This window comes from Triticum dicoccoides, chromosome 1A (assembly GCF_002162155.2).
Source record: "Triticum dicoccoides isolate Atlit2015 ecotype Zavitan chromosome 1A, WEW_v2.0, whole genome shotgun sequence".
NCBI classification, from domain to species: Eukaryota; Viridiplantae; Streptophyta; class Magnoliopsida; order Poales; family Poaceae; genus Triticum; species Triticum dicoccoides.
In genome coordinates, this window is record NC_041380.1 from 513,290,466 (window position 1) to 513,348,934 (window position 58,469).

General features: G+C 44.7%; 1 protein-coding gene and 1 long non-coding RNA gene across 4 annotated transcripts; one reads left to right on the forward strand and one right to left on the reverse strand.

Moving 5' to 3' along the window:
- Nucleotides 1-36,531: 36,531 nt before the first annotated feature.
- Nucleotides 36,532-38,544, reverse strand: LOC119312807 (putative F-box/FBD/LRR-repeat protein At5g44950). The gene is made up of 3 exons (XM_037588608.1): nucleotides 37,552-38,544; nucleotides 37,335-37,469; nucleotides 36,532-37,197 (listed from the first exon to the last, which is right to left on the reverse strand). Exons 1-3 carry the CDS (start codon nucleotides 38,497-38,499, stop codon nucleotides 36,772-36,774), a joined length of 1,509 nt encoding a protein of 502 aa, XP_037444505.1. The 5' UTR covers nucleotides 38,500-38,544; the 3' UTR covers nucleotides 36,532-36,771.
- A 5,358-nt stretch (nucleotides 38,545-43,902) lies between these two features.
- LOC119284562 lies at nucleotides 43,903-46,021 on the forward strand. Of its 3 annotated transcripts, XR_005139108.1 has the most exons (4): nucleotides 43,903-44,017; nucleotides 44,251-44,400; nucleotides 44,800-44,994; nucleotides 45,527-46,021. It is a non-coding gene; the product is annotated as an uncharacterized LOC119284562 (long non-coding RNA). The 3 variants fall into 3 exon arrangements; XR_005139103.1 differs by lacking the exon at nucleotides 43,903-44,017 and having other exon boundaries at nucleotides 44,205-44,400; XR_005139105.1 differs by lacking the exon at nucleotides 43,903-44,017 and having other exon boundaries at nucleotides 44,205-44,400; nucleotides 44,803-44,994.
- Nucleotides 46,022-58,469: the final 12,448 nt, after the last annotated feature.

Consider the following 58,469-nt stretch of genomic DNA (forward strand, 5'->3'; position numbering starts at 1 on the left):
AGATGTGATGGAGAGTGGCAATAGTGATCGCCCGCCAGGCGGCGGGGTTGTTGCCATGACCCCATGATCAAGCCCGCGTCATCAGAAACACGACTACAGTAATCAGCCGCCGGCAAGACCCGCCCGCGGCGGACGCGGCCTGTCGGCTCCATACCAGGCCAGTCGGCGGGGAAGACGGAGGCCAGAGGCGCTGACGGCTGGGCCGCGTCCAGCCGGATTACCATTGTACCCCCGGGGGGTAGGCCTATATAAACCCCCTAGGGCACCCATGCAAAGGGTTGGAACCCATTAGCTCTAGGCCAGATCATATAGGAGGGAGAGAGAGCTAGCCTTGCCCTCTCCTACCTCCAGGAAACAGCTCAAGGAGCAACCGTGTAAACACTTTGCCATAGTGATCATGCGGAGACCCCGCAGAGCAGCAGTAGGGGTATTATCTCCTCGGAGAGCCCTGAAGCTGGGTAAGATTCACCGGCGTGCATGTCTTCGCCTCATCCCGTTTCCAGGCACCGGCGACGTTCTACTCGCCCCCACCATGATAAGCCATCCTTTGGCATATGTCGCACCTAACCCCCGACAGAAAGGGTTCTTGCATGTGTTACAAGGTGTGAAGTTGAGTAAGACTCAATGCCCGACCATTGCAGAAGATAGAGAGAAAATGAAAGATGTTCCCTATGCTTCAGCCATAGGCTCTATCATGTATGCAATGCTGTGTACCAGTCCTGATGTGTGCCTTGCTATAAGTTTAGGAGGGAGGTACCAAAGTAATCCAGGAGTGGATCACTGGACAGCGGTCAAGAACATCCTGAAATACCTGAAAAGGACTAAGGATATGTTTCTCATTTATGGAGGTGACAAAGAGCTCATCGTAAATGGTTACATTGATGCAAGCTTTGACACTGATCTGGACGATTCTAAATCACAAACCGGATACGTGTTTACATTGAACGGTGGAGCTGTCAGTTGGTGTAGTTCTAAACAAAGCGTCGTGGCGGGATCTACATGTGAAGCAGAGTACATAGCTGCTTCGGAAGCAGCAAATGAAGGAGTCTGGATGAAGGAGTTTATATCCGATCTAGGTGTCATACCTAGTACATCGAGTCCAATGAAAATCTTTTGTGACAATACTGGTGCAATTGCCTTGGCGAAGGAATCCAAATTTCACAAGAGAACCAAGCACATCAAGAGATGCTTCAATTCCATCCGGGATCTAGTCCAGGTGGGAGACATAGAAATTTGCAAGATACATATGGATCTGAATGTTGCAGACCCGTCGACTAAGCCTCTTCCACGAGAAAAACATGATCATCACCAAGGCTCCATGGGTGTTAGAATCATTACCGTGTAATCTAGATTATTGACTCTAGTGCAAGTGGGAGACTGAAGGAAATATGCCCTAGAGGCAATAATAAAGTTATTATTTATTTCCTTATATCATGATAAATGTTTATTATTCATGCTAGAATTGTATTAACCGGAAACATAATACATGTGTGAATACATAGACAAACAGAGTGTCACTAGTATGCCTCTACTTGACTAGCTCGTTGATCAAAGATGGTTATGTTTCCTAACCATAGACATGAGTTGTCATTTGATTAACGGGATCACATCATTAGGAGAATGATGTGATTGACATGACCCAATCCTTTAGCTTAGCACACGATCGTTTAGTATGTTGCTATTGCTTTCTTCATGACTTATACATGTTCCTATGACTATGAGATTATGCAACTCCCGTTTACCAGAGGAACACTTTGTGTGCTACCAAACGTCACAACGTAACTGGGTGATTATAAAGGTGCTCTACAGGTGTCTCCGAAGGTACTTGTTGGGTTGGCGTATTTCGAGATTAGGATTTGTCACTCCGATTGTCGGAGAGGTATCTATGGGCCCTCTCGGTAATGCACATCACTTAAGCCTTGCAAGCATTGCAACTAATGAGTTAGTTGCGGGATGATGTATTACGGAACGAGTAAAGAGACTTGCCGGTAACGAGATTGAACTAGGTATTGAGATACCGACGATCGAATCTCGGGCAAGTAACATACCGATGACAAAGGGAACAACGTATGTTGTTATGCGGTCTGACCGATAAAGATCTTCATAGAATATGTGGGAGCCAATATGAGCATCCAGATTCCGCTATTGGTTATTGACCAGAGACGTGTCTCGGTCATGTCTACATAGTTCTCGAACCCGTAGGGTCCGCACGCTTAACGTTACGATGACAATTATATTATGAGTTTATATGTTTTGATGTATCGAAGGTTGTTGGGAGTCCCGGATGTGATCACGGACATGACGAGGAGTCTCGAAATGGTCGAGACATGAAGATTGATATATTGGAAGCCTATGTTTGGATATCGAAAGTGTTCCGTGTGAAATCGGGATTTTGCAGGAGTATAGAGAGGTTGTCGGAACCCCCTAGGAACTTAATGAGCCTTAGTGGGCCTAGGTGAAAGAGAGGAGAGGCGGCTAGGGCAGGGCCGCACGCCCCTCCCACCCAGTCCGTATAGGACAAGGAGAGGGGAGCGGCGCCCCCCCTTCCTTCTTCTCCTCCACTCTTTCCCTCCCAAGTCCTAATCCAACTAGGAAGGGGGGGGGAGTCCTACTCCCGGTGGGAGTAGGACTCCTCCTGACGCGCCTCCTCCCTGGCCGGCCGCACCCCCCTTGCTCCTTTATATACGGGGGGCAGGGGGGCACCCCAAAGACACAACAATTGATCTGTTTGATCTTTTAGCCGTGTGCGGTGCCCCCTCCACCATAGTCCACCTTGATAATACTGTAGCGGTGCTTAGTCGAAGCCCTGCATCGGTAGAACATCAACATCGTCACCACGCCGTCGTGCTGACGAAACTCTCCCTCAACACTCGGCTGGACCGGAGTTCGAGGGACGTCATCGGGCTGAACATGTGCTGAACTCGGAGGTGCCGTACATTCGGTACTTGATCGGTTGGATCATGAAGACGTACGACTACATCAACCACGTTGTGCTAACGCTTCCGCTTTCGGTCTACGAGGGTACATGGACAACACTCTCCCCTCTCGTTCCTATGCATCACCATGATCTTACGTGTGCGTAGGAATTTTTTTGAAATTACTACGTTCCCCAACATTGGGCACCATGTCGGCAAGGGAACATAGGAGCGTCGCGCGAGGCCGAGAACCATTCCCGGACGTAGCCCTGCAACAAAACCTTGACGTGCACCACGCACGCCACCGCATGCCTGCCGGAGGCCGGAGCGGGTCGGAGACCGAGGGGGCTCGCCCCACAGTGACAACCTCCCCATCTTCTTGAGCTGCAATCGCCCCGGGCACCGCACAACCGCGGGCCATGACCAACATGCACGGGCGATGCTTCGAGCCCCTGACGCTAGATCCGTGCCCCAAAAGGAGATCCGCGTCAGAGCAACGGTCACGTCTCTCGCATGGCCGCTGTAAGACGCCATGCCAAATCTGCACCGCCCAGTGCCAGAGAGCACCGCCCCGCCTCTTCACGCCATTGTTGTGCTCCTACGCTGCCCCTAGCTGCTACCCCAAGCCGCTACAAGCCGGACACAGCCTCGCTGAGCCCCATGACTCCACGTGACCGAGCCGACCCCTGTGAGGGAGGGGGAGAAGAGCCCCGCCGCCACCGCCGCACGCGCGGTCTTTGCTCGGCGATGCCCTCCGGCATTGGCGAGGGAGGGAAAGACAAGGTGCGGAAAATATCAGGTGATACCATGCCTTAGATGCTCCCGTGATACGAGCTTCTGGTCCGTTGGATCTCAGATCCAATGGCTCCTAGAAAGTTCTGAAAGATTGTCGTACTTGTTCGCAATTTTTAGACTTCAAAAGGCCTTTTTTGCAAAATGTTGAAAGCTTTCCGGAAGCCGTTGGATCTCAGATCCAACGGTTCCTAAGAGCTCCTATCATGGAAGCATCTAAGGCTCCATATCACCTGATACTCTCCCAGGCAAGGTGGGGGCGGTGGCGGTGCCGCCTATGGTTTGGGCCCAGGCCGCTCGCGGGGCGGCACTGGGCCTCTCCCAACAGTACAACCTTTTGTTGTGTTTCAGAACTTGTTTTGTACAACTACCTGTATTTTCTATTAAAAAACCTATCTGCTTTGTAAATACACTAAATGGATTTTTTTGGCAAATGCTAGAAAAAGGGACTCCGCAAACAATTTGATCTAAATTCACAAATCTATCTCATACAACGTGGTTTCACCAAGGACGTGAGATCAATCCACATGAGAAACGGTATATAGTTCGGGCACTGCAGAGAGCAACAGCAGAAGAAAAGGCCACCGGGCTACCTAGAGAGACAAATTAAGCAAGCCGGGAACTAGAGAGTTCGATTCAATTCTTGATGCTTGCTAGGATCAGCTGAGCTGACAGAGCATTTGGCAAATACTCTTATCCATTTCATGGATAAAGACACTAGCTGAACTAGAGAGGCAAAATTATTTACTTACCATGAATAAAGTAGCTGACTGACACTAGCTGCTGATAATAGCATCTCATGGCTAGGAAAATACACAGAGCACCTGGGTGCTCCACCCCCATACGAAAATTAAATTAAAAAAATACCAGGAAATTTTTAAAAAATCTGAAATGTTCGATCTTGGAATCTCAAACTTCGGTGCCCAATCTACTTTCCGTATGGAATTTCGTAGAAAAATACCGGAATCTCAAACTTGGGTGCCCAATCTACTTTCCGTATGGAATCTCATAGAAAAATACCAGAAAATATATCCATGGTGAAGAAAAAATAGTCCAAACTAAAATCCATCCAAACAGTTTTTCCTGCACATATGATTTTTTTGTCTTTTTTGCCACATATATGTTTCTTGGTATTTTTCATGAAATTTCACACAAAAATAGATTGAGCACTCAGGTTTCATATCTCAAAACCCTAGATTTTCTTTTGAAATTTCCTGGGTGCTACAAATCCTCTTCCCTCATGGCTATTCTTACGGTCTTGCCTGCCACAATTCTCAAGATGAATTCTCTTCCTTAGTTCCTTGCTGATGTTAATACAAGGAAACATGAAGCAGTGTTAGAAATAAAAATGTTATCTACTCCCCCTGTAAAGAAATACAAGACTACGGAGCGAGTAGATGATAACTCGCTATTTTATTTGAGTTTTAGAAATAGACATATATTGACTATTGTAGTAGCTTTTCTTCCTGTTTACTCAAGAATTTCCTTTGACTGTTTTTCCAGGATTCTTATAACTAACAGCAGCTACATTAGGGGTCTACTTGAATGGATCAGTATTTACTGCCATCTTATGTATGTTTTCATGCCAATTTAAGGATCTCTGTTTATGGTAAGGGGGCAGTGCTCTGCTTTGGGACTTCCAGCCCATGCATGGACGAAATTGGATAAGAAACTTTGCAAGTATGCAAAAAATGCATGTATGCTACATCCAAAAGTCATGCTTGAATTTTTCAGAATTCAAATCCCTTGGACAAAAAAAACATTAAGCTTGTATAGTTCTACTCAACTCCAATTCTTTATACAGTAGCTGATTAAAACACGATACATCCATCACCTTAACATGCCGCTGATACGTACTTCCTCCGTTCCAAATTACTCGTCGTGGTTTTAGTTCAAATTTGAACTAAAACCACGACGACTAATTTGGAACGGATGGAGTACACAACATCAAAGCCTCAAAGGATAGTAGAGAAATAAAAATTGATAACTTCCGTGGCACTTCTTCCCAACTTTTACAGCTTATTCACACGCTATTACTGCTCAGAAGTCAAAAAAATATTGCTGATACATACACAGCTTTATTCACATGCTAGTAGTGCGAACAAGGTCAGAAAAAAAATTGCTCAGAAGTGCCACTAACTTTACCTTTTTTACGCCACCTTACAGATGTAAGTATACCAAGGAATCATCATTCGAACTTCACATGCTATTATTCATAAAAATGGAATAAGTTATGATAAATGTAAGGCAACAAATTCTAATTGTGCGTAAAGAAATACTTCTATGAACCAAAGATGCATTATTCGCTAAAAAGCAAGTTAATATACATAGAAACTGCTGGTGTTACTAGGCTACTAGCTTACAATACAAGACCAAACAACAAAGAAACAACGGCAACCAACTACGTAAGAGATTAAAACTAGCATTCAAGTGCAACAGGCAGCCCGGATTATAATTAAACCTGGTATGTAGTATCTCCTAGACCCAACTCTCTACACCTCCAGCATCCATCGGACGGCATGTCAAAGGGGTCGCCCATTGACAAACCATGGGTATGCTTGTTGCGTGTGAAATAATCCCTAGTACCACATCTCAGTTCTATTTGAGCATCCGGAGAAGTCCTAAGTTGATATCGTAGCACGCTCTGTAGATCAGCAAACCAATTGTGCTGGCGGTGGTAAGGCAATGTGATTTTCATTTCCTTTAGCCCTTCCGTGTTCCGAAGAAAGAACTCGGCAAAGTTAATGGACGAATGCTTTTCTCCATCATAATTCTTCAACACCACTTTTTTGAGATGAAGCTGAAAGCACTCGATTGGGTGCAGTGGGCATTATTAATAGAGTAAATTCCGGTTTTTACCCCCTATTTTTACATTTTTGACAATAATTACCCCGTTTAGCGAGATTTCATCCGTTTTACCCAATTTAGCAAAAGTGTTGCCACAGTTTACCCAGTTTAATATTTTATAAGCATTCTGACACGCTGGTCCAATTGTGTTACCATGTTTGATATTTTTGGAGTTGATGGTATTCTCCTATTATTTATAAATCAGATCATTCTCCTATTATTTGCAACAGATCATGGAAATACACTACTATCAAAATTTATTAATATAGACTACAGATTGCTCCGGGTTCACATGTTGAAAACAGGTTGAATGATGCTTCCCATTTATAGATAGCACCAGGACCTTATAGTACAGCTGAATAACATCACATGTATAGATAGCTTCACTAGTTCACAACTGCAGAAGCTTCAGAATACACCAAACAGTAGCAGTGGCACATACACCTTGTCAGTCTTCACCTTTCTTAGCTCCTACACCTTGCAAAGCTCTCCATCTAGGATGCTAACATCATCTTGTCCTCCATCACTTCCAGGAGCTGTCACAAACCACAAAAATCATCCTCCATCTATGCGCCTTACAACCACTGAAGGAGATCTAGGTTACTCTAAAATATATTCTGATAAAGGTTTATCAAACTGAAGAAGTAAAAGAATTCCAATATTCAAAATGTTGAAAAACACTTTAAATCAATGTACCTCAATTACAGAAGGGTGATATATATAGACATGATCTTCTAATAAGCATCTTAATTTTGTCCGAATTAAACGCCTAACCAGCCAATGCATGAGTCAGGAAAATTTTAGAATACACAAATTGCTGTAATAGAGATGGTCAAAATCATGTGGAATGGGGTATGACTGAGAGGGCTTGTTTGTTCACCAACCTCGCTGATTTGTTGGACCAGACGTCGCCATAGAACCGCCATCAACTGAGCACAGACTAATAGGGTCCCTGCTATGTCGCCAAATTAGGAAGAAGAACTAAGCACAACCTGATGCGGTCACATACATGATTAGTTTTTTAAGTATATCAAATTCAGAGGACTACGCCGACGTCAGCGAACTTGACGGGACCATCGGATTCCACGAGGTCATTTCTTGCCATGATGTTGTGGCCATACAGCCCGGCCCGAGGAGGTATGAAAGCGCATGGCCAGGACCTCAGCACCCGCCACCGTCGCCGTCATCGTCGCCACTGCTTGACAATCCTGAGCAACGATTGGGGGCGAGCAACGCAAGCGAGAACCGAGTAGAGGCGAGCATGGCGCTCGCCGCTCGGCCGACTCGCACGTTGTGCGTTGGACGCGATGCGAGTGATCACCATCAGGCTGTCCTGGTCGGTAGAAGCTACGAGGACTGGTTCGGCAGGGAGAAAAATAGGCAATAAAAAACCATTGATGTGGCATGCCAGCTGGACCAGACAATTGAAACTTGTCGGTCAGAACACAAAATCTCGCTAAACAGGGTAAATTCTGGCAGAACTTTTGCTAAATGGGGTAAAACGGACAAGATCTCGCTAAATAGGGTAATTAGTGTCAAAAATGTCAGAATAGAGGGTAAAAACCAGAATTTACTCTTATTAATAACATCCATTGGGCGTGGCAGTGACTGAAACTGAACAAACAATCCAAATAGTTGGCTAGATTACACGTCAATGAAATGCTTATTTTCACATTTAAGGCAAGCAACAATGTTTTATACTCACAATGACATATAACTTCTCCAAGCAGGGGAAGCACTTGAGGAAGTTGAGCACTGCATCCAGATTAGGGCCAGCAGAGCTGAGAACCAAAACCCTCATGCTGTGCATTTTGGTTGTCAAACTGGCTGCAATCATTTTCTACTGTCCTTCCATTCCAAAATAGATGACCAACTTTATACTAACTTTAATACAAAATTGAGTCATCTATTTTGGAACGGAAGGAGTAGTACATAACAAAGTGCAAATAAGAATAACAGTCTACAGATAAGAACCTTAAATGGATGCAATTGACCAAGGTTGCTGCTACCTGAAAAATTGTGCTTCCAAGGTGGAGCTCAGATATGTCCTCGGACAGCATACCCAAGATCTACAGTTTAGGCTGCGCTTGGAAGCAGTGTAATCAAATACAGACGTATATATTTTACACGCGTAACTTACCGGTCACTAGCAGATTTCCAGTCGGAAACAAAACGATGGACATAGGTCTGTATTTTTTTACAGAGGTATCTGAGACTAAAACGGTAATCCAAACAAGGCCTTAGGTGCGCAAATTATCCGTATGGCCGCTGGGCCACCCTTTGGATCGAGTGCCAGCAACCTCTCAAGGCACGGGGCGTCCTCGATGACCAACTCTTGCAGAAAGACACCTCCATACCTCGAGTCAACGCTGAAGCCCAAACTCTTCAGGGTTTGGGAGCTGATGCAGAGGCGAGCAATGCCCAAATTTTCCTTGAGCTCGAGGCTTTCCATGGCAGGGCAGCCGGAGAGCATGCTCTGGAGAGCGTCCTCCGAGACGGTGACCCTCTCCAGGGTCAGCTGCTCCACGCACGGAAACCTCAGCGACGGCTGCCCAGTCAAGTCCGGGAGGTGAATGCCGTGGAATTTGGCGACGCGGAGCGTCGGCGAGAAGCGGTACGCCGACGGCGGCAGCGGATACAGCTTCTTCCTGTCTGCGAACCAGAGCTTGGGGTTGAGCTGGAGCTCCTGTAGGCCGTCCAGGGCCTGGGAGCTAAGCCAGCCTTCGATCTTGTCGTAGCAGTCGTCGATGCGGAAGCAGAGCAAGAAGCGGCGCGTGGGGCCGCGATGCTCGGAGAGGATCTTTGGGATCAGGTCAATGAGCTTGTGGGTCTTGTTGATGAGTTCAGAGTCCACCACGAGGTTCAGAGGAGCGGAGCGCCAGAGCGGACGCCACCGGCGGGAGATGGCCTGCGTGCGGGCGCCTTCCTTGGTGGCGAGAAGAGAGACGATGCTGCCGAGGACGGCGTCCGGGAGGCGGCTGATGTGATCGACGTCGACGCTCCCCGCATCGGCATCATCGCGGTTGTCACTGACTGGTGGTCTTGGTCGTCGTGAAGATGGAACTTGCGCTTCTTGGAAGCTTGTAGCGCAGCCGACGCGGCGGCGGCGGCCCCTGTAGTCGCTGCCATGGCCGCTGCCTCCTTCGCATTTGACGCCGCGGCCGAAGCCGAAGCCGAAGCCGAAGCCGTCGCCGCCGCCTCCTTCGCAGCAGCAGATGCCGCCAACGCCGCCTCCTTGGCGGTCTCCGCAGCAGCTGAGGCCGCCACCGATGCCACTGCAGACGCGGCCGGCGCCTCCTCCATGGGTGGAAATATTCTGGCTTGTTCGGTGTGGTAGGGGAATCTGGGAACCGCCGAGGGTTTACTCTTCGGGAAACTATATCCGTTTCAAGTTTCAACGGACTGATCCGAAGCAAAGACAGGCGTCCATCTGACACGTGCTCCGCCACGTAGCAACGACTCGCACTCGCACACCTTCTCCCTTATCCTGAAATGTACAGTAGCTCAGACAACACCTGTCTACAATCCCACCTTGCTAGTGCTAGCGAGGGAGGGCATACATTTTCTTCGTGGATGCGTTCGGCCGTCTCCGTGGAGGGCCCCGGTCACCACCTATAATTTTGGAGCGCGGTCGGTGCAACAATACCTTAAACTTCATACATCTATATCTATATCTATATCTATATCTATCTATATCTATACCTACTATTAAAAATATGTATTCTTGGTTTAGTTTAGTCTTTTTTGTTTGGTTTGAATGCACACTAAGCGATATGGGCCATGCACTTGTACTTTTATGGGCTTTTATAGAGACTGTGAATATTAAATAGGTCAAAATAATCAATATTGTCTGGATGTTTTATGTAACAACCGATGACCTATACACCATTCACATTTACTAATCTCAACTCGTTTTAAATATATGAGTGGCAGCCCTCGTGTTTAGGGCGAGCTAATTAAAGGAAGGACTTGAGGTAAAAAATATAACATAATTTAAAAAAGATTTGTAGGCTTTAATGTGTTGGGCTACTAAATTAGAAAATGAATAATTTGATTCTCGACTAAAACGGATGAGGACGTCATGGTAACTAAAGGAAGAATTTTACTTAAATGGAATCAATGGAATATTATGTCCGGCAAAGAAAATATAACACGGCTAAATTGCATCGTATTTTTTTATGTTCATTTTATAGAAGGATGCTATGAGACATTATGCTTGAACAAAACATCATTTTTTCCCGTTGCAACGCACGGTAAAAATTACGTACTTCTGCCTGGACAAAACTAGCCTACTACTATTTGTCGTCGAAGATGTAGACAACCTCCATGCAGGCAATGCCGGACAGACCGGAACTTCTGATCGTTAGTGCCCGCGGGCAGCTCTGGCTCTTTGTCGGACTCCACGTCCGCAAAGAGTTCGTCGTGCTCCGCCCGTACCTCGTGGAGGAAGCGGCGATTTGCCTCCACCTGCGCCTGCGAGTCGATGGAGTTGAGGATGGCTTGTTGCTCCGCCGTCTTCTTCTCTCGGGTGACCTTAAACTCGGTCAGCGCGTCGACCACGCCGAAGCCGACAACTAGAGGCACCATATCTGCCTAGCCTTCCTTCTCTTCCTTCTCCAACTCTGCATCCTCCATGTCCGCGTCAGCGCCTGCTGCTCAGCCTCCTCCATGTCCGCATCAACGCCTGCTGCTCAGCCTCCTCCATGTACTCCTCCTCCTGCTCCTGCTCTGAAGAGTTCAAAGGCAGGTCGACTGCAATACGAGCACGCGTCGGGCCTGGATCTCCACTAGAAGTTCCAACCAACGCTACGGTGAGCATGTCGTACGTCGTGGTCCGTTGGCTGACCATGGTTACGGTAGACGACAATCTCTGAGCGGAATGGGCAGTGGCGACGGTAAGATAAGGTGAAAATGGGACTATCTAGGGTTGGGGTGCCGCCGTACAACTTAAATAGCCGGATTTGGCCTCTCAATCCGACATGGTAAACGCTTCCGGGTGCGATCGGCCTTTGTCATATTTACCCTAAATATGAGCTGGATATGGGTGTCAGTAGCCTAGTCGTATATAACTGGTTTGAGAAACCTGACTGAATCACGATTTTGTGGCCAATCACTAACCGACCGGAGGGACGCTTGAGGAGCCCGGAATAGATGCTCTTACCTGCCCGCACAATCAAGTCCCATCCTCTCTTATGCTATCCTTCTTGGTTTCAAAAATAAAAGAAATCTTAATTACCATCAATGTATACACTCTTTCTACCTGAGTGTTAAGGCATCTCGAACGCTGACTCGTAAACCAGATACCGCATTCCTTCACGGACATGAGAGACCAGTCCAAGCACACGGATGCAGGAGCCGACCATCCAAAGATATCCACATACATATACACTCCCTTCGGTCCTTTCTACTTCGCATATAAGAATTGTGTCAAGTCAAACTTTGTGAAATTTGACCAAATTTTTATTTAAAAATATCAACATCTTGTTGGGGAACGTAGTAATTTCAAAAAAAAAAATCCTACGCACACGCAAGATTATGGTGATGCATAGCAACGAGAGGGGAGAGTGTTCTCCACGTACCCTCGTAGACCGAAAGCGGAAGCGTTAGCACAACGCGGTTGATGTAGTCGTACGTCTTCACGATCCGACCGATCCAAGTACCGAACGCACGGCACTTCCGAGTTCAGCACACGTTCAGCTCGATGACGTCCCGCGAACTCCGATCCAGCAGAGCTTCACGGGAGAGTTCCGTCAGCACGACGGTGTGGTGACCGTGATGATGTTGCTACCGACGCAGGGCTTCGCCTAAGCACCACTACGATATGACCGAGGTGGAATATGGTGGAAGGAGGGCACCGCACACGGTTGGGAGAGATCAATTGATCAACTTGTGTGTCTAGAGGTGCCCCCCTGCCCCTGTATATAAAGGAGCAAGGGGGGAGGCCGGCCGGCCCTCTATGGGCACGCCAGGAGGAGGAGTCCTCCTCCTAGTAGGAGCATGACTCCCCTTTCCTACTCCTACTAGGAGGAGGAAAGGAAGGAGGAGAAGGAGAAAGAAGGAGAAGGAGGAGAAGGAGGAAAGGGGGGCCGGCCCCTAGTCCAATTCGGTTTGGACTAGGGGGGCCGCGCGCCCTACCTCCTCTCTTCCACCACTTGGCCCATGAGGCCCATTACTTCTTCCTCGTATTCCCGTAACTCCCCAGTACCCCCGAAAATACCCGAATCACTCGGAACCTTTCCGATGTCCGAATATAGTCGTCCAATATATCGATCTTTACGTCTCGACCATTTCGAGACTCCTCGTCATGTCCCCGATCTCATCCGGGACTCCGAACTACCTTCGGTACATCAAATTACATAAACTCATAATACAATCGTCACCGAAACTTTAAGCGTGCGGACCCTACGGGTTCGAGAACTATGTAGACATGACCGAGACATGTCTCTGGTCAATAACCAATAGAGGAACCTGTATGCTCATATTGGCTCTCACATATTCTATGAAGATCTTTATCGGTCAGACCGCATAACAACATACGTTGTTCCCTTTGTCATCGGTATGTTACTTGCCCAAGATTCGATCATCGGTATCTCAATACCTAGTTCAATCTCGTTACCGGCAAGTCTCTTTACTCGTTCCGTAATACATCATCCCGCAACTAACTTATTAGTTGCAATGCTTGCAAGGCTTAAGTGATGTGCATTACCGAGAGGGCCCAGAGATACCTCTCCGACAATTGGAGTGACAAATCCTAATCTCGAAATACGCCAACCCAACAAGTACCTTCGGAGACACCTGTAGAGCACCTTTATAATCACCCAGTTACGTTGTGATGTTTGGTAGCACACAAAGTGTTCCTCCGGTAAACGGGAGTTGCATAATCTCATAGTTATAGGAACATGTATAAGTTATGAAGAAAGCAATAGCAACAAACTAAATGATCAAGTGCTAAGCTAATGGAATGGGTCAAGTCAATCACATCATTCTCCTAATGATGTGATCCCGTTTAATCAAATGACAACTCATGTCTATGGCTAGGGAACATAACCATCTTTGATTAACGAGCTAGTCAAGTAGAGGCATACTAGTGACACTCTGTTTGCCTATGTATTCACACATGTATTATGTTTCCGGTTAATACAATTCTAGCATGAATAATAAACATTTATCATGATATAAGGAAATAAATAATAACTTTATTATTGCCTCTAGGGCATATTTCCTTCACATCTACAATACCAAATATATATAATATGAACTATATTCAACAATGAATCTAATGATATTAATCTCGTATTGTGAACATTGATAATTTTTCCTATAGGATTGGTCAAATTAAAGATACTTTGACTTTAGAAAAAAATTATATGCAAACTAAAAAGGACTGGAGGGAGTATTTCAACAAATTTAATAAACCGGTGAATTACATGCAAACCGGATGATTTTCATACAAACCAGATGAAAACATTTACATTTCGGGCATGTTTTAACTAAACTATACCGGACTAGGGTTAAACTAGTCTAATGCCGGTCGGAGCGGATTTCCACTCCCACAATATGTCTTCCCTTTATCTGGCAGCCCGCTCATCGGACTATTGTGAGTCTCGAGTGATATGCTTCAACGGTAGGGGAAGATTAGCCTCCCCTCTGTAACACCCACGATGCGGCTATATCTCCCACGTGTCGGAGCACGACTTAGAGGCATAACCGCATAGTAGGCATGTCGCAAGAGGGGTAATCTTTACACATCCCATGTACTGAATAAGAAAGGGATAAAGAGCTGGCTTACAATCGCCACTTCACATAATACATAAATATAGCATTACATCATCCAGAATACAATCAAGGTCTGACTACAGAACCAAAATAAAGAAAGACCACCCCAAATGCTAGATCTCCGATCGTCCCGACTGGGCTCCACTACTGATCAAAAGAAAACAAAACAAAACAACGGCCAAGGTCTTCATCGAGCTCCACCTTGAGCTCGGTTGCGTCACCTGCACTGGTATCATCGGCACCTACAACTGGTTTTGGAAGTAATCTGTGAGTCACGGGGACTCAGCAATCTCACACCCGCGAGATCAAGACTATTTAAGCTTATGGGTAGGAAAAGGTAGTAAGGTGGATCTGCAGCAAGCACTAGTATATATGGTGGATAACTTACGCAAAAGAGAGCGAGAAGAGAAGCAAAGCACGGGCGTGAACTAGAAGTGATCAAGAAGTGTTCCTGAAACTACTTACGCTCAAGCATAACATGAAACCGTGTTGTCTTCCGGGACTCCGCCGGAAAGAGACCATCACGGCTACACACGCGGTTGATGCATTTTAATTAAGTTAAGTGTCAAGTTCTCTACAACTGGACATTAACAAATTCCCATCTGCCCATAACCGCGGGCACGGCTTTCGAAAGTTCAAAACCCTGTAGGGGTGTCCCAACTTAGCCCATCACAAGATCTCACGGTCAACGAAGGATATTCCTTCTCCCAGGACGACCCGATCAGACTCGGAATCCCGATTACAAGATATTTCGACAATGGTAAAACAAGACCAGCAAAGCCGCCCGATGTGCCGACAAATCCCAATAGGAGCTGTACATATCTCGTTCTCAGGGCACACCGGATGAACACTACGTACAACTAAAACCAACCCTCAAGTTTCCCCGAGGTGGCACTGCAAGTGGCTCTGTTTTGGACCAACACTCAGAGGAGCACTGGCCCGAGGGTTTAAAATAAAGATGGCCCTTGAGTCTGCAGAACCCAAGGGAAAAGGCTTAGGTGGCAAATGGTAAAACCAAGGTTGGGCCTTGCTGGAGGAGTTTTATTCAAGGCGAACTGTCAAGGGGTTCCCATTATAACCCAACCGCGTAAGGAACGCAAAATCAAGGAACATAACACCGGTATGACGGAAACTAGGGCGGCAAGAGTGGAACAAAACACCAGGCATAAGGCTGAGCCTTCCACCCTTTACCAAGTATATAGATGCATTAAGTAAATAAGAATATTGTGATATCCCAAACATATCCATGTTCCAACATGGAACAAACTTCATCTTCACCTGCAACTATCAACGCTATAAGAGGGGCTGAGCAAAGCGGTAACATAGCCAAACAACGGTTTGCTAGGACAAGGTGGGTTAGAGGCTTGACATGGCAATATAGGAGGAATGATAAAGCAAGTGGTAGGTATCGTGGCATAGCAATAGAGCGAGCAACTAGCAAGCAAAGATAGAAGTGATTTCGAGGGTATGGTCATCTTGCCTGCAAAGTTCTCCGAGTTGACGTAAGCTTGATCCTCGTAAGCGTACTCAACGGGTACCTCGAACACGAACTCGTCTCCCGGCTCTACCCAAAGTAAGAACACAAGAAAAGGACTAACAATCAATCACGATGCAATGCGCAAGCAACATGATGCAAAACATGGCATGATATGCGGAATGTGATATCAATGCATATGCGTGCTTCGGAAGGGAAAGATTGAACCAGGCCTTAACTTGGCAAACCAAGTGTGCCGCTGGAAAGATGAGTTGATTTCGGTCGATATCGATATAAAGATCACCGGAATCGGATGCACGGTTTGCAAATGGCAAGCAAAACAAGAATGACACAATTCTGCGATTAACAGCACGATGCCATCTAGAATGCAACAAGAAACTAAGCTACTGCACTCCAACATAGCAACAAAGCACATGACAGTGATCTACTCAAGATGCTTGACAAAAGATGAACACTGAGCTACGGATAAATCACACAAGAGCGGGTTCAAACAAGCATGGCAAAAGGGCAAAAGATATCAGCATCACAGACTTAGTGAAAATACTAACATGTCAGGAATTAACATCAGGAAGCAATGTTTATAGCAAGATAACAACATGCTACAGGAAAAGAACATAGCAAACAAAGGCATGGCATGAATCTACTCAAAGCATATAACAAAAGTCCCTTACTGACCATAAGCCAAAAAGGATCAGAATATATATGGCACCCATGTAAACATAGCAAGTTTCGTTAACAGATTCAGACTTAGCAGAAAACAGGGCATGACATAATCAGAATTATGAAGGCATGTTTGCGAGCTCGATTCACTCAACACAAGGCATTACATGACAGACTAAGCATACTAACAGCAAGAAGACATGATCAAGAAGCTAACCATGACAAGAATAATCTCATAGCATGCATGGATCAACTATAACAACCTTGGCAAAATTGATTAACACATAAACAATCTGTCAGGAACATTTTATAGCAAAAGTAGAGCAAGATTGAGTCATGCTAGGACACTCCATAATTGCAAACAAGGGCATGGATGGATATAGCATAACCATATGCCCAAATCATCCTTACTGAACATACTCAAAAGAAGCATGTATCTCTCTTAAACAACATGAATACATGGCATAAAAATAACAGCAGAGTAAAGACTTAGTGAAATTCTAAGTCTCTGAAAATAGCAATATCACGAGAGCTACTTTGCATTCTTGTGCTAGTCACCATATTGATCATACAAATACATGGCATATACCCTTGTAAAGATGGCATGGCATAGACCAAAACACATGTAGAGCTCATGCTCATATGCAGCACACAATAATCATGGCAAAAATGACAAATGCTCATAAACTGATAAGAATCAGCAGCTAACATTTTATAGCACTCTTGCATCAACAATTAGGGCATCAAGATGGACTCAAACAAGCATGGCACAATGGAACAAAATGAAGAGTACCTCATGATGAACATTTTGATATATTGCAAGCACAAAACGGAGCATTACACGAGAATTTATGTCATGATGAACAGGGCTAGAAAATGTTACAGGGAAAGGACTTGGACGAAAAATTAGACCTCCGAAAAGTCAACGCGGGATGAGACGGAGTGGGACGGAGGGATCCGGACGTGGGCGCGACGTTTGGATGGATGAGCCGGTGGATCTCGTCCCGATCCACCGGATCCGACTGGCGACGAGTCCACGAGCGGCGCGGCGGCCGGAGGCGATGACGGCGGAGGCCGGCGACGAGGAGGCGGAGGGAGGCGGTGGCGGAGCGGGGTCGCGGGCGGCGCGGCGAGGTTCGTCCGGCGGGTCCGAGAAGGCGCGGGCGGCGGTTGACGGTGGCGGGGTCCGGCCGGCAAGCGCGGGGAGGCGCGAGCGGCGGTCGGCGGTTGGCAGCGACGGCGCACGGCGGACGTGAGCGACGCTCGGTACGGGAGCCCGCGGGAGGCGACGGCGCGGCGAACCGGGCTGGGGGGCGGATCTGGGCCTCATGGGCCCGCGAGGGCGCGGAGGAGAGAGAAGGCTGGCGGTGGTGATGTGGCAGCATTCGATTGGATGAGGGGGCGGAGGCGGACATGTCCGGCGCGCGGAGAAGGAAGATCTAGGGTTTCATCCGCGAATTTTCGGGGGGAGGTGCAAATATATAGGTAGAGGGAGTTACGAGAGTCCAAATGAGGTGCGGTTTTCGGCCACGCGATCGTGATTGAATGACCAAGAGGACGGAGGGGGTTTGGATGGGTTATTGGGCCATCTTGGAGGGGTGTTGGGCTGCAACATACACGGGGCCTTTACGGTTCCCCGGTTAACCGTTGGAGTATCAAATGGACTCCAAATGGCACGAAACTTGACAGGCGGTCTACTGGTGGTGTACCAAGGCCGCTTGGCAAATCTCGGTCCATTCCAAAAAAGTTTAACACCCGCACACGAAAAGAGACAAAAGGGGACGCCGGAGGACGTAGGAGTGTCGGATTACAAAACGGACAACGAGGAAAATGCTCGGATGCATGAGACGAACACGTATGCAAATGTGATGCACATGATGGCATGATATGAAATGAATGACATGCAAAAAAATGACAAGGCAACAACAACGAATTACTGGAAGACACCTGGCGCAACGGTCTCAGGGCGTTACAGCCTCTACGAAGCACGGATCGGTGTTGGCTTTTGGGCGGGGGAAGGCGGTTACCGTGGTCTAAAGGAAATATGCCCTAGAGGCAATAATAAAGTTATTATTTATTTCCTTATTTAATGATAAATGTTTATTATTCATGCTAAAATTGTATTAACCGGAGACATAATACTTGTGTGAATACATAGACAAACTAAACGTCACTAGTATGCCTCTACTTGACTAGCTCGTTGATCGAAGATGGTTATGTTTCCTAACCATAGACATGTGTTGTCATTTGATTAATGGGATCACATCATTAGGAGAATGATGTGATTGACATGACCCATTCCATTAGCTTAGCACCCAATCGTTTAGTATGTTGCTATGGCTTTCTTCATGACTTATACATGTTCCTATGACTATGAGATTATGCAACTCCCGTTTGCCGGAGGAACACTTTGTGTGCTACCAAACGTCACAACATAACTGGGTGATTATAAAGGAGCTCTACATGTGTCTCCAAAGGTACATGTTGGGTTGGCGTATTTCGAGATTTGGATTTGTCACTCCGATTGTCGGAGAGGTATCTCTGGGCCCTCTCGGTAATGCACATCACTTAAGCCTTGCAAGCATTGCAACTAATGAGTTAGTTGCGAGATGATGTATTACGGAATGAGTAAAGAGGCTTGCCGGTAACGAGATTGAACTAGGTATTGAGATACCGACGATCGAATCTCGGGCAAGTAACATACCGATGACAAAGGGAACAATGTATGTTGTTATGCGGTCTGACCGATAAAGATCTTCGTAGAATATGTGGGAGCCAATATGAGCATCCAGGTTCCGCTATTGGTTATTGACTGGAGACGTGTCTCGGTCATGTCTACATTGTTCTTGAACCCGTAGGGTCCGCACGTTTAAGGTTTATGACAGTTATATTATGAGTTTATGAGTTTTTATGTACCGAAGGAGTTCGAAGTCCCGGATAAGATCGGGGACATGACGAGGAGTCTCTAAATGGTCGAGACGTAAAGATCGATATATTGGATGACTATATTCAGACATCGGAAAGGTTCCAAGTGGTTCGGGTATTTTTCGGAGTACCGAAGAGTTACGGGAATACGGGAGAAAAAGTATATGGGCCTTATTGGGCTTTAGGGGAGAGGGAGAGGCAGGTCGCGCCCCCCCATTGACTAGTCCGAATTGGAGTAGGGGGAGGGGCGGCGCTCCCTCCTTCCTTCTCTTCCCTCTTCCCCTTCCTTGTCTCCTACTCCTACTACTTGGAAGGACTCCTAGTTGTACTAGGAAAGGGGGAATCCTACTCCCGGTGGGAGTAGGACTCCCCTAGGGAGCGCCATAGAGAGGGCCGGCCCTCCCCTCCTCCACTCCTTTATATACGGGGGCAGGAGGCACCCCATAGACACACAAGTTGATCTTCGTGATCGTTCTCTTAGCCATGTGCGGTGTCCCCTTCCACCATAATCCTCGATAATACTGTAGCGATGCTTAGGCGAAGCCCTGCGACGGTAGAACATCAAGATCGTCACCACGCCGTCGTGCTGACGGAACTCTTCCCCGACACTTTGCTGGATTGGAGTCCGGGGATCATCATCGAGCTGAACGTGTGCTAGAATTCGGAGGTGCCGTAGTTTCAGTGCTTGATCGGTCGGGCCGTGAAGACGTACGACTACATCAACCGCGTTGTCATAACGCTTACGCCGTCGGTCTACAAGGGTACGTAGACAACACTCTCCCCTCTTGTTGCTATGCATCACCATGATCTTGCGTGTGCGTAGGAATTTTTTTGAAATTACTACGTTCCCCAACAGTGGCATCCGAGCCTAGGTTTTATGTGTTGATATTATATGCACGAGTAGAACACAAGTGAGTTGTGGGCGATATAAGTCATACTGCTTACCAGCATGTCATACTTTGGTTCGGTGGTATTGTTGGATGAAGCGGCCCGGACCGACATTACGCGTACGCTTACGCGAGACTGGTTCTACCGACGTGCTTTGCACACAGGTGGCTGGCGGGTGTCAGTTTCTCCAACTTTAGTTGAACCGAGTGTGGCTACGTCCGGTCCTTGCGAAGGTTAAAAACAGCACCAACTTGACAAACTATCATTGTGGTTTTTGATGCGTAGGTAAAAACGGTTCTTACTAAGCCCAGTAGCAGCTACATAAAACTTGCAACAACAAAGTAGAGGATGTCTAACTTGTTTTTGCAGGGCATGTTGTGATGTGATATGGTGAAGACATGATGAGATATAAGTTGTTGTATGAGATGATCATGTTTTGTTGAAGTTATCGACAACTGGCAAAATCCTTATGGTTGTCTCTCTATTGCATAAGATGCAAGCGCCCAATAATTGCTTTACTTTATCACTATGCGATAGCAATAGTTGCAAGAGCAATTGTTGGCGAGACAACCACGTGACGACACACTGATATAGATCAAGATGATGGAGATCATGGTGTCATGCCGGTGACGATAGAGATCATGACAGTACTTTGGAGATGGAGATCAAAGGCGCAAGATGATGATGGCCATATCATGTCACATATTTTGATTGCATATGATGTTTATCTTTTATACATCTTACTTTGCTTAGTTTGACAGTAGCATTTTAAGATGATCTCTGACTAATTATCAAGAAGTGTTCTCCCTGAGTATGCACTGTTGCGAAAGTTCTTCGTGCTGAGACACCACGTGATGATCGGGTGTGATAGGATCTACGTTCAAATACAACGGGTGCAAAATAGTTGCACACGCGGAATACTCAGGTTAAACTTGACGAGCCTAGCATATACAGATATGGCCTCGGAACACGGAGACCGAAAGGTCGAACGTGAATCATATAGTAGATATGATCAACATAGTGATGTGCACCATTGAAAACTACTCCATCTCACGTGATGATCGGACATGGCTTAGTTGATTTGGATCACGTGATTACTTAGATGACTAGAGAGATGTCTGTCTAAGTGGGAGTTCTTAAGTAATATGATTAATTGAACTTAAATTTATCATGAACTTAGTCCTGGTAGTATTTTACAAATCATGCTGTAGATCAATAGCTCGCGTTGTTGCTTCCCTGTGTTTATTTTGATATGTTCCTAGATAAAATTGTGTTGAAAGATGTTAGTAGCAATGATGCGGATTGGATCCGTGATCTGAGGTTTATCCTCATAGCTGCACAGAAGAATTATGTCCTTGATGCACCGCTAGGTGATAGACCTATTCTAGGAGCAGATGCAGACATTATGAATGTTTGGCTAGCTCAATATGATGACTACTTGATAGTTTAGTGCACCATGCTTAACGGCTTAGAATCGGGACTTCAAAGACGTTTTGAACGTCATGGACCATATGAGATGTTCTAGGAGTTGAAGTTAATATTTCAAGCAAATACCCGAGTTGAGAGATATGAAGTCTCCAACAAGTTCTATAGCTAAAAGATGAAGGAGAATCGCTCAACTAGTGAGCATGTGCTCAGATTGTCTGGGTACTACAATCGCTTGAATCAAGTGGGAGTTAATCTTCCAGATAAAATAGTGATTGACAGAATTCTCTAGTCACCATCACCAAGTTAGTAGAACTTCGTGATGAACTATAGTATGCAAGGGATGACGAAAATGACTCCCGAGCTTTTCATGATGATGAAATCGATGAAGGTAGAAATCGAGAAAAACATCAAGTGTTGATGGTTGACAAGATCACTAGTTTCAAGAAAAGGGCAAAGGGAAAAAGGGGAACTTCAAGAAAAATAGCAAGCAAGTTGCTGCTCAAGTGAAGAAGCCCAAGTCTGGTCCTAAGCCTGAGACTAAGTGCTTCTGCTGCAAAGGGACTTGTCACTGGAAGTGGAACTACCCCAAGTGATTGGCGGATAAGAAGGATGGCAAAGTGAGCATAAGTATATTTGATACATATTATTGATGTGTACTTTACTAGTGTTTATAGCAACCCCTCGGTATTTGATACTAGTTCAGTTGCTAAGATTAGTAACTCGAAACGGGAGTTGCAGAATAAACAGAGACTAGTTAAGGGTGAAGTGACGATGTGTGTTGGAAGTGGTTCCAAGATTGATATGATCATCATCGCACACTCCCTATACTTTCGGGATTAGTGTTGAATCTAAATAAGTGGTATTTGGTGTTTGCGTTGAGCATGAATATGATTTGATCATGTTTATTGTAATACGGCTATTCATTTAAGTAAGAGAATAAATTGTTGTTCTGTTTACATGAATAAAACCTTATATGGTTACACACCCAATGAAAATAGTTCATTGGATCTCGATTGTAGTGATACACATATTCATAATATTGAAACCAAAAGATGTGAAGTTAATAATGATAGTGCAACTTATTTGTGGCACTGCCATTTAGGTCATATTGGTGTAAAGCACATGAAGAAACTCCATGCTAATGGGATTTTGGAATCACTTGATTATGAATCACTTGGTGCTTGCGAACCATGCCTTATGGGCAAGATGACTAAAGACTCCGTTCTCCGGAACAATGGAGCGAGCAACTGACTTATTGGAAATAATACATACTGATGTATGCGATCCGATGAGTGTTGAAGCTCGCGGCGGGTATCTTTATTTTCTGACCTTCACATATGATTTGAGCAGATATGGGTATATCTACTTGATGAAACATAAGTCTGAAACATTTGAGAAGTTCAAAGAATTTCAGAGTGAAGTGGAAACTCATCGTAAAAAGAAAAATGTGGTTTCTACGATCTGATCGCAGAGAAAAATATTTGAGTTACGAGTTTGGTCTTCAATTAAAACTATGTGGAATAGTTTCACAAATTCGTGCCACCTGGAACACCACAGCATAATGGTGTGTCCGAACGTCATAACCGTACTTTATTGGATATAGTGCAATCTATGATGTTTATTACAGATTTACCAACATCGTTTTGGGGTTATGCATCAAAGATAGCTGCATTCACGTTTAAAAGGGCACCATCTAAGTCACCATTTAAGTCCGTTGAGACGACAAAATCTGAACTGTGGTTTGGCAAGAAACCAAAGTTGTCATTTCTTAAAGTTTGGGGTTGTGATGCTTATATGAAAAAGTTCCATCCTGATAAGCTCAAACCCAAATCGGAGAAATATGTCTTCATAGGATACCCAAAGGAGACTGTTGGGTACACCTTCTATCACAGATCCGAAGGCAAGTTATTCATTGCTGAGAATGGATCCTTTCTAGAGAAGGAGTTTCTCTCGAAAGAAGTGAGTGGGAGGAAAGTAGAACTTGATGAGGTAACTGTACCTGCTCCCTTATTGGAAAGTAGTTCATCACGGAAATCTGTTCCTGTGACTACTAGACCGATTAGTGAGGAAGCTAATGATGATGATCATGTAACTTAAGATCAAGTTACTACCGAACCTCGTAGGTAAAGCAGAGTGAGATCCGCACCAGAGTGGTACGGTAATCTAGTTCTGGAGGTCATGTTACTTGACCATGACGAGCCTACGAACTATGAGGAAGCGATGATGAGCCCAGATTCCGCGAAATGGCTTGAGGCCATGAAATCTGAGATGAGATCCATGTATGAGAACAAAGTATGGACTTTGATTGACTTGCCCAATGATCGGCGAACCATTAAGATTAAATGGATCTTCAAGAGGAAGACGGACGCTGATAGTAGTGTTACTATCTACAAAGCTAGAATTGTCGCAAAAAGATTTTCGACAAGTTCAAGGTGTTGACTATGATGAGAGTTTCTCACTCATATCTATGCTTAAGTCTGTCCGAATCATGTTAGCAATTGCCGCATTTTATGAAATCCGGCAAATGAATGTCAAAACTGCATTCCTGAATGGATTTCTGGAAGAAGAGTTGTATATGATGTAGCCGGAAGGTTTTGTCAATCCTAAAGGTGTTAACAAAATGTGCAAGCTCCAGCGATCCATCTATGGACTGGTGCAAGCATCTCAGAGTTGGAATATACGCTTTGATGAGTTGATCAAAGCATATAGTTTTATACAGACTTGCAGTGAAGTCTGTATTTACAAGAAAGTGAGTGGGAGCACTACAACATTTCTGATAAATATATGTGAATGACATATTGTTGATCAAAAATAATGTAGAATTATTCTTCAAAGCATAAAGGAGTGTTTGAAAGGAGTTTTTTTTCAAAGAAAGACCTCGGTGAAGCTGCTTACATATTGAGCATCAAGATCTATAGAGATAGATCAAGACGCTTGATAAGTTTTTTTTAAGAGTACATACCTTGACAAGATTTTGAAGTAGTTCAAAATGGAACAGTCAAACAAAGAGTTCTTGCCTGCGTTACAAGGTGTGAAATTGAGTAAGACTCAAAGCCCGACCACGACAGAAGATAGAAAGAGAATGAAAGTCATTCACTATGCCTCAGCCATAGATTCTATAAAGTATGCCATGCTGTGTACCAGATCTATTGTATACCCTACACTGTGTTAAGTGAGGGAGTACAATAGTGATCTAGGAAGTAGATCACCGGACAGCGGTCAAAATTATCCTTGATGAAATAAGGATATGTTTCTCGATTATGGACGTAACAAAAAGGGTTCATCGTAAAGGGTTACGTCGATACAAATTTTTGACACCGATCTGGATGACTCTAAGTCTCGATCTAGATACATATTGAAAGTGGGAGCAATTAGCTAGAGTAGCTCCGTGCAGAGCATTGCTGACATAGATATTTGCAAAATACTTACGGATCTGAATATAACAGACTCGTTGACTAAAATTATCTCACAAGCAAAACATGATCACACCTTAGTACTCTTTGGGTGTTAATCACATAGCGATGTGAACTAGATTACTGACTCTAGTAAACCCTTTGGGTGTTGGTCACATATCGATGTGAACTATGGTTGTTAACCACATAAAGATGTGAACTATTGATGTTAGATCACATGGCGATGTGAACTAGATTATTGACTCTAGTGCAAGTGGGAGACTGAAGGAAATATGCCCTAGAGGCAATAATAAAGTTATTATTTATTTTCTTATTTCATGATAAATGTTTATTATTCATGCTAAAATTGTATTAACCGGAGACATAATACTTGTGTGAATACATAGACAAACTAAATGTCACTAGTATGCCTCTACTTGACTAGCTCGTTGATCGAAGATGGTTATGTTTCCTAACCATAGACATGTGTTGTCATTTGATTAACGAGATCAAATCATTAGGAGAATGATGTGATTGACATGACCCATTCCATTAGCTTAGCACCCAATCGTTTAGTATGTTGCTATTGCTTTCTTCATGACTTATACATGTTCCTATGACTATGAGATTATGCAACTCCCGTTTGCCGGAGGAACACTTTGTGTGCTACCAAACATCACAACGTAACTGGGTGATTATAAAGTATCTCTACAGGTGTCTCCAAAGGTACATGTTGGATTGGCGTATTTCGAGATTAGGATTTGTCGCTCCGATTGTCGGAGAGGTATCTCTGGGCCCTCTCGGTAATGCACATCACTAAAGCCTTGCAAGCATTGCAACTAATGAGTTAGTTGCGAGATGATGTATTACGGAATGAGTAAAGAGGCTTGCCGGTAACGAGATTGAACTAGGTATTGAGATACCGACGATCGAATCTCAGGCAAGTAACATACCGATGACAAAGGGAACAACGTATGTTGTTATGCGGTCTGACCGATAAAGATCTTCGTAGAATATGTGGGAGCCAATATGAGCATCCAGGTTCCGCTATTGGTTATTGACTGGAGACGTGTCCCGGTCATGTCTACATTGTTCTCGAACCCGTAGGGTCCGCACGCTTAAGGTTTCGATGACAATTATATTATGAGTTTATGAGTTTTAACGTACCGAAGGAGATCAGAGTCCCGGATGAGATCGGGGACATGACGAGGAGTCTCGAAATGGTCGAGATGTAAAGATTGATATATTGGACGACTATATTCGGACATCGGAAAGGTTCCGAGTGGTTCGGGTATTTTTTGGAGTACCAGAGAGTTACGGGAATACGGGAGAAGAAGTATATGGGCCTTATTGGGCTTTAGGGGAGAGGGAGAGGCAGGCCGCGCGCCCCCCATTGACTAGTCCGAATTGGACTAGGGGGAGGGGCGGCGCCCCCTCCTTCCTTCTCTTCCCTCTTCCCCTTCCTTGTCTCCTACTCCTACTACTTGGAAGGACTCCTAGTTGTACTAGGAAAGGGGGAATCCTACTCCTGGTGGGAGTAGGACTCCCCTAGGGCGCGCCATAGAGAGGGCCGGCCCTCCCCTCCTCCACTCCTTTATATACGGGGGCAGGAGGCACCCCATAGACACACAAGTTGATCTTCGTGATCGTTCTCTTAGCCGTGTGCGGTGCCCCCTTCCACCATAATCCTTAATAATATTGTAGCGGTGCTTAGGCGAAGCCCTGCGATGGTAGAACATCAAGATTGTCACCACACCGTTGTGCTGACGGAACTCTTCCCCGACACTTTGCTGGATCGGAGTCCGGGGATCGTCATCGAGCTGAACATGTGCTAGAACTCGGAGGTGCCGTAGTTTCGGTGCTTGATCGGTCGGGCCGTGAAGACGTACGACTACATCAACCGCGTTGTCATAACGCTTTCGCTGTCGGTCTACAAGGGTATGTAGAGAACACTCTCCCCTCTCGTTGCTATGCATCACCATGATCTTGTGTGTGCGTAGGAATTTTTTTGAAATTACTACGTTCCCCAACATGGTCAACCCCCGCTCACTGGGCAAGTCACTAGTTGTGTCACTCGGCGACGTGGTGGCAGTGGTCTCCGTGGGACCCAATCGCCGACATGCTCCCATGATCTACTTTTCCTCGCTGTCCGCGGTGGGCACAAATGTGCTGGCCTCCACAGACATGGCTTCCTTCCCCACCTGCCTGACGCGTTGCCGCCATTTCTCATGGTGGATTTGCCGAGAGATGGCGTTGGCCATGCTGGACGGGCGAGGAGGGGCTAGCGATGATAGTGGCGCCATATCCGAATGGTTTCCGTCAAGCCAACCTGTATCAGGCTGGCTCGCCAGGCAACCCAGGCTGCTACAATGCTGGAGAACTCCTTCTTCTACTCGCAAGAGGCTATGGTGGGTGTTGTACAAGGAGGAGATGGATAACGGAAGTGCGGTGTGGTTATAGCCCTGGCCACGTTTATATAGCAGACGAATTCGAGGAGCCAGTCAGAGAGGTGTTTAATGTTGGCCGACACATGAATGGACGTGTGGCTCTCGGGATGCCAAAGTAGGTTCCTCGGCACACACACGCCGGTTTAATGTAGGTAGGCGGGCATACAAATGCAGTTTCAATGCGGAGAGAAGGCATGCGCAACAGACGAGCAGCGGGCAACGCTCTTGGCTGGTGAGCCGCTTCAATGCCGGCTCTAGTGAGCGGCCGCTTCCGCTCTGGGCCGGCATGAATAATGCGGGCAGCTGGCTTCGGGCACGAATGCGTGCAGATGCGGGAGAGGCCAGGGCAGTCGGAAGTGGGCATGACAGTGGTCCGGAAACCCGTAAAAGCCCTCCCCCGTCACACACACACACACACACTTTATTTCCGGTTTGCGTGGAAAAACACGGTCGTACCGATACATGCCTGCAGGTGACGGCAAAACATCACCCGAATCAAGTGGTCCGAATGGTTGTGAACAAACTTTCAAAGACTAGTAAGCTTGCACGTGCAATGCAGGTCCCGATTAATATATGTACTTACTCGAACACTATGAATACTTTAAAATTCAAATTGTTCATGGAACAATTTAGCTAACTGATTCAAGTAGAGGGGAACATTTATAATTACCAATCATATACCTACACATTTTTTTCTTGGGCGACTTATTCAGAAAATCCATAATCAGTGAAAATCTGCAAACTTGCTATGTAGAGCATTGGATCGGCAGCGAATGGTGGCATATCACATGTGTGGTTCTGACCATCCACTTGAGCTTGTTTTGTAGATAACCCCTCTCAAAATTATAGGTAAATTGTTGGCTATGTCTTGGGAATGTCCGTTTCCGTTTCTACTCTATAGGAGCTGCTGAAGGGAGACAACGCAGTTGAAGGGGGGCGCCGCAGGAAGCTGGTGCGGCCAGCACCAATGCTGCATGGAGCTAGGTCGCCCCATCTTGTAACGTCACGGAAAGATGCCATAGAGGAGTTGGGCGAGCAGGTCGCCGACGCGAGCTAACGGCGCCGCTGCCCCGACGCGACAATTGTGGCTCTGCCCCCGCAGAAGGATCCGCTTCACCCTAGATGATTGTTTCGTAACCTTCATGTGTCAATATCTCAACACGTTATAGCTGCACTGAATTTTCTACTGTAGTTCTTCCGAGCTGGTGCAAGCTTCTGAGCTTGGAGATCTCCTGAATTTGTATGCACCAAGCTATTTTGATTTGTTAAAAGTGACAATCAAAATGCATTTTGGTGGAGTCTTTTCACAGCTTCCGTTTCGAGCGAAACATAAAGATAGAGAGAAGCTAAATCTTTCATCTTGCAAAGAGAGGATTCAGACAAATTAAACTACCCTTATTTTGATAAAGTAAACTTTGACAGTGTAATGAAGTTCTTTCATGTTGAAAATTTAACAATGCCTGTGTCTCTCCCGAGAGAATGTTGAAGCTCTAGACAACATTACAAGTGTTAAGTTTCAACTAATAATAATCAAAAGGAACAAGTTGGAAGCTCAAGAAATTCACATATGTTTATAATTAATTGCATTTGACTTGAATTGATAAATCACATATAGAATTCAAAATGATAATACGTGAATTTCCTCGTCTTCTTCCATAGAAAAATAACTATGGGATCCTAAATTTACAGTCTAGATGCCTTTTATGTCTTCTAAGAAAAAACTAAACAACTAAAAATCAACATTTCAAAATAAAATATCCATTCTAAATAATCTATCAGTGGCATCAGCTACATAATGTGCTGTGAATTATACTTACATGAAAAAATGTGTGACATATTTAAATAAATTATTATTTTAAAGCTATATGAACCCAACTAAAAGAACACAATAACTGGTGTAGCATGAATCTTTGTTTAGTCCCATACAAGACTATTTTTCAAAGGCTTTGGTAAGAATGCTTGATATTTCCCTTTGTAAGAAGAAGAAACTTGCAACTTCATGCGTCCAGCACACATATGAAATACACCCCTGAGCCAGTTCAAAAACAAGACTACTGTGTAGTCTGAGAAAATATTTTTCAAAATAGTCGCTTACAAAATCATCATCTAATGTTGACAAGAAGCATCTGCGGCAGCCATCTCAATCCCTTGTATTTATCTATTTGGAAGGACAAGGGCAACAATAGATTGGATCATGGGTTTTGCAAAGCTGAAATTTCAGCAAATCTTTGCATTTTTCGTGTTTCAGAGAGAAGAATAATAAATGATATGTAGATTAAAGGAAGAAATTTTATTGTAGGTGACCAAAAAACAACATTCTTTTGCTTTGTACTAAGAAAATGCTAATCAAGAAAACAATGGTAGAATTTATCATCAAGTCTTTAATTGGATCGATCCACTATCCATAAGCAAAACATACCCAAGTATGGAGTGAAAACCAGTGAGAAAAATGTGAGTGCAAGCATTAGCCATAGGCCTCCTTGTTCTTGTTTTTGCAGCTTTGCAAATTCAACACCACAATCACAACACTCTATATTCAGTATGAATAAGTGTAATTTTGAAACAACAAGAGCAAATTTTACCGGCTATAAATTGCTTCCATCATGTGACCATGTAGCCTCGCACGAGCATGATATATGTCACTTGAACAGCTGGAACGGAAGGGGGGGAAATATTTGAAATCAGAACCCCAAGGACGGCAAGAACCAACATTTGATAGGAAGACAACCCATTTTTACCCCACAAGGTATGTGAAGAAAAACATACTTCTCCATGTTGGATTTGTGCTGCGCTATGGCCGCACTAGCGAACACCAAAGAAAAATGAAGTTATACCTTGCCTTTCTGAGAGAGTTTGTGAAGACCTGTAAGAGATGACACCTAATGCTATAATTTAGGAACAAACCGGTATAAGGCACTACATGCTGACATTCTGTCGAAGAGGCAGTGTTGACCATCATACTACTTGCTTTCTGAACTACTGAAAATTTAAGCAAAAGTATAAAGGAACCAAAGAGGCAATCGGATTTCCCTAGATTGGTTCATCCACGAATATAATATTATGTGCTATAAAAACAGAAAAATAGAAATGGCTGTCTTTTCATTCCTACAGAAATGGTACTAAAATTACCGGGCTTGTTGTCAACACCAGATAAAATCCATGTGCTACATGTTCCGGTTACCTGGCTTGTTGTCAATACCAGACTAAAATTGTACAGAGATGTATGCTTATAGGTGTAGTTTCTCAGAAGAATGGCTCATCATGTAAAAGTAGAATAATTTGTACAGTTGTACATATGAGTACATTGCATTGACTATACTTTATTCTATCACATCACATTCTTTTTTAGGAACAGATAAGAACAAACTTGCTTGCTTACATCAGACCTGCAGCTTCCTTGGTGGCAAACAGTAAATTGTTTCAACCTTCATTGTACAACAACCAACAGTCATACTCTTGAATCCAGGAAAGCTAGGTGAGTAAGTAGGTGATTAAGAAACATAAAGTACAAAAGAAATACATTCAGTTTTTCTGTTGCGTGAGAAAAAAAGAAAGAATAGAGAAGCAATATAGCTATTCTCGCGTTGCTGATCTGAAAAGATAGAACCCACATTTCTTCAGTGTTTAACATGGAGACGACAAACATGTGAATTAGCCGTTTTCGCATCTAATCCACGTTGCCCATTCAAAAATTTAGGATTGAATAAATGATGTATACAACTACCACTGGACTGAGAAGGCAAGTATTATAGATTTTTTGTGTGCAGGCAAATGTTCAAGAGCTCAGAAGATAGAACAATGTTAGCACTCAAAAGCTCAGAGATATGAAATATTAGAACATAAGCATTCAAAGAAAGTGGCTCACCTGGCATAAAATTCACAAACATATGCTATGAAGCCTGCATATTGTACCTACTTCCTGTGTAGAAGAAATAGAACAGTTTGATATGAGGGAAACTTTCTATGAAAATATTCACATGATATGTTTACAAAAAACACGTGGCCACAATAAATCTCAGCTTTCTTACATGACCAAGAATAGTGTTAAATCAATGCTTCAGTAGTAATTCACTGAAAAATAACATATCTAGAAATAACATGAGGGAGAGGAGTTTATCCTTCACTACGTCATATAGATCACCTTGATTCACCTCACCTGCAACCTGCTTGGATTTCATATCAAACACCCTTGTCAACATGACACATAAAAGATCTTCAGAAACAACATGAGAGAGAAAGAGAGAGAGAGAGAGAGAGAGAGAGAGAGAGAGAGAGAGGTGGTTAAGTTAGCAAATGGTAATAAGAAGGGTAAATCATGAACCAAAAATCAATGTAGAAAAAAAAACTGCAGCAACACCAATCGTTTAGTCAACTTTGTATCCAATTAGGAGCCATATTAAACAATAGAATAAACAAAAAAGGAACTCAGGAATCCTAATTACCTCCGTATTGGGAGAGTTGAGGGTGAAGCATGAGGGGGAGACCCTGTGATGGCGAGTGGCGGGGCAGCGAGGAGGCGAACGGGGCAGAGGGATCGTCACGTCGACGCAGCTCTCGCCGCGGCCGTCGTGAAGACGCTCACCGGCAGCCATCGGGTAGGCTAGCGAGACGATGAGCGCGTGAGGGCGGATGTCTTCCGGGTCGTTCCGCGTCCCCTGCCGGCTGCCTTCTGCCGCCCCTCCCAAAGAATCCTCGGCTGTCAGTGCCTTTGGGAGGAGGCCATCGGCGGACGGCGACAGGGTGGAGCAGCGGGCGGAGGATCAGCGGCGACGAAGGCCGAGTTGTGCGGCGGCAGCGGCGGAGGCCAAGCGGAGCGGGCGGTGGTGGGCTATTGGTCCGGCGGGGGAGTGGAGGAGCGTGCGTGCGGGGGTTGGTTGACTGGGGACGTGCGTAGGCGAGCGGGCGATTTTTTGGGATCGATCGCGGCAGGCGTGGGAGGAAAGGCTTACGAACCGTGTGGTGGGGATTGTGTGATTATAGTGGTAGTAGATTAACCTAATGGCATGGTGGGTAATTAAAGCATAAAACAGTTTAGTAGGCCGGAGGGATGTAGACCATCGAATTGCAGGTTTTGATGGATAGAATGATTTGGTTCTCCGCCCTCTCGTGCTTTTATAGGAGTAGTAGATGAGTTAAAAAATATTGAACCTCCACAGTCCACACGCCACTTCGTGGCTCTTGGTTGGCGGTAAGAAACAACTCTAATTTTCATGGGGATGGAGTTGATTCCTATTCCTTCAATAACACCATTGATCAACCCACAAAAAAATAAAATAAACAACACCATTGATCAGCTAGCTCTTCTAGAATTGTCCTTAGTCGATAGTCAATTTACTTGGTCAAGCAAATGATCTAACCCAACATCCGAAAGGCCGTACCAAGTTTAGATACATTCATATCTATATAAATTTAAGACAAGTAATTTAGAACGAGGGTTTTAAGCAATCTTTCTTCTCTAACCCACTTTTGCCTCAGATCATGTTTAAAATATTGTATTTCTGTTTTTTCTGATTTGAAAAATTCCGGACCTTCTCCCCGGCCTGTAATTCTATAGTCACTAATATTTTACGAGCAGTTAGTTAATGATCCGCTCGCGGGAATTCCCTATTTCATGCGCGTTGCAGCAAATTGCCGTTCCTTCGCACAGGAGATCGACGAGCTATCGTGTTATGGGCCGGTCAATTGAAGTTATGCGTTCAACAGAATCCCGATTTTGGGAACCTTCCAGAAGGTTCTTGAACTGTTTATTTTTCTTTACTGGGTTATTCCGGTTTTCTTGTTTTTTGTTTTTTCATATATTGAAATTTTTCAAAAAATGTTCAAACTCTTAAAAAATTGTGCAGGATCTTGCAATTTGTGTTGCTTTTTCAAATTAGGAACATTTAAAAAATATATATCTTCAGAAATTTCCAAATTTGACTATGTTTTAAAAACTTTCAGAGTCACAAAAATTATTCGTAATTTAAAATAAAATGTTCACATTTTTCCAAGAATTTTTGAATTTTTTAAGAAATATTTGGAACTTCAAATTTTGTCCACATTTTTCAAAATAAGTTCGTATTTATGAAAAATATTTTTAATTTTGAATTTATTTTATGTTTTTTAATAAATTTTCAGAATTTCTAAAAAGTAAAAAATTAGGAAATGTTGGCGTTTAAAAAAGAAAGTAAATATATGTTGCCAAATTTGAAAATGGTTCAGAAAAATTAAAAATGTTTGCATTTTCAAAATTAATCTAAATTTAAAATAAAAATAAAAGCTGATACAAAATCGTGTGCTACAGTATTCCAGGTCACTGCAATGCTCAGGTCGGTACACCTCCTTCGCCAAAAAACGATGGAACGCAGTTTAATGGGCCAGCCCAGTCGCTCGCGCCTGTGCAAATTGAGTGCAATTCGACGCAGAGAGCGTCAGTGGCCCTCGTCGCCGACAAATTAAACAAACCAGAACGGATTCTCAAAACTTGGGGCAAGAAACTGAAGCCAATTTGTCAGCGTTTTTTCTTTCTGTAAACTAGTAATTCAGATTCCTCGATTTGCTAGGAGATTTTTGACCCCTCGTGACCTTAAAAAGTAAACTTAGGACTGTCATTATCGATATCCTTCAACGGAAAGCCCGACAAAGAATTGCCTCATGGAAGTAACGATGCCATTGACGGTGACGAAAACACATTTTTTCCATGCCTTCGCCACTCAACGCTTTAGGAACAATAAAATTCCAGTCCTTACCGATCAAGGCACGCAACACTCCTCCATGAGCAGAAGGAAAGAAAAATCCTCAAAACCTTTTTCTAGAAGCTAACTGGGAAATGAAAAACGTTATCTGGAATTTTGACCTCCTCTCGCTATATGATTCACCCTTGTCTCAACTCCGGGCCCTTGACCTCCCATTCACCGAACAACAAATTTACGATGTATTTCTGTACATGAATCCAAATGCAAGTCCGGGCCCGATGGGTATGAATCTTCATTCTTTCACAAGTTCTGGCACTGCGCACTTCCTCCATGGTGAAGGGAGCATCGATATTAGTTAGGTACAATTTTTAAAAATCTAGCACTCGCTTTCCCCATGATATTGGAGAAGTGATCATGTATAATTCCCTTCTTTTCTCATGTTCGGTGACCCAACCATTGTTATGCTTCAACTGGTGTATGTGATTCTTTCTTCTATCGCATTAATTCGTCTATGGGAGTATTTGGTGTTCGCATCTCCCTCTTTCAAATTTGCAATAAGAGCACTTTTTTTTTCTCGAACAATCAAGGACCGCCAAGCTCACCACCCTTTTCGTCTGCTCCTTTCAATTTACTACTTCCTCTTTATCTCATTGTTGTGTCTTTGCAGCTTGTTTGTAGTTCTACTAGTGCATGCTTGTTTAAAAAAAAAAAGAGGAATACCCCCGGCCTCTGCATCAATCGATGCATACAGCCATATACAGTGCATGCTTGTAAATACAGTAGATGGGTTTTTTTTCAGAAAGAAATCATAGGACGAGGGATTCCACAAACGATCCCTTTGACCTAAGCTCGCCTGTCTATCTGATACGGGGTGGTGGGCGTGAGATGAATCCACATAAGAAACGATATACAGTTTGGGAGGTAGGGAGCTAGAGAAAGCAACAGCAGAAGAAAAGGGGACGGCCTGCCTAGAGGCAGAAGAAAAGGAGCAAGCCGGAACCGGAGAGTTCAATTCTTGAGCTTGATAGGATCAGCTGAGCTGACAGAGCATTTGACATAAAGTTGAAGCCACTAGCCGAGTACTGTGATAAACAGATCAGGATGTAGTACCTCACTTGTTGACAATAATAAGCTGCTGAAAATTCTGAGTTGTCACCAACACCAATACATGTATCCTCAGCTCCAGCTTTTGTGGAACAAAAATCAGCTGACTGACGCTCGCTGATCATAATGTTACTGGCCATGCACACGGCAATGAGAAACCTTACCCGACTGATCATAGCAATAAGGTGATTACAGGAAATGGCTGAAACGACCCGGTGCCGCATCTCATGACCTATCACAAGTCTGAAGAAGTGAAGATGAGGCAACATTGTACACCTGATATTCTCTTGCTGCTGTTAATACAAAGAAAACCCGATTTTTAGCCTGATGACGTCCAAGACTTGAATAAAAAAAAAGATGCTATCCGGATGATAACCCGATATTTTATTTTGAGTTTTAGAAAGAAACATAGATGGACTACCGTTAGTAGCCTTTTCTTTCTGTTCACTCCAGAATTTGCTTTCACTGGTTTCTCAAAACTAACAGCAGCTGCCGCCCTAATACATAAATTAGGAAGCCGACGGTGTTCTTTAGGGAATCTGGAGAAGTCTAGGCATCTTAAGAGTTTGCCCATCTTGCTTGGATGGTGGAGAGGGAGTTTTTTCAGACATAGGTTTCACAGTAGAATTGCAAAATTAGTTCAGGATGTAAACAAATATATATTATAACAGAATATCATCGTGTATGCTCTGTAGGGAAAGATTGATGCTTCCACACGTTTACTCTTATACTATAAGTTTATATATCTCTGCTTTATGTTATCGGCACGCTGCATTGAGAATGTGTTCGAATGGATCAGTATTCGCTGCATACGTTTTCATGTCAATTTATGGGTCTCTGCTTACGGGAAGGAGAGAGTACTCTGATCTGGGACTTCCAGACCATGCATGGCGATGGCGTACACTGCTTGAAGAATGACCACAACTTAAATGGTACAGCCATCCTTTGTCACTAAATCTATGATCACATACATATAGTAACTGCTGGTGTTACCATCTTGCAATACAAGGCCAAACAGCAAAGAAACAAGGACAGCCAACTAAACATAACAGATTAAAACTACTCCCTCCGTCCCACAATATAAGACGTTTTTGCTAGCTGTTTTAGCTTGCAAAAACATCTTATATTGTGGGACTGGGGGAGTAGCATCCAAGCCCAATAGAACAGAGAAAATACATCATGCAAGATATGAAACATGTGCTTAGACACCATCTCCTTTGTCCTAGTAAAATCCTCAGTGGGCCAGAAAACATTCCATCACTAAATGAAGTAGAACGCCGGGACAACATCATAGGCTAGATACAAAAGCTTGGGCTTGTAAAGAAGGCAATACAATTTTCAAGATGGGCATCAACTACATCATAGAAAGGCTTGGAGGCTTTACTGGCTAGCACCACAGGTTGGTGGTCTTGGCAGCCCAAGTTCTAATTAAATTTGGTATATAGCATCTCCTAGACCCTTCTCTTCACACGTTGAGCATCCGCTGGAGGGCAAGTCAAAGGGGTCATCCATTGACAAATCATGGGTATCCCTGTTGTGTGTGAAATCATCGCTAGTGCCACATCTCATTTCAATTCGAGCATCTGGAGAAGCTCTACTTGTGACTCGTAGCAGGCTGAGTTGATGAGCAAACCATCCGTGCTGGCGGTGGTAAGGCAATGTGATTTTCATTTCCTCTAGCCCTTTTGTATTCAGAACAAAGAACCTGGCAAAGTCAACATATGAACTCTTGCTGCCGACATAATTCTTCAACACCACTTTTTTTAGATGAAGCTCAAGACATTCAATCGGGTCCAGCGTGTCATACTTCCGGGCATTCATATACTCCCCTGGGTCGTCTGAAGGTAACCGGAACTGGAGATAGAGAGAGAGAAAAACAATACAAAAAAAAATTGCCAACTGGTTAGCAAGACAATAGACAATGGCTAGATTACACGTCAATCAAATGCTTATTTTGACATTAAAAGCAAGCGACAATGTTTTATACTCACAATGACATACAACTTCTCCAAGCAAGGGAAGCACTTGAGGAAGTTAACCACTGCATCCAGATTAGGGCCAGTAGAGCTGAGAGCCAAAACCCTCATGGTGTGCATTTTGGTTGTCAAACTGACAGCAACCCCTTCCTGCAGAACAAAGTGCAAACATAAGATTAATAGCCTGCACACAAGAATGTCAAACGCAATTGATGAAGGCTGCTGCTGCTACCTGAATAATTGAACTTCCAAGTTGGAATTCGGGTATGACTTCAGACAGGAGCATACCGAATATCTCCAGTTTAGGCGCGCAGATTATCCGGATGACCACTTTGCTGCCCGTTGAATTAAGCGGCAGCAATCTCTCAAGGCAAGGGGCGTCCTCGATGACTAACTCTTGCAAAAAGATACCAGTGCCTCCATTCCACCAGTCGACGAAAAATCCCAAACTCCTAAGAGTTTGGGAGCTGATGCAGAGGCGAGCAATGCCCCGATTTTCCTTGAGCTCGAGGCTTTCCAAGGCAGAGCAGCCAGAGAGCAAGCTCTGGAGAACGTCCTCCGAGATGATGACCTTTTTCAGGGTCAGCTGCTCGAGGCAGGGGAACTGGAGGGACAGCTGCGCGATCGAGTTGGGGAAATGGAATCCGTGGAATTTGGCCACGCGGAGAGTGGGCGAGAATCGGAACGCCGACAAGGACAATGGACGCCGGCCGAGCCAGAACATGCAGGTGAGCTCGAGCTCCTGCAGATTGTCCAGGGATTGGGAGCTAAGCCAGCCATCGATCTCGTCGCCGCTGCAGTCGGTGAAGAGGCGGACGGAGAAGCGTCGTGCGGGGCCGGTGTGCTCGGAGAGGATCTTTGGGATCGAGTCCTGGTTCTTGAGCTCACAGTCCAGCGCGAGGTTCAGAGGAGCGGAGCGCCAGATCGGACGCCACCGGCGGGAGAGGACCTGCGTGCGGGCGCCTTCCTTGGTGGGGAGAAGAGACACGATGCTGCCGAGGACGGCGTCGGGGACTCGGGTGATGTGATCGACGCTCCCCACATCGACATGGTCGCAGCTGCCACTCCCCGGTGGATCTTGGTCGTCGATCCTACGCTTCTTGGAAGCTTGCAGTCGATGCCGCAGCAGCCGCAGCAGCCTCCTTGCCCGCCGCCGCAGCAGTAGCAGCCGCGAAGCCATGGCTGGCGGCTTGCCGAGACGCCGTGGGAAGTTGGGGAACGGGGAACAAATCCAGGGATTGGGAACCGAGGGTTTACTATCTCTCTCTCTCTCTATCTCTTCTTTCTTTGAGAGAAATAACCGAGGGGTTTACTCAACATCGGCCTATTTGGCTACGGCTGATCAATCTGCCGCCGTCCAAATAAATTAACGGTTTGGATTTGTCTATGTCGTGGGCGATAATAAAAAATGAAATGGATAATTTGGCTCCGACTTACTTCTCTGGGCACGTCAAAGAATCAAAAAGGCAGATGAGTCCCTACAAAAAAAAAGGCAGATGAGTGACATGGGAAACTTTGGTTCACAAAGCAAAACAGAAGGCTTGATCTTTTATTTTTGCTTCTTTTTAAAATTTAATTTAGATATAAAATGATTTCAATCGAGCGGCCAATTGCACACTTGCATTGGCCGCCTCGACTTTTTCATCTCGGGCCCTTGCTGGCTGGCCCTACATAAATCTTTCCCCTTGCCTTATCATTATCTATTTGTCTACCTGATTGATCCCCATCCTTCATCTCTCTTACCTCCCACTCCACGTCATTGTCACCTCCCAAACCTCGTTCGTGCCACTCACCTCCTCATCTCAAGGACGTCTATCGACCACCACCCGTTAATCTTGGCACCACAGGCTGTCGCAAGGGCGTTGCCGTGTTGCCGCACCCTCGAACCAACGTGGTGCAAGGGGTTGCCCACTGCTGCAACCCACAGGACCATTGCGTCCTCATCGGATGCAGGCTAGCAATGCACTGCGAGAAGTGAAGCGGGTTGCTACTAGCAGAGATGCTTGGTGCTGCATGCGGCACCCACACTTGTTGAGAGTCGACTGACGTCCACTGCAGCGGAGCCCAGGCGCACAAGCTTGACTGTCAGTGTCACGAGCTACAATGACAATGTTGCAACCCCAACTAATGATGTTGTGATCGGTCCGCGTGACCTAGTCGGCGATGTTGCGGACGGTTGGTGATGGTGCGGCGAGCGGCCGGCCAGGATGCAATGACGCTGATTTGCATTGATGTTGCGATGGCGAGACTGTGGTGTTGCGACTTTGGCCACTGGATGCTGCGAGCGGCACAACTGATGATGTTGCATTTGCAAGCAGCCAGGCCAGCAGCAGCGTGGCAAGTCATCAGGTTGCGTGGCGGGGCATGGGTGACGGTGTTGCGTTTAAAGCGGGAAGGAAGCTGTGAGCAAGTTTTGTCGTTTGCATGCACAAGATCCAATGTTTAGACCGTAGGTAATCCTACGGCTTGCAAGGTGGCCCATATAGGTGGCATCTCTCGGCCTTTAATTTACCGCTTCCGTTTCATATCGTTGCTATTTTCACAACTTGTTTGTATAAATGTACAATAGCTGGATTTTTCAGAAGAAAATACTCTTTCCTTTCCAAAATACAAGGTGTCCTACTTTTTCAAAAAAACAAACTTCTTAAACTTTGATCAAGTTCATTGAGAAAAATACTAATACATGCAATATCAGATCAGTACCATTAAAATGGTCACGAAATATATTTTCATATTTTGAATGTATTGTAGATGTTGATATGTTTTGCTATAAACTTAATCAAACACAGAAAATTTGACTTGTAGAAAAACTGATGCACTTTACATTTTGAATAGGAGGAAATAGTAGGACATTTTCGCAGACAAGATGATCTAAACTCACTTATCTATATACAGGTTGGGGGTGTCACCAAGACGTGCATCAGAAAAGATAGTTTTAGAGCAAGAAAAGGGGATGACTAACCAGAGACAGATTAAGCAAGCCGGGAACTAGAGTTCAGTTCTCGATGCTGAGCTGACACAGCATTTGGCCAAAAAAGGCTGACGCCTTGGGGGTGCAATCTTTACAAGTCCCTACTTCTACTGCACTTGTACATAAAACCAGACAACAATATTTGGTTGGGTAAACAAACAGGATGTAGGTACATCACTTGTTGGCATAAACGTGATTTGAGTTGAGAATAATTATAATAGGCGGCTGCAAATTCTGAGTTGTATCTATAGAATAACTAACTAGCCCGTTCCTACTGCGAACACTAATACATATCCTCCTGGAGACAACAGTTCCAAGTGGGGAACATCAAATTTACTAATAGTATGAACTAAGCAGCTGACTAACACTAGCTGCTGCATAAAAATGCCTTCCCTGGCGATGCACACGGCAACAAGAAACTTTACTCATCTGATCAGTGAGCACAAAGCAACTACAGGAAATAGCACAAACGCCCCGGCAGGCATTGCCACATCTCATGGGTACTCTTACCTATCACAAGTCTGATGATGATGCAACATTGTACACTTGTTATTCTCTTGTTGCTGTTAATACAACGAAACAGAAAATAACTATTTTTGGCTTGATGATGCTCAAGACTTGGATAGAAATAAATATGTTCCGGATGATAGCTCGCTATTTTATTTTATTTTTTGAGTTTTAGAAATGGACTGTCATCTTCAGCAAAGAAACGAGGATTACTTCCTAGACATAACAGATTAAAAAGTACTCCCACCGATCCAATATTAATTCTCACAAACTTAGTACAACTTTGTACTAAATATGTGACAATTAATATGGATCGGAGGGAGTAGCATCCAAGCGCAACAGAACAGAAAATAAACCACTAAGGAACCCCATCAGGCGCAACAGAACAGAAAATAAACTACTTATGAACCGCTTCAAGCATGATAGAACAGAAAACACATTATGCAAGTTCAGATTTCAAGCATGAACTTAGACACCACCTCCTTTGTCCTGGTACAATTCTGAGTGGGTCACAAAACATTCCATCGCTTAATGAACTACTCCCTCCGATCCATATTACTTGGCACACACCTAGTACAACTTTAGTACAAAGTAATACTAAGTGTGCACCAATTCATATGAATTGGAGGGAGTACATCCTTTCTTACAGCATCATAAGGCTGGGACAATATTAAAGGCTAGAAATAAAAGCTTGAGCTTTCAAAAGAAGGCAAGTCAATTTTCAAGATGGGTATCAACTACACCCGAGAAAGGCTTGGGCTTACTGGCTAGCACCACAGGTTGGTGGTCTTGGCAGCCCAATGTTTTACTTAAATTTGGTATACCGCATCTCCTAGACCCTTCTCTTTACACTTTGAGCATCCTCTGGAGGGCAAATCAAAGGGATCCTCCATTGACAAATCATGGGTATGCCCGTTGTGTGTGAAATCATCCTTAGTGCCACATCTCAGTTCAATTCGAGCATCTTGAGAAGCTCTACCGCTGCTTTGTAGCGTATCGAGTTGATTAGTAGTAATTAGTGATACTAGCTAGCGATGTAGTACCTCACTTGTTTGCAATTCTACAGGGCTGCTGCAAATTCAGACTTGTCACCAATACATGTATCCTCAGCTCCAACTTTTGTGGAACAAATCAGCTAGCTGACACTAGCTGTTGCATCATAATGTACTGGTCATGCAAGAAACACGAGTAAATTGCAAAAAACCATCATAATTGGGGACCCTAATTCAAAAAACCGCCGTCATTCGTTTTTTTTTTAAACCCACCAAAATTATGATGACAGTTTTCAAAAAACGCTGATGACCGAATTAGAGCCGTTTGACAGAAACTGGCAGCTGGGTCCCACCTGCAAGTGATGACATGGCAAGCAAAATTGACGCCGTCTGCATGGACCGTTAATTTGACGTGGGCCCACTTGTCAACATCTCCTATCTCTCTATCCCTTTCTCTGGCATTCCACCGAGCAGTTCATGAGCTCGCCGGAGAGCTCGTTGCCGACGGCATCCAGACCAGGAAGGCGGCCTGTTCAAGAGACCAGTGGACGGCGGCAAGCGGAGGAAGCATGGGGTGGTTGGCACAGCTGGCGAAGTGGCTGGTCGTGGCCGAGCCGGGCGGCGCGGTGCGGCAGGACGCGGTGGGCGCGCGTGGAGCTGTGCAGAGCTGCGTCCATCACTGTCCCCTGGCGGTGCCAGCCGCCCCTTCCAGTCATGCCCATCGGAGTGGCGCCGGGCTGGATCTCATCATGCCCAGGAGCTACCCCACGACGCCGACGAGGTCACGAGCTGAAGAGGCTGGATCTGGCGGGTGGCATGCCCGTTACCACAGGGGGAGTGGCGGCGCGGGAGAGTGCTCCCTGGGCGGCGCGAGCGGCCAATGCAGCTTGGATCCGTCGCCGGGCGACACATTGAAGCCGGCGGTGCTCGAATCCGTCGCCGAGATGTGGAAATTGGCGGCGGTCGTGGAGCGACGGAGGAGTTGCGGCGCGGGAGATTGCTCCCTGGGCGGCCCGACGCCAGGCCGCGGCGGCTAGCCGTCGACGGGGCGGCTCCATGTGGTCCGACGACCCCCGCCGGCGGTGGGATGCTGGGAGGTGTTGAGATGTAAACGAGAGACAATCGAATAAATGTTTGGACTGTGGATTCCATTGAATGATTCTCGGTATATCTCTCCCTAATAATAAAGCACGGATTGGGTCTCCGGGTTCACCGTCACAATACGCTTTTTTCTTATGTCATAATACGCTTTTACAATTTGTATGGAAAAAATTGTAATATACACGAGGTGGTACTAATGAAATCAAGTCGTGTGCGTCGAACGATCGCACCGGCTCCCTTCCCTGCTGGGCTTGCCTGGACCCGTTTTTCTACTTGCAACGAATCAGCGGCTGGACTATCAAAAAATAAAACTATCAGAGACTCAAATTCGGAAACGATTGGTTTTTCCTTCATACTACGGTGTTTTGACTGTGACCCAGTCGAGCTCCACATCCCTCGCCGCTTCCTCAACTTATCTCAACTGCCAGCGCGCCAGAGGATGAGCAGAAGACGGAGTCGTTGCGGGCCGGCGAGCAGGTACTTATCTCAACTTCCAGCGCGCCGCCACCACCTGCCGCTCCGCTGCGTGCCGCCACCACCGCCTCGCGCGCCGCCCTGGTCGCCGCCGCCGGCCTTGCGTCGCCTCAACGCCCGACCCCCGAGTCTCGCAGGCCCGCCACACACCTACTCTCTTCCAACAATTCCGTGCATCCCGGCTCGATTACTTCAGGGAGGAGGAGGATGACGACGAGGCAGAGTTGCTGGACACGGTCACACGGCCGCCTGTCCCGGGAAGATCAGCAGCAACGGTGGCCTCTGGTGCACGCGGATGTCTGTGGAGGCGGAAATTTAATTCGACCTCACCTCGGGCTGCCGGCCTCCCCAAGTTCCTGCTGCCGGCGCCCTCCCGAAGCTCCTGCCGGCCTCCTCCCTGAGCCCCAAGCACGAACAAGGTACTGTGCTGCACACCTGAAAGTCACCCAGCTACTCCTTGTAAAGCCAAATCCCCTTTTGAAATTGAGCAGTTGACCAAATTAACTAGGAAACCCTTGACGGCAAGTTACTTTGGGATTGATAGAATCACCACAAATTGAGATGAGGCATTCAAGCGGGCTGGACACACTGACACTCGAGCAGTAGGATCCCTTGAACTGAAGAAATGAATAGGAAGATACATGCAATTTAAGGTAGGCGCACACTAACGTCTCAGTATCGGCACCATAATTTGTGTGTGTGTATGAATTTTTTAGTTTGTCTCATGATTGATGCATTCACCTTAGTACAGTATATCTTCTGTTTCATGTGTTTTCTGTGTAGAAGTTGGGTCCCGATGACCAATAAGCAAAGAACAACCTTCTCCAACTGACGGTGTTATTCTCCTAAACAATTTGCCATTTTGGTATTTGCATGGGGAATAAAGAAGAACATTCATCATTAGTACTTGAAGAGACTTGCCTGGTTGGGGCAGAACAGGATCTGCTATAGTGCATGTTACTTGACTGCTCACTGTACGACTTCAATAAAATCAAGGTCTTTTCCTGATGCAAGAAAATGTTTTCTTGCTGCAATGGTAAGCTATTCTGAATCCATCTTATAATGTGGCTGCTCATGTTTGGTGCAGACGTAGCGCATGGCAGGGAGATAAAGTGTTGAGAAAAAGGACGACGATGTAAAGGGCAGATGATAGGAGATTACTCAATAAGTATGCGGAGCTGCTATAAAGTTTCCTCCTTTCTGTATAGTTATTTCACTATCCACCTAAATGTCATCCCATGTATATGTAGGAAACTAATTTTGTGTTGCTAAATTTTCTGTATATATTTAATATTATTCACTGTTAAACTAATAATGATCGAAACAATGCTAGACTTACATGTTGATTCATCATTTGTAGACTTTTGGTTACAACGGATAGATATGAGCAGTTTAGCACTATTCTTGCTTATATATCAAAAAATATTATGATCAGCAGGCTAAATCTACCACACGGGTCGTTAGCTCTGTTACCGTAACATTGCACCATCCTAACACGCGAGGAAAATAATTTCACAAGATTCTCATATTAAGTATCTATTCAAAGAGGTATGTGACAATGTGCGGGAAGGAGAAATTCACTCGGTAACAACACCGATGCTACGGCTTGCATGCTGAGAGTTGAGACCTGGTGAGCTTACTCGTACTATTGTGTGATGTGTTAACTTACTTTTGTAGTTTCTATATGCCAACATATATCATGCTGTTTTATGGTTAGTAATATTTCAACATAATTTTTCTATTCATGCATTGAAGCAAAACTGCAGTTAGTTGCTACAGAGCTAGGAGATCTTGGTGTATAATAAAATATATTAATATGGAGGGGTTCCTTTGTCACCTGATTTGATAAGGTATATAGTACGGAAGTTTTTTTATTTCGTAATCATATTCTTGATGTACTGTTTAACGTATTTTCTTTTCAGAGATTTGCCCTTCAAATTTTCTTGTGATAGCTAATTGCCTTTCTGTAAAACTCTTTGTGCGGATTAGTTGATATGATCAATGGTCAAACTGTTTGAGTTTCAAAATCATTTTAACATTTCAAATTTGGGGGTTGTATATATACAACCGGATATCATGTGTATCATGCATAGCGATCTACTTTGTTCTATCTGTTAGCATTAATTAATGTCTACTTCTTGATTATATTTGATATACTTCAGATAGTGAGCATGATTGTGGGGATGGTGCGTATGAGGATTTTTTTCCCTTCTCCCATTGGAACACACAGGTATATTTGGGTTTATAATATGGGTTGTTGCCCCAGTTGCTTTTGCTTGGCGATAATGGCAATGCAGTTATCACCATGTTTGCACCGTTCTTCACATGCACATCCCTAGGCTCCTTATGTTACTGTTCACCATCACTGTTGATTATTTCTCCTTCTATTCTGTTATCCAATAGGTATTCTCTTACTACATATAAATTTGGAGGACAAAGCATTTATTCTGTTGATATATTAAACCCCAAATTGCTGACATTTATTCTGTTGATATATTAAACCCCAAATTGCTGACATGTAACGTCTTCTATCTGAATTTGTTTCATAAAATTAATCATTGGTTTAGTTTGATAGATTAAACCCAAATTAGTTTATGGACTGAACTAGAAATAACACAATCACATATTAGTTTTCTTTTTAAATTTCATAGTAGAGATTTAGCTGTCGATGACCCACTACACGTGGATGCCACATCCTTTCTTCCTCACCTATCGCGCGAATTTTCAATGCCGGTCCACTGCGATCAGGGTGTTGGAGGCTTTTGGGCTTGCAACTCGCATGCTTGGAGGTAAGTTTTGTAGCCTCCCATTGCAACGCACGGGCATTTGTGCTAGTATATATACAAGGGGAACAGACACGATCGTAGAGATGCAAGGGGAGAGGCGCGACGGTTGGCAATGCAACCGACGTACAGATTACAATGGGAGGATTATCTCTTTAATTAATCTATTAATTTAATCCTAACACTCCCCCTAATCCTTCTTTGTCCTTGCAACCGATCATCTCTGGAATCATCCTTGAATTAACTCTTCTCCAAAAACCCTGTGGGAAAAATGTGAGAAGTATTATAGTATGATATGTTGCTAAAACTCCTTCAAATCCAGTGAAAAAATAAGGAGAAAATGGTGCAACATATAATGGTTATTGTCTCTTTTAACTCAATACAAGAAAACCCATAGAGTTCAAAGGACAATAAATATGTCGTATATACTTTCCTAAAAACCCCGGTGTGAAAAACTGAAAGTATGACATATGATCTCATGTTGATATTACCTCATTAAAAACCTTTATGAGAACCTGTAAAGTAAACTCATGAAGGGAAAAAGAGTATAATATGATGCATTGAACAGGAACAATTCAGGAAGATACTCCCCCTGATTCTTGCAAAATTCGAAGCCGTCACCTACCAATTCCATGAACACATTTCTGGAACATAGAAGTTGGTAGAAACCCGATGAACAAATCAGTCGCATGATTTGACTTGCAAGATATGCAATATAGTGATATTGCTTATTATGTAACCTGTTTGCATCCGGGCAACACAAGAAACATTATCGTTGAGATAATGGTTGGTGGTTGTAGCCATGAGGTCTGTTTTGAAGACTTCTCATGCATGAGAGGGCTACTACACCTAGGAGGAATGCTAAGCTTGTCTACGATCTGACATAGTAGGGATCTGATCGATATATCCAACGATATCGGTGTTCACATTTCTGTGAAACTGAAAAACTAGGACAAGATGTTTGATGCCTTTGGAGATATCGAAATATATTCTTAAGTACCAATTGTGTTTGGTGGATCCAATGGCATTATGGAACGTTGAGTCCCAATATCTCATTTCCATCATCTCTTGGTCAAAATAGATCTTTCTTTACGTCTAGAGAATGAACTACCATGAGAGTTATGGGTGGATAAGATTTGTCCATAGTGAATTTCTCCAATATATTATGGATATAGATAACATAGTATACCATAATGTATGAATGAAGGTGCTCAAATTGTAGTAACGAGCGGTATTTTGGTTTACCCAAATCCTTCATTTTAAACTCCGTCATTCAGATGAATACATGTGTCGTCATTGCAGACACACAAACATGGATAATCATCATTGTAGGAGTAATCCTTGTGAATAAGGAACTCACTACGTCGGTTGTACCAAATGTACCGACAACAATAAGTCTTACACTAAGGCACGGACGGCTGACAACAAAGCTCGGCAAACAGTGACGGCAAAGACAGGGTCGGCAAACAGGTCCTTTGCCGTCTGCTTTTTATGGTGGACGGCAAAGAGCCCTTTGCCTACAGCGGCGGACGGCAAAGAGGAGGGACGGCAAAATACTGCACGTTAGTCCGTTAGGCGGCTAACGGCGGCCTTTGCCGTCCGCCAGCGGACGGCAAATTTGAGCGCCTCTTTGCCGTCCGCCAGTTGACGTCAGCAATACGTCAGCGCCCGCTGTGTTTTGCCGTCTGCCCGGCGGACGGCAAAGGCAAAGTCTTTGGCATCAGCTTAGCTTTGCCGTCCGCCATGGTAGGCAAATTTGCCAAATGGCCCATCCCTCAGGAAGCACAGGTGGGCGCCACGTGCCCCCTTTGCCGTCTGCCACCGACTGCAAAGGGGTCTTTGTCGTCTGCCGCGGACGGCAAAGAGCCTGCGCTGCCTCTTTTTTATTCTGTTTTTCTTATATCCAACAATTATCACAACAAATATATCACAGCACATATATATCCATCACACAAATATCCAGCACATATATATCCAACATAATAAATATCCATCCATACATACATAGTAGGTTGCACATAGTTCCATCGATCCATACATATTACAATATGCAAAGTTTCATCATAGCAAGCGAGCGGAATACAAGAAGTGCATCAAAGGAAAAAACAAGCAATCCATCATAGGAAGCTGGCTTCCGTGAAGTGAATGAAACCTGCAAAATGACAAATAAGAAAGTTAGAAAAAGAAGACTAGAAGAAGAATTAGACTAGAAGAAAAAGAATAGAAGAAGAAGAATAGAAGAAGAAGAAGAAGACTAGAAGAAGAAGTATATGCCATTTATCAGCTAACTTAGGTGAAATGTATCGTTTATGAGCTAACCTAGGTGAAATGGGTAGTTTATGAGCTATCCTAGGTGAAATGGATCATTTTGGAGCTAAGTTAGGTGAAATGGATCGTTTATGAGCTAACCTAGGTGAAATTGATCATTTTGGAGCTAACCTAGGTGAAATTGATCATTTTGGAGCTAACTTAGTTGAAATGGGTCGTTTATGAGCTAACTAAGGTGAAATGCCACGTTTTTGAGCTAACTAAGGTAAAATGGATTGTTTTTGAGCTAACTTAGGTGAAATGGGTCATTTTGGAGCTAACCTAGGTGAAATGGGTCATTTTGGAGCTAACCTAGGTGAAATGGATCATTTTAAAGCTAACGTAGGTAAAATGGATCATTTAGGAGCTAATCTACGTAAAATGGGTCATTTTAGAGCTAACTTGGATAAATTGGATCACTTGTAAGCTAACTATGGTAAAATGAGTCATTTTAGAGCTAACTTAGGTAAAATGGATCGTTTATGAGCTAACTAAGCTAATTATGCAATTTTTGACATAAGTAAGCTAAGTACATATCGTTTTAGAGCTAACTTAGGTAAAATGGATGGTTTATGAGGTCAGTAGGCTTATTAAGTCATTTTGGAGGAAAAGAAGCTAACTCTAGGTCATTATGGTAAGCATATTGGAGGAAATAAAGCTAAGTATAGGTCTTTATGCATTTGTTAAGCAAAACACTAGAGAAACTTACCGTGATCACAGAGGTGTAGGAGCGGGCTGGCTCGCGCCGGTAGCTGGAGAAGGATCGTGCGATGCGTTTCTGGAGTTAAGCTGCACCAAAGATCATTTCCAATGTCTCGTTAGCATTATGACACTCAAATGTTAAGACTAGCAAGTAATGTCCATTCAAATTAAACTCACCGTGCTCCCAGGAGCAATCACTGGCATCGGCGGAGCGGTCTGACCGGACTTCTCGCACACAAACTGCACATTTGGTTTTCACAACAGAGTCATACTAGTTAGTAATGAGACTCAAATGTTAAGACTAGCAAGTAATCTGCAGAAGAAACTTACCACAAGGAGCTCGTACATGGCCCTTGCCTGCATGTCATTCCGTGCCCTCTCCTCCTCCAACATCTTTGTCGTCCTCTCCTCCAACTCCCGCTGCCTCTCCGCCGCCTCCGCCAGAAGTTTCTCTGTTCTATCTCTCTCACTCTGTATAGCAGCCTGCAACACCACTCACATGACCATTTGTAATCATTGATGGAAGAGCACACAATGTAATGGAGAAAGATAGCTGAGTACGTATAACTAACCTTGAAGGCGAGTTGGACTGGCCATTCACAAGGCCTTATCTCAGGAGCGGAGCTCGACTGGCGCGCCTTGATCTCCGGGAGAGTGCTAGGACAATGGATAAGTCCATCTCCCATGGCTATGGAGCCATGGGACCTCCCGCCACCAGATATCATCAGCAGCTCTGTATCAATGGGACCCTGGCTCGGGTTAAAGTCCTCCCCTTTCCTCGCCTTCCCCTGATCTCTATATTGCACGAGCTTGTCGTGGGCGGAGATGTTGGTGAAGTTCTTTGGATCATCGAGGTCAGACGCAGAGAATGCCTTGACTTTCTTGTAAGAGCCAGTGTGGGCCATGGCATGCAGGTCGTACACCTCTGGCACCTTATCCGCCTTATTGTAGCGTTCCTGAAAGAGAGAAACAAAGTAAATCTCTCCCTAAAATAAAGCACGGATTGGGTCTCCGGGTTCACCGTCACAATACGCTTTCTTCTTATGTCATAATATGCTTTTACAATTTGTATGGAAAAAATTGTAATATACACGAGGTGGTACTAATGAAATCAAGTCGTGTGCGTCGAATGATCGCACCGGCTCCCTTCCCTGCTGGGCTTGCCTGGACCCGTTTTTCTACTTGCAACGAATCAGCGGCTGGACTATCAAAAAATAAAACTATCAGAGACTCAAATTCGGAAACGATTGGTTTTTCCTTCATACTACGGTGTTTTGACTGTGACCCAGTCGAGCTCCACATCCCTCGCCGCTTCCTCAACTTATCTCAACTGCCAGCGCGCCGGAGGATGAGCAGAAGACGGAGTCGTTGCAGGCCGGCGAGCAGGTACTTATCTCAACTTCCGGCGCGCCGCCACCACCTGCCGCTCCGCTGCGTGCCGCCACCACCGCCTCACGCGCCGCCCTGGTCGCCGCCGCCGGCCTTGCGTCGCCTCAACGCCCGACCCCCGAGTCTCGCAGGCCCGCCACACACCTACTCTCTTCCAACAATTCCGTGCATCCTGGCTCGATTACTTCAGGGAGGAGGAGGATGACGACGAGGCAGAGTTGCTGGACACGGTCACACGGCCGCCTGTCCCGGGAAGATCTGCAGCAACGGTGGCCTCTGGTGCACGCGGATGTCTGTGGAGGCGGAAATTTAATTCGACCTCACCTCGGGCTGCCGGCCTCCCCAAGTTCCTGCTGCCGGCGCCCTCTCGAAGCTCCTGCCGGCCTCCTCCCTGAGCCCCAAGCACGAACAAGGTACTGTGCTGCACACCTGAAAGTCACCCAGCTACTCCTTGTAAAGCCAAATCCCCTTTTGAAATTGAGCAGTTGACCAAATTAACTAGGAAACCCTTGACGGCAAGTTACTTTGGGACTGATAGAATCACCACAAATTGAGATGAGGCATTCAAGCGGGCTGGACACACTGACACTCGAGCAGTAGGATCCCTTGAACTGAAGAAATGAATAGGAAGATACATGCAATTTAAGGTAGGCGCACACTAACGTCTCAGTATCAGCACCATAATTTGTGTGTGTGTATGGATTTTTTAGTTTGTCTCATGATTGATGCATTCACCTTAGTACAGTATATCTTCTGTTTCATGTGTTTTCTGTGTAGAAGTTGGGTCCCGATGACCAATAAGCAAAGAACAACCTTCTCCAACTGACAGTGTTATTCTCCTAAACAATTTGCCATTTTGGTATTTGCATGGGGAATAAAGAAGAACATTCATCATTAGTACTTGAAGAGACTTGCCTGGTTGGGGCAGAACAGGATCTGCTATAGTGCATGTTACTTGACTGCTCACTGTACGACTTCAATAAAATCAAGGTCTTTTCCTGATGCAAGAAAATGTTTTCTTGCTGCAATGGTAAGCTATTCTGAATCCATCTTATAATGTGGCTGCTCATGTTTGGTGCAGACGTAGCGCATGGCAGGGAGATAAAGTGTTGAGAAAAAGGACGACGATGTAAAGGGCAGATGATAGGGGATTACTCAATAAGTATGCGGAGCTGCTATAAAGTTTCCTCCTTTCTGTATAGTTATTTCACTATCCACCTAAATGTCATCCCATGTATATGTAGGAAACTAATTTTGTGTTGCTAAATTTTCTGTATATATTTAATATTATTCACTGTTAAACTAATAATGATCGAAACAATGCTAGACTTACATGTTGATTCATCATTTGTAGACTTTTGGTTACAACGGATAGATATGAGCAGTTTAGCACTATTCTTGCTTATATATCAAAAAATATTATGATCAGCAGGCTAAATCTACCACACGGGTCGTTAGCTCTATTACCGTAACATTGCACCATCCTAACACGCGAGGAAAATAATTTCACAAGATTCTCATATTAAGTATCTATTCAAAGAGGTATGTGACAATGTGCGGGAAGGAGAAATTCACTCGGTAACAACACCGATGCTACGGCTTGCATGCTGAGAGTTGAGACCTGGTGAGCTTACTTGTACTATTGTGTGATGTGTTAACTTACTTTTGTAGTTTCTATATGCCAACATATATCATGCTGTTTTATGGTTAGTAGTATTTCAACATAATTTTTCTATTCATGCATTGAAGCAAAACTGCAGTTAGTTGCTACAGAGCTAGGAGATCTTGGTGTATAATAAAATATATTAATATGGAGGGGTTCCTTTGTCACCTGATTTGATAAGGTATATAGTACGGAAGTTTTTTTATTTCATAATCATATTCTTGATGTACTGTTTAACGTATTTTCTTTTCAGAGATTTGCCCTTCAAATTTTCTTGTGATAGCTAATTGCCTTTCTGTAAAACTCTTTGTGCGGATTAGTTGATATGATCAATGGTCAAACTGTTTGAGTTTCAAAATCATTTTAAAATTTCAAATTTGGGGGTTGTATATATACAACCGGATATCATGTGTATCATGCATAGCGATCTACTTTGTTCTGTCTGTTAGCATTAATTAATGTCTACTTCTTGATTATATTTGATATACTTCAGATAGTGAGCATGATTGTGGGGATGGTGCGTATGAGGATTTTTTTCCCTTCTCCCATTGGAACACACAGGTATATTTGGGTTTATAATATGGGTTGTTGCCCCAGTTGCTTTTGCTTGGCGATAATGGCAATGCAGTTATCACCATGTTTGCACCGTTCTTCACATGCACATCCCTAGGCTCCTTATGTTACTGTTCACCATCACTGTTGATTATTTCTCCTTCTATTCTGTTATCCAATAGGTATTCTCTTACTACATATAAATTTGGAGGACAAAGCATTTATTCTGTTGATATATTAAACCCCAAATTGCTGACATTTATTCTGTTGATATATTAAACCCCAAAATGCTGACATGTAACGTCTTCTATCTGAATTTGTTTCATAAAATTAATCATTGGTTTAGTTTGATAGATTAAACCCAAATTAGTTTATGGACTGAACTAGAAATAACACAATCACATATTAGTTTTCTTTTTAAATTTCATAGTAGAGATTTAGCCATCGATGACCCACTACACGTGGATGCCACATCCTTTCTTCCTCACCTATCGCGCGAATTTTCAATGCCGGTCCACTGCGATCAGGGTGCTGGAGGCTCTTGGGCTTGCAGCTCGCATGCTTGGAGGTAAGTTTTGTAGCCTCCCGTTGCAACGCACGGGCATTTGTGCTAGTTAGTAATTAAAGGGCTAAAACTAGCATGATGAATGAATTGCATGAATCATGAAGCAAACCACATACCCAGTTCCGCCCGTACTGAAATAAGTTGGAGATGCCTTGGTGGTGTGGCACACCTTCCATTTGGGAACGTTTGTCCTTGGCCTCTTTGTGGGTGGCCAGCCATTCTTTTGAGCACCACGGATTGACCAACACCTCCCAACAATCCATCCGATCCGCACACCATCTCGGAGGGGCCTAAGTTAGCAAATAGAAACTTGAGCGCTTCGACTATGAATTACTAAATGAAGGAAGTAAGTACAAGGCCTTAAGAATTACCTTCATGTACTGCTCCTTACTCAAGAACTTATCGCGGCACTCCTGCTTGGGCTTCTTGATACCACGCCCGGCGTAGTAGTCTCGAACAACCTGCACCCGAACCTCATGCCGTAAGTTCTGAAGTAGGCGCTTGCACTCCTTATGGATAACATCTGCCACCTCCTCCTCGTATCCCTCCTCACACCTGTAGAATGTCTGCAATCAAATGAGACAATATTGATTAGTACAATTAATAACTAGCTAGTTGAAGATTTTTAATTGTGTAAAGGAGCAATTACCCAGAACTTTCTGATCACCACGTCTGCCCTCGTCTCGCACAAGACACCGTCGATAATCTCACCCGGCGGGGCCGGGGCAGCCAAGTAGTGCTCCCAAGTCAATCCAACCTCTGGAAGCCGACCCTCACCAGGCAACATGACAAACCCCGGGAAGTTTTGCCAAATCAGAACTCCAAGGACGGAGTTGGGCCGGTGGACACTTTCATGGTGGTCCCAACCCCTGCAGCATGACAAGGCCAACACATCAGTTATTTGAAGAAACATGAATGCAGAAGGTACAAAAAGATTAAATGCACTTACCTCTCCCCATTAGGGAAAATCAACCACCTCTGCTCGCGGGTCGCCGGCACGGACGGGAGCCGTGTAGCACCACGCTGGTAGACGTTGCCCCCCTCCTCCCCCTCCTCAAAATCAGTCGGCTCCCCGCCATCATCAGCATGGCCACTCGGCTCCCCGCCATCATCAGCATGGCCACTCGGCTCCTCAGGCTGACCCGACCAGTTACCCCATCCAGACGTGTGCTCCTCCGGGGTCTCGTGGGCCGAAGGCCCGTCGACCCGAGGCTCGTGGGCCGAAGACCCATGGACCGGAGGCTCGTGGACCGGAGTCCGTGCAGCCTCCTCCTCAGACGAGTCCACCCTAGCAGTCACGTGCTCGGGTGAAATAGCTGGGGGAGGCGGCGAGGAAGGCGCCATAAGAGTCACCCTACCTCCTCTCCCGCGACCACGTGCTCCACCTCCTCTCTTCTTCTTACCTTGTCCCCTGCTGGGCACCGCGGTCAACGAAGAAGGGCCCAGCGGTGTCGCCATACTGTCCAGCAACGCTCGGCGGAGAGGTGCGTGTGGGATGGAAGACCTCGCACCACGCGCCGACGAAGAAGGGGCCTCGGCGCGCTCCCGACCAGCGCCCACCATCTTTCAACACTTGCCATGAAAAAGAATAAATGAAATTAGTACAACATAAAAAAAGTACCAACATGAATAATAATATGTATATCACTTAAGTGTATCATCATCAAGTACAACATAAAAAATTGAATACCTGACAGTACTAATAATCTCGATCAGTATCATCAATAAATGCATAATCATCATCATCACTATAATCAATGATGGGCTCATAGGGTTCATTGGCATCAACATGTGCAAGGCCACCTTGACGTAATCGGTCAAGCATTGACAGGTCATCCGCATCAGTAACCTCTTCTTGTTCCGGCTCTTCTTGTTCCTCCTCTAGGGTGATGTCGGATTCATTGTCGCTGTCTACTTATTTGTTTTGGGGTGAAGTATAGCGGTTCTTGAAATGCTTTTTGGAAAGACATTTTTCTTGGAAGAATTCTCCTTCATATGTGTCTGGGTTAATGTGAGGTTCATAATCCTCTTCCTTTGGGGGAGAAAGTCTAGCACATGTCGGCACTTCATAAACGACATCCCAACCTTTCATATTTGGATTAGTTTGGCAGGCCCACAGTAGATAGAATACTTGGGTCGCCTGTTGAGCCGTAATATAGACACCAGGAACATCTAAATGGGTGCTTTGGTTGATTTCAACTAGCCCTATATGTTCATGAGTCCTTCTAGTCTCCTTCGGCTGAAACCAATAACATTTGAAGACTATGACATTCGGTGGGTTTTCACCATAGAACAGAAGTTCATAAATTGCTTCAACTCTCCCATAATACTCGGTACCTCCTTCACCGATAGCAGATACACAACAATTTGTAGACTTTCGGTCGGCCATAGATAGCTCTTTTCCATAGGTATGAAAGCGATACCCGTTGATGTCGTACTTGTCAAATGAGCGGACCTTATAGTCGAAACAATTAGCGACTTGTAATCATGATCGGGGTTCAGTTCATTAGAGCAAGGAGAAAGTTCACTAGATAGACAGGTTGGACAATGAGGGCTTTTACTCTCCCTATCTCGAGTAGGATCATTGAAAAGAAAGAAAAGGAATGGTTTCTTCAACTGGCTTGTGCCACAGCTCATAGCTCGAATCGGGATTGGAAAAACGGAAGGAAAGTAAGGCGCTAGAGCCTCTGATGAGGAAGACCTCGGATCTTTCAGAAGGAATAGGCCTACCTGCTTTAGCTTTTATGGTTCACCGCGGTCTTCTTCTTCCTAGCCCAAGGCGGTTTCTCTCTCAAACTGAGTCAAATCCGTAAAATTGTAATGAAGAGGAAAACAGCGGCTTTGACTCTCTCACCTAACAGGTCGGTATTCATGTCCACCAGAATTGTCTACTGATTGGCTGTAGTTTACTTCCCGATCAGAAGGATCCGAATCCTGTTTAATAAAGACCCATTGCCACCTAGGTATCCTTTATCTTCTCTCGTTCCTCTTTGGACAAAGGTTTCAAACCACCAACTCTTTAGAAATCTCTGAGGAGCATGCATCTGGGTAAAGCAATGAATAGGATGTAGATGAAGCCCGGTATGACTCAACATTTTCACTTTTTGCAAGGTCTGATGATCAACGAGCTAAAAAAAAGGGGGGGTATGCGCGCGGGTACCGGTGCAGTTAATAATTGAGGTCTGTCGACCAGGATCTTATGACTCTTGTCCCTTTCAAACTTAATAGATTAGAGGATTCTAGCGATCCAGGCGAGTAAAATGAAGCAGACGTGGCAGCCGCAGGCAATGATCCAATACCTTTCGTTCTCTTTAGCACTCATTTCTAATTCCTTTAGCTTGGATCTTTTGAATCTGGATAGTTATGAGTACAAAACTCAATAATCTTTCCTAGGATCCCGCGAGGAAGAAGCAAAAGCAGCTGTGGACGATGCTGGAGGCAAGCCTGCAATGTGGGATTATGAAGCCTACTTAGTTCAGAACTTTTGTGATGATGAGCAATCACATGCATACGCAGAACCTAAAATCTTAGGTGGTGTGACCAGATCAAATAAGTTTTGCTGCTTAATGCTCATTTTATTTTGTTTTGGCAAAAGAAAGACATGCTGATGCAAATGATCGAGCGAAGGATTACGTACAAAGATTTCTCCTTGCTTTTCGGTGGTTGCTGAATCCTACTGGGTAGGGTAGACCAAGATGTTTGACTGGAGGACTCTTCCTACTATTCCAGATTCCATTTCAATGGTAGCTTCTTGGTAGACTTACTTTCTATGGTACACAATCCAGTCAATAAACCTGGCTCATAGGACTTTACAAGTGATCGTGCATCTGCCACTCCTATGCCTTCTTTTCCTCGTCCCGATTTGAACTATGTTAATAATTTTGCTAGATCGGACCATAAAATGGAATTGAGCAGGCATCCCTTGGTCCAATAGATATTTCCTTATGTATGATAGAACTTAGGTGCACCCCAACTTGGGGCTAGCGAGCATGTCTCTCATCTTCCTAGTAAGCACGTCCTAGGTGCATTAACGGCTAAACAGTCTCACTATTCGATGAACTAGGGTGGGCCAGGGAACTCGTAGCTTATGCACGCGCACGAGGCATGAAAAAGGAGGAAAGTCATTACATAGGAAAGGATCACACGCCATAGAGGAATTATCATGTTATGCCTGGTAAAGAAGCACACTGACTTCAGAAGAAAGAAAAGAAGTCATCCCAGTCATCTACTATTTTCTGCCACTCAAATCCTGATGGATTGAAGAGGAATGGAGCGAATAGCCAAGTGATAACCAAGAACCCTGAAAGGGCGCGGGAAGAGCCCAAGGTTATCCCAATTCCTATGATCCTCGTAAAAAGAGAGGATGGATTGAGATACCCCTTTGCTAACTCCATAGTTAGGAGAGGTGCGTCTGCGGTGAGCATAAGAAGATTGCCCTGATAATGGAATTCCGGATCCGCCGGGGTGAGTGATTTTCTTAGGACTGTCAAAAGAGCTCAAGTTTGGCTGATAGCGAACTCCACCAAACATGATACCCTCCCTAATGGGAGATTGACCCGAGTATTTAGTCATATTCTTCTTAGGAGGCTCCCTTCAGCTTGTGAATCTATTCTAGGATCAATGCATATACTCAGACAGGTTCGATCTGGCTTAAGCTTCAATCCGTCTAAATAGTGTAGCGAGGGACTGGATAGAATAAAAACCGTTTTTATCTGGGAAGAGCGCCTTTGGAAAACCAAGAAGCAGAATGCAGTGTCTGCTATGATTGCCCCAGATGTAAGTTGGCCTCCCCCAGCCACAGCTATTTTAGCCGATTTTTTCTTTTGGATATGGCAAGTGGTTATAACTGCTAAATACAAATCAATGAATGTACTTGAACTGCCGGTATCAATAAGGGCAATGCCTGTTTGTCCACAACAGTGACCTTGACTGAAAATGTGCCAGCAGTGACCTGCCCCGAAACTGCATGAGCCGAAATATGCATGAGATACTCATTTGGAGGGGAGTCCTGATCCTGTGGGATTTCTTCTTCTTCTTGTACTGCAATCTCTTCTGTGACATCATTTGGTGTGTAAGTTTCCTGCATGACATTGATAGTAGGGATTAACTTGCAGAAGTTTTTGATTGGTCTTTTTCATGTCATG

What these genes read in the sequence shown, in the direction of transcription:
- LOC119312807 (XM_037588608.1), bottom strand. Translation starts at nt 38,499, where the DNA reads ATGGCTTCGCGGCTGCTACTGCTGCGGCGGCGGGCAAGGAGGCTGCTG. An exon ending in TTGGAAGTTCAATTATTCAG is followed by an intron (nt 37,470 to 37,551) that starts GTAGCAGCAGCA and finishes TTTGTTCTGCAG; the next exon opens with GAAGGGGTTGCTGTCAGTTT. An exon ending in TGGAGAAGTTGTATGTCATT is followed by an intron (nt 37,198 to 37,334) that starts GTGAGTATAAAA and finishes CTCTATCTCCAG; the next exon opens with TTCCGGTTACCTTCAGACGA.